This window comes from Pan troglodytes, chromosome 3 (genome assembly GCF_028858775.2).
Source record: "Pan troglodytes isolate AG18354 chromosome 3, NHGRI_mPanTro3-v2.0_pri, whole genome shotgun sequence".
Taxonomy (NCBI): Eukaryota; Metazoa; Chordata; class Mammalia; order Primates; family Hominidae; genus Pan; species Pan troglodytes.
Genome location: NC_072401.2, coordinates 156,582,117 through 156,654,205, shown reverse-complemented (window position 1 = coordinate 156,654,205; position 72,089 = coordinate 156,582,117). Strand labels below are relative to the sequence as shown.

Below are 72,089 nucleotides of genomic sequence, written 5' to 3'. Positions count from 1 at the left end.
GTGGTCCTCTTCTCACAGCTCCACTAGGTGGTGCTCCAGTAGGGACTCTGTGGGCTCCTACTCCACATTTCCCTTCTGCACTGCCCTAGCAGAGGTTCTCCATGAGGGCCCCAAATCTGCAGCAAACTTCTGCCTGGGCAACCAGACGTTTCCATACATTTGAAATTTAGGCAGAGGTATGCACACCCCAATTATTGACTTCTGTGCACTCTCAGGCTCAATACTACATGGAAGCTGCCAAAGCTTGGGGCTTGCACTCTCTGAAGCCATGTCCTGAGCTCTACGTTGGCCCCTTTCGGCCACAACTGGAGTGGCTAGAATGCAGGCACCAAGTCCCTAGGCTGCATACAGCAAGGGGACCCTGGGCTGGGGCCAAAAAACCATTTTTTCCTCCTAGGCCTTGGGCCTGTGATGGGAGGGACAGATGTGAAGACCTCTAACATGCCCTGAAACATTTCCTCATTGTCTTGGGGATTAACATTCGACTCCTCATTACTTATGCAAATTTCTGCAGCCAGCTTGAATTTCTCCTCAGAAAATGGGTTTTTCTTTTCTATCACATAGTCTGGCTACAAATTTTCCACATTTTTATGCTTTGCTTCCCTTATAAAACTGAATGCCTTTAATAGCACCCAAGTCACCTCTTAAATGCTTTGCTGCTTAGAAATTTCTTCTGGCAGATACCCTAAATCATCTCTCTCAAGTTCAAAGTTCCACAAATGTCTAGGATAGGGGCAAAATGCCACCAATCTCTTTGCTAAAATGTAGCAAGAGTCACTTTTGCTCCAGTTCCCAACAAGTTCTTCATCTCCATCAGAGACCACCTCAGCCTGGATTTCATTGTCCATATCATTATCAGCATTTTGGTCAAAGCCATTCAACCAATCTCTAGGAAGTTCCATACTTTCCCACATTTTCCTGTCTTCTTCTGAGTCCTCCAAACTGTTCCAGTCTCTGCCTGCTACCCAGTTCCAAAGTCACGTCCACATTTTTGGGTATCTTTTCAGCAGCACCCCACTCTATTAGTACCAATTTATTGCATTATTCAATTTTCACACTGCTGATAAAGACATAACCAAGAAAGAGTTTTATTGGACTTACACTTCCACGTGACTGGAGAAGCCTCACAATCATGGCAGAAGGTGAAAGGCACGTGTTACACGGTGACAGGCAAGAGAAGAGAGCTTGTGCAGGGAGACTCTCATTTTTAAAACCATCTGATCTCAACAGACTTTTTCATTATGAGAACAGCACGGGAAATACCCGTCCCCATGATTCAATTGCCTCCCACCAGGTTCCTCCCATAGCAAATGGGAATTCGAGATGAGATTTTGGTGGGGACACAGCCAAACCATATCACAATGTTACATTTTATTTGTTTATATGTTTATCTGCTTTCCAGTACTATGATTTCTTTGAGGTTGGGAACCATATTAATATGCATCTTTCCAGAAGTCAGCACATAGGATGTGTTCAATCAATGCTTGTTGAATTGAATGTAAACAATTTTCATCTTGGGTCATTAGCCCTCATGATAATCTTTCCAATCATCAAAAGCCCTCTGTGTTGTTGAAATAATGAAGCAACTGTGATTTTCATGTGTGTTTTATCTATTAGAACTATTTTTTGGTCTAATAGCAAGCTTTGCATCTTGGTCCTTGGTATAATTCTCTCTAACCTAATGTAACACCATGTCTTAGCTAAGCAGGAGCTGGGGCTAGATACTTGTGGAACATAAATTCAGGAGTGGATACGAATCACTAGTTCACAATGAAACTGAGAAATCACATATGAAGTTAACCTATGAACACTGTCATCATCAAGGTTCTGTTATACACAAAAAGTAGATGAGGCCAGACACGGTAGAAAACATTTGTAATCCCAGCACTTTGGGAGGCTGAGGCAGGTGGATCACTTGAGGCCGGGAGTTTGAGACCATCATGGGAAACATCATGAGGACCACCCCCCAACAAAAAATACAAAAATTAGCCAGATGTGAGGCACATGCCTGTAATACCAACTACTCGGGTGGCTGAGGCACAAGAATTGCTTGAACCCAGGAGGTGGAGTTTGTAGTGAGCCGAGATTGCGTCACTGAACTCCAGCTTCAGCGACAGAGCGAGACCCTGTCTCAGAAAAAAGCAAAAGATAAACAGAAAAAGGTAAGACAAACCAAGTTTGTCCAAACAGAGACTAGATTTCAGGAAAGAAAAGGGTGAAACCGGATAGATAATTCATCATAAAAAAAAAAAAAAAAAGAATCTGGAAATACAATCTTCTCTTTGTAATTAATAATAATTTGTGGTGAAATACTTTGACAATATGAAAATATCATGTTACTCATCAAAAATTCACTCACTAGTTTTAGTAAATGCTGATGATTCTTGTCTTGATCAGTTTTGCTATTTAGCTTGCAAAATGGTGATTTTTCCAAATCCACCATTTCTTTCAAATTGTGTAGCATTTTATTGTAAGGAAGAGTTTTTCTTTCTCCCTTGCTTATTATTTTTTATTTACATCAATATGGATATACAGATCCTTATTTTATGCAAGAAATTATACTTTATTATTATTATATTTTATGCTCAAAATGCCCCAGAATTGACCAAAGGGAGCCCTTTAAGCTAGCTCTAGTGTACTTTTAACATATCTCCATTTTTGAATGCTGTCTTACTTTCTAGCATAAAAGATACCCCAGGCTCATCTTGTATTTTTCTTCAGCCTAGACTGAGAATCATGCAGGAGTCCTGGTCTATTTTATTGAGAAATGGCATTTAGAAGCCACTATATGGGTGCAAGGTAAGCTTATGTCTACTTGAGTGTCATTGTCTCAGAGTCTTTTCAGCAGACACAGCTGGGAAATCTCATGGTTTAAAAAAAAAAAAAACATATCTACACAACCATAGCTAGATTTCTATTAAAAATACAAGTTCATACTGATACTTCTACGTGAAATCAAACTCCACAGGGTTCATGCTAGCCTTCTCCCATTCCATATTAGTAACACCTTTCTCCAGAAGTGAACAGCCTGCCTCCCCACATCCCAACTTCTTCAATATATTTATTTATTTGCTCATTCTTATAAAACACAGAAATAGATTCAAAATCACTAACCCATATCATTGTGTAAAATAAACCTAATAGCTTAATTTTATTTTTGTTAGCCATTGTCACTCAGGGTTTGAACAAATACGGACAAAATACTGGATTCAAAATTTACTTGGGATAACTCTTCCTCCCCACCCATTTAGAGTGGCTAAGTCCTTTTGAAATACAACCAGATTCCTTTTTCTATTTCTATTTTAGGAAGAAAATAGAATTTCTCAATTTAAAAATTGAAAATTTAAAAATTTTATTTCCTCAATTTAAATGGTTCCATAATTCAAAGCCATACAAAAAGAATAGAGATTTGTCACCAGCCTTTCAGTAATTCCTTCCAACGCAATGCCACTCACCTCTTTTTAAAATAAAAATGAGTTACATATACATTTTCTATTTATTGCTGTATCTACAAAAAGTAGCATACATTATCTTCTCTTCCACTTTGCTTTTGCACTTAATGTATTCTGGAAACCACTCCATATTAGTTCACTGAGTTTTTTTCCTCATTCTTTACACTTGCCAAGCATTCCATGATGTGGATGTGCTGGTTTATTCAACCAATTATCCATGTATGAACATTTGGGTTGTTTGCCGTGTTTTGCAATGACAAATTATGCTGCAGTGAATACAGTTGTACGTATCTACTTTTATTTTTGGTATAATGGTATACATTTGTAATTCCTTTATATTTTGTCCTTATAAATCACTTTGGTTTAGATCTGTCTCTTATATAGAGCATGGAGTTGGACCTTGTTTTGTGAGTCAATTTTAGGTAAGCCCATTCACAGCTGTCTCATTATTTTAGGATCTAATCACTACACGTATTGTTATATTTACTGTGTTTTCCCCCTATGTGATGAGTTTTCTTTGTTCTTTTTGTTTTCTTTTAATATTTTAGGTTTGTGCTTTTAATCTAGTGGTTACTTTTTTACTTGTACCTTTCATAAGGCTTTTAGTTCCTGTTATGTGACATTTTGCAACCTGGCTTGTCAATTTTTAATGGCACCATCTGACTGCTAACTATTATCTAAAAGCAAAGAGCTAATTACACCTTCCTGTTTTCCTCATTCTTCTCCTATTTTTAGTTGCATTATTTTTACTTTGTGACAACATATAACATTTATGTATTATATTCCCACCAGCCCCACCGAGGCTAAGCCATGGATCTACAAGTAAATATATTAAATGCTCACCATCATTGCTTTTGCTAAAGTTTCCCTAGAGCTCATCCTCTAGCAGATTCCTTAGGAAGCCACAAAGGATAATAGTCTCTGAGTTTTTACAAGATGTTTTGTTTGTCTCTTTGCTTCCACATTGCCAAATACCTGTTTGAGGAGATATTTTAGTTTCGATTGTTGTAAAAGTGTTTTTTCCTTTTTAATGTTTCGCTTTTGGAGGAAATTTTCAAAAGCTGAAATGTTTTCATATTTCTGTTTTCTTGTAATAGTGGCTTTATAAAGAGGTTTGCTTTTGTATATTCATTCCACAGATAGAATTGGCAGTTTTGTGTTATTCATAAGATTCCAAGTTCAAGAATGCCCTTTGTTCTCAATGTAGTAAAGGGCAGATTTAACAATGGATTTTTTTAATAGTGGAAAGAGGTTGTATGTCTCTTTTTTTACTGTGGTAAAAATATGTAACATTAAATTTATCATCTTAACCATTTTTAAATCTACAATTCAGTAGTGTCAAGTATATTAACATTGTTGTGTAACAGATTTCTAAAACTTTTTCCTCTTGTAACACTGAAACTCTTCACCTGCTAAACACTAGTTCCGCCTCCTCCCTGCCCTTGGCAATTATCTTTCTACTTTCCGTTTCTATGATTTTTACTGTTTTGGATACTTTATATGAGTAGAATCACACATTTTTTGTCCTGTGACTGGCTCATTTTTCTTAGCATAATGTCCTCAAGGACATCCATGTTGTAGTATGTGACAGAACTTCTTTCTTTTTGAAGGCTACATCATACTCCACTGTATGTATATGCCACATTTTCTTGATCCATTCATTTGTTCCTAGACATTTTTGCTTGCTTCCACTTCTTGGTAATTGTGAACAATCCTGCAATGAACATAAGTGTGCAAATATCTCTTCAACATGCTGGTTTCAGTTCTTTTGGATATATACTCAGCAATGGAATTGCTGGATCATATAGTAATTCTATTTTTATTTATTTCTTTTTTTTTTTTTTTTTTTTTTTTTTGAGGCGGCATCTCACTGTGTTGCCCAGGCTGGAGTGCAGTGGTGCGATCTCGGCTCACTCCAAGCTCCACCTCCCAGGTTCACGCCATTCTCCTGCCTCAACTTCCCGAGCAGCTGGGACTACAGGTGCCCGCCACCATGCCCGGCTAATTTTTTGTATTTTTAGTAGAGACGGGTTTTCACCGTGTTAGCCGGGATGTTCTTGATCTCCTGACCTCGTGATCCGCCCCCCTCGGCCTCCCAAAATGCTGGGATTACAGGCGTGAGCCACCGCGCCCAGCTCTATTTTTATTTCTTTGAGGAAACTTCATACTGTTTTTCATAATGGCTGCACCATTTTACATTCCCACCCGTAGTGCACCATGGTTCCAACTTCTGCATCCTCATCAACACACTTGTAATTTTCGGTTATTTTGATAGTAGCCAGCCTGATGACTGTGCAGTGATATCTCATTTTGGTTTTGATTTGCATTTCCCTAATTATTAGTGTTGAGCATCTTTTTATGTGCTCATTGACCATTTGCATATCATCTTTGGAGAAACGTATATTCAAGTCCTTTGCCCATTTTATAATTGTGTTTTGTGTGTTGTGTAGAGTTGTAGAAGTTGCTTATATATCCTGGATATTAACCATTTATCAGATATATGACTTGCAATGGCTAATGGGTACAAAAAACCAGAAAGAATAAATAAGACTTACTATTTGATAGCACAACAGTGTGACTATAGTGGATAATAACTGAATTGCACATTTTAAAATAAAAGTGTAAATGGACTGTTTGTAACACAATGGATAAATGCTTGAGGGGATGGATACCCCATTCTTCATGATGTGATTATTACACATTGCATGCTTGCATCAAAATATCTCATGCATCCCATAAATATATATACCTGCTATGTACCCACAAAATATTTAAAAAACATATCTGATTTGCAGTTATTCTCCCATTTCATGGGTTGCCTTTTCACTCTGTTGTTTCCTTTGACATGCAAACATTTTACAATTTGATGTAGCCTCTTTTGTCTATTTTTATTTTGTTGCCTGTGTTCTTGGTATCATATCCAAGAAGTTATTGCCAAATCCAGCGTCCTGAAGCTTTTCTCCTACGTTTTCTTCTAGGAGTTTTATAGCTATAAGGTTTACATTTAGGTCTTTCATCCATTTTAATTTTGTATATGGTGTAAAGATTCAACTTCATCACTCTTTCACATGTGGATATCCAGTTTTCTCAACACCATTTGTTGAAATGGCTGTTCTTTCCCATTGTGTTCTTTCTGGTTGAAAAGGCTGTTCTTTCCCATTTTCACATTTTTTGTGGAAAGTAGTTTGACCATACATGTAAGAGTTTATTTCTGGGTTCTATATTCTGTTCTATTGGACTAAACAGCTATCTTTATGCCACTACCACACCATCTTAATTGCTGTTGCTTTGTAATCTGTTTTGAAATCAGGCCACTTGAGGCCTCCAATTTGTTCTTTTTTAAGATTGTTTGGCTATTTGGAGTCTCTTTGGATTCTGTACTAATTTTGGGATTTTTTTTTCTATTCATGTAAAAAATATCATTGGGATTCTGATAGAGATTGCAATGAACCTGTAGATCACTTTGGGTGGTATGGCCATTTTAACAATATTAAGTCATATTAGTAACAATATTTAATAATATGGCCATGCACAGTGGCTTATGCCTATAATCCCAGCACTTTGGGAGGCTGAGGTGGGTGGATTACAAGGTCAGTAGTTCAAGACCAGCCTGACCAACATGGTGAAACCCCCCATCACTACTATGAGGCATGGTGGTGGATGCCTGTAATCCCAGCTACTCTGAAGGCTGAGACAGGAGAACCACTTGAACCCAGAAGGCGGAGGTTGCAGTGAGCCAAAATCAAGCCACTGCACTCCAGCCTGGGCAAAAGAGCTAGACTCTGTCTCAAAAACAACAGCAGCAGCAGCAACAACAACAACAAACAATATTAAGCCTTTCAATCCACAAGCATGGGATGTTTTTCCATTTGTACTTTATTTGATTTCTTTTAGTAATGTTTTGTAGTTTTCAGTGCACAAGTCTTTCACCTCCTTGATTGTTTATTCCTAAGCATTGTATTCTATTTGATGCTTTAGCAGATGAAATTATTTTCTTAATTTCTTTTTCATATTGGTCATTGTTACTTTATGAAAACCTACGGATTTTGTGTTGATTTTGTATTCCACAACTTTACTATAGTTGTTTATTGTCACAGTTTTTTTGTGTGTGTGTGGAATCTTTAGTGTTTTCAACATATAAAATCATGTCATCTGCCGAAAGAGTTAATTATACTTTGTCTTTCTAACTTGGATGCCTTTTAAATTTTTTTCTTGCTTAATTGTTCTGACCAGAACTTCCAGTACCATGTTAAACAGTTGCTGTGAGAGTGGACGTCCTTGCTTTGTTCCTGAACTTACAGAAAAAGCTTTCAGATTTTCATTGTTGAGTGTGATGTTAGTTGTGGACTTTTCATATATGGTTTTTATTATGTTGCGGTAGTTTCCTACTTTGTTGATTGTTTTCTTTTTTCATGAAAAGATGATGAATTTTGTTAAATAAGCCATCCTTGCATTCCAGATATAATTCCTTCTTGGTCATATGTGGGAGTTCAGTCAGGCTGGTGGGAAAAATTTTAAGATGAAGTTATAGGATATAGACACAAACCTTCTTGGAAGGCTGGAAAGTTTTACAAAAGTCTCAGGATAGGGTTATGGCTGAAAGCAGCCTAATCCTTACCTAGAGTTAATAGCCTGGGGTGCAGATACAAACAAATGTAGAGTAGTTCATCTAAATAGCTTGTTTACTCATGTGGTCCTAAAATCAACCTTTGATCATTCACAGGCAGAATGGCCCTCTCCAGGGTGGGGGTGACCAGGTTAATTACCACAGGTGTGTTCACTCAAAGCCTTTGTCAATTAAATCTGTACTAAATAAATGTAAGCTTTGCCGACTTGGAGGGGCTGCAAACTCTCTTCAGCCCCTAGTGCTGGCAGCCCCCTGGCCCACTCTTTCACTGAATATCAGTGTCTGAGTACGTGTCTCATCTGTTGTGCAGCTGGGGTGTGCAGGACAGACCCCCACAAGTGGGAGCTCAGGGGGGATTGTTCAGGCTTGGGTTTCATTTGGGACAATAATTATCAGTTCAACAGAAGCAGTATACAAAAGTATTGAAACATCTGCTTAAAGCTAGTGGAGCCTCGATTTCTCAGGCTCAATTAAGGGACCTAATGCAAACTGTTGAATCCCATAACCCGTGGTTCCCCAAAGAAAGCACACTAGACGTAGAGCTCTGGGAACAAGTGGGGAGAAATCTTAAACAACATCATGTGCAAGGGCAACGGGTCCCAGTATCTTTAATGCTATGGGCTTTAGTTAGGGTGGCCCTGACTCCGTTATACACTGAAGAGCCTAAAATGGGGAAGGAGGAGGAACTGTCACCTGCCTTACCACCTCCTTTTCCCTCAGCCCCCCCATCACTGGACCAAAGTAACAAAGAGGAAACAGAGGTCTTGCCTGAACCCCCTCCTCCAATGAATTGGGAAAAAGGCAAGGGATATGCTACAGCTATAAGACACTGTCTTAAGCAAGCAGCATTGGAAGTGGAGCTCTTAGCCTGCCTGGTAATGCTAGATTGACAAGGCAATCAGGTATATAAACTCATTTATTTTAACACTTATAAAAAGATAAGAAAAGTCATTAGAGGCTGGAGCTGCATGGCCGAGCAAGCGGTAGGTATAAGGAAAGGCTCAGCGGTGGGTAAGCTCACAAACCCAAAGCCTGCAATTGCTCCCAAGAGCTCAGCCTGCACAGTGGCGGCGGCCACCGGAAGCCAGGCCCAGAGTGCAGGAGCTGGCCTGCTAGGGAGGGGTAGAAGGCATGCGTGGGAATGTCTGCCAGCCAGTGGCAGCCTACTGGTGGCAGGGGTAGGGAGCAACACAGAAAAAAAAACAGCACAAACAAAAAGCAGCGACTAGGTGGGCACAACACAGCCACCACCCTGGGACCCGCCTGCTTAGCTCTCCAGTTCCACAGGCAGCCCAGGGCAAAATTTCATGTGTTCCTTGTATACAAGTGACATCCCAGATTATAATTCTCTGCTAAGATCTAAGTAAAATTTAAGAATTTAAAAGACCTAATAATGGCCACTATTGTTATTTGTCTTCTACCCTTAACATAACTCTCTCCAAATCCAATTTAAATAAAATAATAACCTCTAAAGGGACAGAAATTACAAAGGGCCCATAAATTTGTTAAGGAGCAATTAAAAGCTACCCATATAGAATGATGCAATCAGTTGCTAGGTTATGATCCTGATATCATCAGGATTCCTTTAAGTAAAAAGCAATTCGAAGCATTATTGCCCTTATCGATGGATCTGCAAATAGCACTCTCTGATTACGCAGGACAAATAGAGCATGTACTTCCTGCTGATAAACTCCTTCATTTCTTATCTCATAGTCCTGTGATCTTGCTACAAAAATAGTTCACTCCCCCATACCTAATGCTTTAACAGTGTTTACTGATGGTTCTGGTAAACATGGAAAGGCAGCAGTCTGGTGGAGACCACATAATTCACTCACTTGATCTAGGTTTACTAGCACTGAAAAAGCTGAAATTTGGGCCTTAATATTGGCTTTGGAAACTGTTTCTGCTCAGCCCCTCAATATTGTTAGTGATTCTGCCTACTTTTTATTGCAGAACCTTGAGACAGCCCTAATTAAGTCCACTCTGGAGCCCATCTTGTGTGCTCTTTTTCTCTGACTTCAGCAATTGCTAGATCAATGTACACATCCTATTTTTATTATACCCCTTCAAGCCCACAGCTCACTGCCTGGCCCATTGGCTTATGGCAATGATCAAGCAGACATCACTTCAGGTTATGACATCACTGCTTGACCAAGCCACCCAATCACATCAATTTTCCCACCAAAATTGAAGAAACTTATCTAAACAATTTCAACTTACCCAGAGACTGGCTAAACTAATTATCCTACAATGCCTGGATTGCCAGCTCACAGGCATGTCCCCTCCTTCAACAGGTGTTAACCCTAGAGGATTAGAACCTGATCAGTATGGCAAATAGATGTTACACACATCCTTGAATTTGTAAAACTAAGATATGTACATGTATCCGTTGATACAAACACTCATCTAATTAGTACCCATGCCTTACCTGGAGAGTCCACTCAATATGTCATTAAACATCTTCTTTTAACTTTTGCACTTATGGGACAGCCCACAAAAATTAAAACTGATAATTGTCCAGCTTATGCCAGTTCACAATTCCAACAATTTTGTTACACTTGGAACATCCAACATTCCACTGGCATCCTGTATAACCCCCAAGGACAGGCCATAGGAGAACGTACCCATTCAACCCTTAAAAATATGCTCAAAAAATAAAAAAGGGGGAGTGTGAGTAAAGACCCTGCAACACTATTGGTGCAAGTCTTATTTACCCTTAATTTTCTAAATTTAGATGATAAATTTCAATCAGCTGTAGAAAAGCACTTTGCTGAAACCTCTCAAGACATAAAACCTGCAGTTTTATTGAAAGATGTAAACAGCAATGTACGGTGTGGTCCAAATGAACTGTTAACTTGGGAAAGAGGGTATGCTTGTGTCTACACCCCCTCAGGTCCTCTTTGCATTCCAGCATGACGCATCAAACCACACCATGGCATGGCTAGGAACCAAGCCGGTACCAGAAATGAAGGAACTGACCCTACAGGACCTGCATCCCCAGAGGATGCGGCTTCCTCAAACAACACAGGCCCCAGACATTATACTGAAGAAGACAAGTCAGAAGACTGAGCAAATCCTGCTCAGGGAACAGGCACCATTCACTCCAGATAATGTATTCCTTTTTTATTCTCTTCCTGTGCCTGCTACCTATACCTGCTACACTCAATTAAGCTCATCTTCTAAACCTGCCTTTTTTCAGCCCTGTTATCTGGGCAGACACTTCCTTCCCAGCTTCTAACAATGAGACTGCTTGGCTGGAAGGGGTTAACTTATCCCCAGTGAGGTTCCTTAGTAACAGCACACATCAAACTGAAGCGCCAAGCAATGCTGCAGGTCGTTCCTTGATTGGAAAAGAATGTTGCTAATTTTACTCATGACTGTCTTATGTTATTTGCTAATTCTAGGATGCAATGCCAGAATAAGAGCAATGACTGCCTCGCCCAACAGACCTGTTGTTGCACATATCTGCATGCTTCAATCAACAGAACCTGATGCAAAAAAACAGGGAAGAGGGAGATGTGGGAGTTCGGTCAAGCTGGTGGGAAAAATTTTAAGATGAAGTTATAGAATATAGACACAAACCTTCTTGGAAGGCTGGAAGGTTTTGCAAAAGTCTCAGGATAGGGTTATGGCTGAAAGCAGCCTAATCCTTACCTAGAGTTAATAGCTTGGGGTGCAGATACAAAGGAATATAGAGTAGTTCATCTAAATAGCTTGTTTACTCATGTGGTCCTAAAATCAACCTTTGATCATTCACAGGCAGAATGGCCCTCTCCTGGGTGGGGGTGACCAGGTTAATTACCCACAGGTGTGTTCACTCAAAGCCTTTGTCAATTAAATCTGTAGTAAATAAATGGTTGCCAGCTTGGAGGGGCTGCAAACTCTCTTTGGCCGCCAGTGCTGGCAGCCCCCGGCCCACTCTTTCACTGAACATTGGTGTCTGAGTACGTATCTCATCTGTCATGCAGCTGGGGTCTGCAGGACAGATCCCTGCAGTCATGGTGTATGATCCTTTTAATGTGCTGTTGAATTCATTTTGCTAGTATTTTGTTTACAAATTTTGCATCAGTATCCATCAAGGATATTGTACTGTAGTTTTCTTGGTGTCTTTTGATGGTTTTGGTACAAGGGTAACTTTGGCCTCATAAAATTAGTTTGGATTCCCTCCTCTTTAATTCTTCCAGATAATCTGAGGGATTGATGTTAATTTTTCTTTACAACTTCTTTTTTTTTTTTTTTTTGAGACGCAGTCTTGCTGTGTCACCCAGGCTGGAGTGCAGTGGCGCGATCTTGGCTCACTGCAAGTTCTGCCTCCCGGGTTCATGCCATTCTCCTGCCTCAGCCTCCCAAGTAGCTGGGACTACAGTTGCCCACCACCATGCCCAGCCAATTTTTTGTATTTTTAGAAGAGACAAGGTTTCACCATGTTAATCAGGATGGTCTCGATCTCCTGATCTCCTGATCCGCCCACCTTGGCCTCCGAAAGTGCTGGGATTATAGGCGTGAGCCACCATGCCCGGCCTGTTTACAACTTTTTTAAGGCAGAGTATCACTCTGTTACCCAGGTTGGAGTACAGTGGCATGATCACAACTCACTGTAGCCTCAACCTATCAAGCTCAAGCTATCCTCCCATCTCAGCCTCCCAAGTAGCTAGGATCACAGGGACAGGTGCCACCACACCCGGCTAATTTTTAAATTATTTTTTTGTAGAGATGGAGGTCTCGCCATATAGCTCAGGCTGCTCTCAAATTGCTCTGCTCAAGTGATCCTCCCACCTCAGACTCTCAAAGTTCTTGGATTATAGACATGAGCCACCATGCCCAGCCCTAATTTTTCTTTAAATGTTTAATAGAATCCTTCAGTAAAGCCATCTGGTCCTGGGCTTTTCTTTTTGAGAGGTTTTTGATTACTGTCTTGTTCTCCTTACTAGTTATAGGTCTGTTCAGATTTTTAATTTACTCATGACTCACTCTTGGTAGGTTTTGTTTCTATAAATTATCCATTTCTTCTAGTTTGGCCAGTTTGTTAGTGTATAATTGTTTATAGTAGTTAGTCTTTCATAATTATTTTTATTTATGTGACATCTGTTGTAGTTTTCCCTCTTTTATTTCTAATTTTAGATAATTGAGTCCCCTTTTTTTCTTAGTCTAGCTACCAGTTTGTCAATTTTCTTGATCTTTCCAAAAACTAAGCCTTGGTTTAACTGATTTGCTTTCTCTTTTCTATCCTCTATTTATTTCTACTTTAGTCTTTATTTTCTTCCTTTTGCTAGCCTTAGGTTTTATTTATTTTTCTTGTTCTAGTTCCTGAGGTGTAAGGTTAAGTTGTTGATTTGAGATCCTTTTTTTACTATAAGTATTTACCAATATAAAGTTCCCTTTTAGTACTGATTTTGCTGCATCCCATAACTTTTGGTATGATTTGTTTCTGTTTGGCTCCAGATACTTTCTAAATCTTGTGATTTCTTCTATGGCCCATTGGTTGCCTAAGGGTATATTGTTTAATATCCACATATTTGTGAATTTTCATGTTTCCTTCTGCTATTGATTGCTAGTTTCCTTCTGTTGTGGTATGAGAGGATACTTCGTATGATTTCAATATTCTTAAATCTGTTGACTTGTTTTATGGCTAAACATGTAGTCTATGTTGGAGAATGCTCCATCTGCATTTAAGAATATGCATTCTACTGTTGTTGGGTAAAGTATTCTGTATGTATCTTTTAGTTCCAATTGGTCTACAGTGTTCAAGTTTTCTGTTTCCTTGTTGTTTTTCTATCTGTTTTGTCTACAACTGAAAGTGGGGTATTGAAGTATCCTAAAACCATGTGTTGCTATCTATTTCTCTCTTCAGTTCTGTATTTTCCTCATATATTTGACAGCTTTAATGTCAGATGCATATGTGTTATTTTTATGATGAATTGACCCTTTTAGTCATATATATATATATATATATATATATATATATATATATATATATATAAAATCCATCTTTGCCTCTGACAGTTTTTTCTTAAAGTCTACATTTTCTAAGTATGGCCATCCCTACTCTTTTTATATTCCTAATTACATGAAATATATGTTTCTACCATTTCACTTTTATCCTGTCATTTTCTTTTTGCTTCTTTGCTTTGGTAATCTCAAAAGTCCTGTCTTGAGAATTTGCTGATGCTTTCTTGTGATTGGTTAAGTCTGCTGTTGATTCCTTCTAGTGAATTTTTCAATTCAGCTATTGTATTTTTCAGTCCAAAAATTTGTTTGGTTCTTCTTCATAGTTTCTCTTTGTCTATATTTTCATTTTGTTTTTTATAGTTTTCCTGATTTCATTTAGTTGTCTATTTGTGCTTTTAATTCACTGAACATCCTTATAACGGTAATTTTTACTTCTTTGGTAATTAATATGTCTACATTTATTGAGGGTTGGTTTCTGGATATTTTTTCATTTAAATGTGTCATGTTTCTTTGTATGTCTTGTTATTTTTCACTGGGATTTTGCCACTTGAAGAATTAGCCACCTCTTCCAAATTTTATGATCTAGTTTCATACAACAAGAACTTTCTTCACTCAGTCCAGCTAGAAATTCTGAAGATATCTCAAGCCTTTTCTGAAGATGTGCCCTCTCTGGTCTCGTGTGTATAATCTCCTAATTGAAGAGATTTGCCAGTTTCTACCCTGATGTCTTTCTGCCATACTGTGGCAACCCTGGTGCTATAAAAAGCCTTAGTGCTGAAGCTCCACCTAATTTCTGTGGTACCGCAGACTTTGGTGTACTTTGTTTTTGGAGAGCACCGCCCCCCCTCACCCCGCAACCCCTGCCCACAGGGTAGGCCATATTCCTTTTAGTGTTTGGATTCAAGCATGATAAATACTGGCCCCTCTGGTAAATCTGAAAGTCAAAATGTTGGACCTACATTCTACCCTTTTCCCTCTCCAGGAAGAAAACGGGAGTTGTAAATTTCCTCCCAATTCAGCCTCACCATGCTGGGGGTAGGGGCTCTGGTGATAGTGCCACAAATCTTCCTATTGGGCTTCAATTTGTTCTACATATTACTAAATCCACATTTCCGTAAGGGAAGAAAGGTCTAGGGATTCCTATTCTGCCATCTTGCTGATGTCACCCATGCTCTTTTGGTTCTCTTTGTCTTGCAGGATTCTGAATTTCCCCTTTGCTTTTTTCCCTTTCATCATCCACAAAAAAAGGGCACCTCCCAGTTCTTTTTAACTCTTTTCTCCCAGAAGTAATGGCTTTCCAAAACTGCCATCTCAAGTCTACGTGATTTTAAGTCATTCTCCATTAGTCAGTACTTTTATATACCAGGGTATTCTTACAGTATTTTCATACCTGGGATGGACATTGTTAGCTCACCTTTAGGCCCTCTGCACTCTTGTTCTCTCTTGTGTAGTTTTCCAGCCCCTCAAAACACCCCTTCTTCTCCAAAGGCTTGTGGCAAGAGCTAAAAACATAATTGCTGGAACTTGATGTCCATATATATTTATTAACAGGTAATTTGAAAAGTTGTAGTGTTCTCTGGTTATGCTGAAGGTGTGGATCATGTGTGGTTTCATTTGCTTTTTATTATTTTTCTATATAGTTTGTATAGGATGTGTAAAGAGATTTGTTTTTGGTGACTTCCCTTATCCTTAGGATACTAGGTTCCAAAGTTTTCTCCCTCAGCCAACTGATCTTAGGTACGTTCCATGATATAACAGGCCAAGTGATGGTAGTATGGCAGGAAGAAGCCTCTAGACTGTCACCATATTCCACTTTGTAGCAGTGCTGTTGAACATGCTCAACTTTATGAATTTCGTGATCAAATAACACCCAATTCATGATGGGTATCCCATAGTCAGTACCTATTAGGGCTTAATAACTGGCTAAGAGTTATTTCTCAAAAGCAGACTAATTCTTTGCCTAAGAGAACACAGCTTTGCATCAAATCCTACAGGCCCTCACTGTGATTTTCCTACCAGACTGAACGTGCTTCGTATCTACAGACATCATAATTAGTGAAGGACATTTCAAGTATATTGGGACCCACTGAGTCAAAAGCAGTGAAGTTCACAGCTGTTTGCAGTGCTGTTTATCATCTGCAGAGCTTTTGCCCTGGGTTTCTACTCAAAATCCACCAACTTCTGGTCACTCAGTAAAGAGATCCAGTGCAGCTTTTCCTAATGTGTTTTTGTTCAGATTACTGTTCACTAGAGCTCTTCATTTTGTTTCTGAGAACAATTATGTGTCTTTTTACTTAAAATTATTTATCATTTATTAGTGTCTGCAAGTGAAAGAGATGTCACACTGTGATCCTATCCACTTCTCTCATAATTCTTTTTTTTTTTTTGCATATCCTTCTGGAGTTCTGTATGCACCTATAAGCACATACAAATGTTGTCTTCCTCTTTACCAAAACATAGAACACTGTATTATACATACATTCCTAAATAAGCCTTGCTCTTTTTCACTTAACATCCTCTCTTCCTGTATCAAGAATAGTCATTCTCTTTTGTACAGCTTCTTAGTATGTACTGATAAATGTATTCTTAAGCAGTCCTCTAATGATGGATACCTTTACACATATATCATTTCACATACACACATCCAAGTATATCCCAGAAGTAGAATTGCTGGATCAAAATGTTTGTATGTAATTTTGGACAATAGCTGCCAAGTTGCTTCTTATATAAATACCAATTTTTAATCCCAATGACAATGTATGAGAATACTTATTTACAGGCTTGCCAAACGTTTATCAAACTATGAATTTCTGCCAATCTGAACTTTTAATCTGCCTTTCCTATAATGACATGAGCCACCTTTTTAATAGGTTTGGGAGCCATTTGTCATCTGCCTATTCAGACATTTCATCCATTTTTTTCATGGGTGGTTACTTTTTCTGATATCTAGAAATATTAGAGATTAGCCCTTTGTAAAACAACATGCAAGTATCGCTTATCTTTTTTTTTTTTTTTTTTTGAGACGGAGTCATTTATCGTCTTTTGACATACCTGTGTTACTTCCTTGCCATGCAGACTTTTTTTTAATTGAATTTAGCAACCTTTTCTATTATGGTTTCTACATTTTAAGTCATAAAGAAGTCTTTCCCTCTCTAACATTATAAAACAAACTAGGGAAGAATGATAGGGTTAATTAAACTTTCGGCATACCTTCTGATCTTTCTGCTTACAAGGGATTTTAACCAGGACAGGTCCTAGCTCCATCATAATAGGTCATAAACTTCCACATTTCAGCCATGGTTCTTTGCGTAATGTTGCACACAAAATTTGAAGTCTGTCTTTAGAACAGTTTCCCTGACCAATGAGATACATCATATGGCTAAGACTTATCAATAGTTTGTGATCATCTAAGGAACCCTCATTTGGAGCAAATGCCTTATGCAGCTTATTCTGCAAGAATTACAGCAGCAAATAATTAGTAGCTATGTTCACAACTCAAATTTTATTCAGTATAAACAAGATTAAATTGCTCATCCAGAACATCACAGAAAGGGACAGTGTTTGACATGAATGTGCTAATTTCTATATTTCCAGTTAAAGAGAGTAGGGATGAAAAACTACAAAGTACTATGCTCTTCATATAACTATACCCATATAATACCACCAATCACCTGAATGTCTTCCATTTGCCAGGCGTTTTACCTATGTGTACTATGACTACAGAAGTGAAAAGTATGGCTAGATTAATAACTGTGTCCAAGTTCAAACAGCTGTTACTTAATGGAGTGGGATTTGACTAACACAGCTTATATGCTTCTCATCCAATCACCATGGATCTCCAAATACAATGTGTGGTTGGTAAGCTCAATTGTCTTGATTTTTATTGAAAGTGAAAAAGCTATGTGGAAACTTGCAATTATTACGATGGGCTATTTCAAACATTTCTATGAAAAACTAAGTGTCTCTTTTTCTTCTGGCTTGGAGTCTCAGTAACCTCTGTATTCCAAAGGTATTACCACAATCACCAACAAAATACTCACTGTATGCTTGCTGATATGCACCTGTGAGCCCCACATATACCTGGCAATTAAAGAGCAAAATCTATGCAATTCAAAGTTGAGTAAGGAGAAAAATAGTATTTGTTAAGCACAGTGTCTATGCTCATTTAAATTAGAAAACCTAAGGCAGTAACTGGAAGGTAAGTATTGCATATGATTTATATGGAATGAACATTATTTAAAGGTTGAAAAAACAGATTAATTTCCATATAACTTCTGCTTGAAACTCGAGAATATTTGCAACTATTTCAAATTCTGTTTACAAATGCTGTCCCATATAGCTGCACAATAAGTTGATTTAAAAAGGTAATGTTTGCTATCTGAAAGATTTCTGACATCAATTACAAAAACTATCATTAGCAATCATTATAAATGTATACTAAAATATTTAAGTCAAAATGACTTGAATTCTTTAATTATTCATAACTGAAAGGCAGAAACTTCAGTGGGTCTATTAACAAAGTATTTCTATTAGTCCCTGAAAATAACTTTTGTTACTATTTTACAAAATAATTTATATTTCTTCCAAAAAAAATGGGATACATGTGCAGAACATGCAGGTTACATAGATATACATATGTGATGGTTTGCTGCACCTATTGACCCGTCTGCTAAATTCCCTCCCCTCATCCCCAGCCCCGAAAAGGCCCTGGTGTGTGTCGTTTCCCTCTCTGTGACCATGTGTTCTCAATGTTCAGCTCCCACTTATGAACAAGAACATGTGGTGGTTTCCTGTTCCTGTGTTAGTCTGCTGAGGATGATGGCCTCCAGCATCATCCATGTCCCTGCAAAGGACATGATCTCATTCCTTTTTATGGCTGCACAGTATTCCACGGTGTGTATGTACCACATTTTCTTTATCTAGTCTATCATTAATGGACATTTGGATAGGTTTCATGTATTTGCTATGGTAAATAGCACTGCAATAAACATACGTGTGCATGTGTCTTTACAGAATGATTTATATTCTTTTGGGTATATAAAAACAATTTTCTTTCTTCAACATCCTTCACTTGAGTCTCATAAAAGCACTGAGCCTATGACTGTGTAAGTAGTAAGTGAAATTGTTCTCAAGAAAAGCTCAAAGTGATTGTGAGAACTAAAGGTTTTGTCACTCTAATAAAAAGAAAACACACATAATAGAAGCATCACATATTTAATGTCAAAAAATTTGAATTCAAGTACAAAAATTAACACATGATTTCAACATTAAAAACCCATAACACTTGTTATTAACAATACAAAGAATATCAAAAACACAAATAAAGCATAACTATAAAATGCTTAAATACATTAACAACAAAATTATAATTTGTGTCTAACAAATAACAAAAATATCTATAGTTATTTTCAAGGACCACAATGGTAGACTGCTTTTTCTTTAGTACTGCACAAAATTTGTATCTTAATCTTTTTGTCTCATCATTTCTTTTTACATAATGGTTAGATGCTTCTGGTCATATAATTGTTCTAATCTCCAGTACAGATAGTGATCCTTGGTAATCAAATCTACTATAACCATTCTCTTCAAGTGCTTTAATATTTGTGAAATACTATTTAGTAAAATTATGCAAAAAAACCCATAAATGACTAGGTTATATTGCCCACTCAGGAAGTAGAAGAAAATCCTAGAAGTTTAAAAAGAATAGTAGTTTGCTGTACCTTTATCAAGAGAAACCACTGAATAACTTTTTAAACTTTGCATTTTTATAAATTCTACAACTCCATGTTATTCTGAATTATAGCTGATGTTTAGTACTTTGGAATAAATATCTTTTTAAAACCAAATATGCCAACCCGATTCTAAAATAAAACAATATTTTAATTTGCAAGTTTTCATACTACAAATTTACACAAATTTTCATACTAATGTTAGTATTTTCTTCAGAAGAATGAGGCCTGATTGGAGATATATAGTCGCTGTCCAACATGGCTGCCATTAGCAAGTGATATTGTTGGTGACAAGGGATAGCCTGGATAAGAATAAGGCCTTGAAGTATAAGGAAGCACGCTGGGAGTCCCGGAAGAGAGGGTAGCACTAACAGGGGAAAGACTATTTATTGAGCTGCGATGGAAATTGTAGTCTGTAAATAAATACATGAACAATTATGCTGTACATCTTTATGGACACAAATTTAATTTAAAGAGACAAAGCATTAAACAATAATCACATTTTAACATAATGTTCTAACACTGGAAATCTTGATGATACTATATTGCTGGTTAAAGATTATTTCAGCATTCACTGCACTGTAAATCCTGAGACTTTTGTCAGTATTACCTTTCCTTTACTCACGCAATGTTTCAGAGATCTAACCAGAATGAATTCTTGGATATCTACTATTTCTTGGAGTTTTGATTATAGAAAAAGAGAACGTCTCATTTCTCTTGCTCTACAAAGAAGCTTCTTTTAAATTTGGTTCTAAGGGGTAGTCCATGAAGAAAAGATAAAAAACAGTGAATTCATATTTGCTTTTTTTTTTTTCTTTGAAGCTGTATTAGGCATCAAACCAGCAGAAACATTCACCCCTGGACTGCAAAAACATTTGGTATAAACTAGCTGGCCAATATTTCATTATTTAAATACTAATATAAACACTTATCTAACTCAACATACTGATTTAACATTAAAAGTCCTACTGGTATGATAAAACAGTATAATGAATCACCTTTATTAAATAAACTTCAAAAAACCATTATCAACTTATAGTTACTTCAAAAAACCATTATCAACTTATAGTACAGAAAAATATCCAATTAAACCAAATTATTAAAAAATAACATTTGAAATACTGCTGTTTCACAATAAACATTCATCTTATGCATCAATAATTTCCTGTTTCATTAACTGCAACATTTATAGGTGTGTGTGTATATTACAGACCAAATTTTTAAATCCTGTACCTTCCAAAAACTCAACTATGTTCTTTAGTGTAAAATAAGCCAAGCGTGTGACAATGACTATAAAATATTATTTAGAAACATTACGGTGTTTCTAGGAATGGAAGAAAAGAAATTAGGTCATCTAATGTACAGGTAAGGTTTTTTTCTATAATACTGTCCTGGTACTATAAATGATGCCTACACCATAGGTGCATTAACTTAATGTTGTCATGGGACTTAATGTTTAGCCAACAGGAATGAGATCAACTGCAGGAGAGTAAGCTCAAGCAACATCAGAAAGGACCTAGTTCAGGAAAAAAAAAAAAAAAAAGGAAAAATGAAAATCTGTTAAATATAGGTTTAATTTCCAGCATTATAAAACTCTAATTAAACTAATTTTATAACCTTTTTATGAATGGTACCATAAGATCAACAAAGCGATCTGTTCCAGGAAGACATAAATACATTTAAAGTAACCAGTTCCAAATATTTTCAGTATTTTGAAAATGAATGAGAAATTACTTTGATACCATTTACTTTTCTAACATCCAAAGTAGGATGACTCTACGTACCATACAATTTATTTATTTATTTATCTTTATTTATTTATTTGAGACAGAGTTTCACTCTTGTTGCCCAGGCTGGGGTGCAATGGTGTGGTCTTAGCTCACTGCAACCTCCACCTCCTGGGTTCAAGCAATTCTCTTGCCTCCACCTCCCAAGTAGCTGGGATTACAGGCACCCACCACCATACCCAGTTAATTTTTGTATTTTTAGTAGAGACGGGGTTTCACCATGTTGGCCGGGCTGGTCTTGAACTACTGACCTCAAGTGATCCACACACCTCAGCCTCCCAAAGTGCTGGGATTACAGGTGTGAGCCACTGTGCCTCATGCTTTTTTTTTTTTTCTTTTTTTTTTAAAGGATCCACTTCACCTGAAGGGTTTGGTATTGAGTATAAATGGGACCATTACTGGCTCCATGTATTCCCAAGTAACTGCTTTATTTAAAAAAGTCTGATTCTTTCCTTCTGAAAATTATTATGCAAATACAGTCAATTTCTTATTAGCCATTTATCTGTAATACACCTAGCTCTTCAAATTTTAACAATGTGGTCATCAACAATACAATTTAGAAGAGCAGGCTACTGCAAACAGGGAAATGTCGTTTTCAAAGAGAAATCACTTTTGTTTTGAGTTTACATCCACTCAAGAGGTAATGCAGCCTATTTATGAAATGTGGATACTGAAGGTATCTTCAGGTAATGCAGCCTATTCATGAATTGTGAACACAGAAGGTATCTTCAGGGAAAGATTTCAGAAAGCGGATAGCCAAGCAGTTGGCTACTAGCATAATGCGTAGCTTATCTTCATTCCTGACGGTCCCCACTGTAAACCTTGAACTTAAGCCCTTAAATATATACAATGATCATTTGTTGTACTGCATATTTTCAAGGAGACTAAATTAAATACAAAATTAAAAGTTGATTATGACTTTATTCATGTAGCATAAATCCAAAGAAAAAAAAATCCTTCACAAATAACAAAGATTAGGAAACAAAAGGTTTCAGAAGTTTGTAAGATTTTACAAGCATTTCAAAAATAAAATTTTTTACTAAAATCACTAAGAATCTAAATATATTCAGGAAGACATCTAGCTGGTTGGAAAATACAATACAAACCAAACTTCAATGAATTAAATGTAAGCTGAAAATGCTTAGTGGGATGAACCTAAAAGTACAATCATGTTTTCCTCAGATCTATTGTAACATATAATTTTCGTATCATAGGAAATAAAAAGCAGAAATTCTAATTTTCAGAAAATACATTAATAAATTAGTTAATATTCCTAGCAAATACTTATTTGCCCACCCCTAGTTTTTCTTCCCAATTAACATCCTTAGTTCTTCAATCCCACTGTTTCTTCCTCAGACTGGGATCTGTACTTCAGATCCCTTCTTAAGGAATGATACAGAGCCAATTTCAGAATATAAGTTTTACACTAAGTGTTATTCAACTGCCTTAACACTTTGAACATTGAGATACAATTTATATAAAATAAAATGCATACATCCTGTTTATTTCAATGAGTTTTGATAATTGTATAAATCTATGTAACTGATACTCAAAACAAGATATAAAACATATCCCCAATCCAGAAATTTCCTGTACCCTTTTCCAGCCAACAGACCTTCACTTGGAGGCAGCCACCTTCTGATTTCTATTTCAATAGATCAGTTTTGCCTGTTCTTAGACTTCATACAATACGCATTAAGTATTTTTGTCTATCTTCTTTCTCTCAACATAATTTTAAGCACATTTGAATTAATTTTTACCAATAAAAAATTAGTTACAAAAAGAGGAGGCCTCTATACAAAATAAGGATTTTTTTTTTTCCATTCACAAAGAGAATCTACTGACATATCTTGCCTTGCCAAGTCGAAACTCAAATAGCTTGTTTTGGTATAATTATTCCAGAAAGATAATCCAGACAATCTCTCAATATAATTTCTAAGATTCGTTCACATTGTATCTTTCAGTAGTTTCTTCATTTTTATGGTTATTACTTCATTGTGTGAATATACTTCAATTTCATTATCTATTTGCCTAATGATGAATATCTGGGTTGTTTCTAAGTTTTATTATGAATAAAGCTGCTATGAACATTTTTATACAAATCTTTTGGTGGATATATGTTTTCATTTCTTTTGGGTCAATATCTGGGAATGGGATTGCTAGGTCATAGGACAGATGACCCATACTGCTTAAAGAGTTCTCTAGTATGACCATTTTATATTCACACCAGTAAGATATGAGACTTCGAGTTGCTCCACATTCTAACATTTGGTACTGCCAGCAATTTTAATCATACCTATTCCAACCTCTCATTTCAGCTCATGCAGCTCTGCATTCCCTTGTTTTATATGCTAAACTTTCACTTGAAGTAAAGGTTGTTTTGTGGAAAAAAAAAAAAGAGAACAACTGCTCTGACATAATGATTATAGAAAACCTGATCAAATGTTATCTTTAATTTCCTATTTATATATGGAATACACATATTTTCATAGAACAAATTTGATATATACAAAGAAAAGCAAATAAGCTTAACCTTAAGTGGCAATTCTAATTAAGCAGTAATGGCTAATAGGAATTCTAGATTCAGAAAGATTCTGGTGGTGTGTCTGGAATAAACAGGAAATCGAGTGACGACTTATGCCACATCTGACACAGGAGCAAGAGTAGAGACTGGTAATACATACACCACATACTTGTCAGGCCTGTTTATGTGGCTACTATAATTTGGTCTACCACCTTTCTGTATTCAACACAAAGACAGTCTGTTAGTGAATAATACCAGTAGGTTTCTCAGTGAAAATGTAAACAGTGGATAGATATATTGCTTCAATGTATTTCTTGTTTTGTTTCTAATTCGTCTTACACATCTTGACCAAACACCACTAATTCTTAGCTGCTTTTCTGTCTTAAAGATGAAGAAAACCCTTAATAGAGACATAAAAGTGTCTTCTCAAATTAATTTTGACTCCCTTTTTCTTTTGTTTCTGACTAGATACTCTTTAGACTAATTTTTCATTTAAAAAATATATTCCTCATAATTGGTTTCTTTCTTCTCTGTTAGCTATGTGAGTTCTACCACCATATCCATCCACTTTCTGATATATCTTTAAGTGTGCAACTTAGTGATTTTTATCACATGTACAACTAGCACCACTATAAAATTCTAGAACATTTTCATCATCCTAAAAAGAAACTCTGTTATCTATTAGCAGTTACTCCCATTCTCTCTTCTCTCAGCCCCAGCAACTACTAGCCTTTGTATTTCTACAGACTTGCCTATTCTGGACTTTTTGTATAAATTTATGTGGTCTTTTGGAACTGACTTCATAACATAATGCTTTCAAGGCTCATACATGTTGTAGCATGTATCAGAACTTCATCCCTTTTAATGGCTGAATAATGTATCATCATATAGCTAGATTACACATTGTTTATCCATTCTTCAGTTGATAGGTATTTGGGTTGTTTCAACCTTTTGGGTATTATTTATAATACTGCTAAGGAATAATATGTACAAGTGTTTGTGTGAACATATGTTTTCAATTCTCTTTAGTAAGTAACTAGGAATGAAACTGCTGAGTCATACAGTAATTCCCAGTAAAACTTTTTGAGAAATTGCTCAACTGTTTTCCAAGGTAGCTAAGATTATACTATTTTACATTCCCACCAGTGTTAAGGATGAGACACCTGATTTTTTCATCTATGAAGTATGTTTATCAGACCTTTAATACATATTTTAAGCATTTCTTTAGATACCTATGAGATCTGTATTGAAATTTTTTAAAAAAAATCCTTATTGTACCATTTTATTATTTCAATTTCTAACATTCAATAACCATAACTGAAATAACTATCTCAATAACTTACTTTCACTCAAACACTAAATTTTATCTGCAAAAAAAACTTTTTTTTTTAAGCTATACTACTATACATTCCCAGATCATAAAATATGGCTGGGTTCAAACACAGAGATTAAAATATCATATAAGCATAAATAATACCTATCATTTATTTTGTACTTTCTATTCTAGTATAGAAAATCAAGAGCTAAATAAGCAGAGGAAATAAAGAAATGAAATTTCTTTAAAATGAAATTTTAAATTATCTAAAGATTACAATTTAAACCTTCGAAAGCAAGGGGTTGAAATTCTAGAAAATGCAAACTAATCTAGAGTGACTGCCTGAGAAAGAGAATGGAAGGAAGAATGGATTACAATGGGGCATCGGGCAACTTTTGGGGGTGAAAGAAATGTTTGTTTTCTTAATTGTGGTGTCATTCCATAGATGTAGACATAAATCAAAATGAACCAAATTGTACACTTTAAGTATGGGCATTTTGTTGTATTTTATTTATACCTCAATAAAGTCAGAAACATATTAAATAAAAACAAATAAAACTCAAGTGTGTCTTTGGGTTAGCTTCAGTATTTCCCAAACTACATCCCATTCAATTAAAGTGCAAGAATTTCTTAAAACAAGCATCCTATAGCCAAATAATCTCAAGAAAAATTTAGAACAGATAGGCTTATACATTAAACAGGTTGCTACCTCAATTACCTAGGATGCTAGTATGCACTATGATTTTCCCAAGGAAGTATTTAGTATACAGTTTTTCCCAAACCTGTTTGACCTTAGAAGCAGTTATTTCACTGAATTTTGAATATCAGGGAAGAAATCTCAATGGAGTTAATACATAATGGGAAAACATTAAAAACAAAACAGAACAAAATCTTCAAATATATTAAACACAGCAATTAAAAACTCAAATGCCTTCACAGGCAAGGCAATACACAAACAAAAAGAACACAAAGAGGGTCAAGAATAAAAAAACAGATACTTATTTGTACTGAAAATAAGTCTAGTTGCTTTCCATTAAAAAAAAAATACATCTAGATCTTCTAGTTTGCTACCTTTGTATTAAGAGATAATTATATCCAACTCCTTTTAGTGCTACTTTCTAAGCCATTTGGAAAGTGAGTACTAGAACAGCAGCTTATGAGAGAAAAAATTACAATCAGAGCTGCAGCAATCTAGGTAGGCTTCAGTATAGGTTAAAAAAAAAGTTGTAGCTCACTAAATGAACCATGTGGGCAAAAAAGAAAAGCCTTAGAAAATACAGCAATTCTTTTCAAGTTTTATTTCTATAAGTAAAATCAGTCCTTGTAATTCAAATTTTGAACTATAAAAAGCTGTAAGGACCTCTAAGACTGGCATCACTTATTTGAATTTTTATGCTAAGATTAAGATCTGTAAAAATAAAATTTTAAGTCTCAAGTATAACAAGCATTTCTCTTTGAGTCTGAGAACAGATTTTATTAATTGTAATGGCAATATTATTAAGTGATAAAAATAACCACACAAGATTAGTACAACTGAATCCACATAACAGACTTATAAGTACTATTATTATCCCCTTTGTCAATGAGGAAGTGAAGCACAAAAAGGTCAAGTTAACTTACTCAAGAACACAAATGTAGTACATGAATTACATCCTAGAAAACATCACATTCTTTTGCCTCTACATGTAAAAAAAGACTTTGTAAAGTAATAATCTTGACTCAAATAAGCTATCTTTTAACTTCCTACTAAAACTTATCTTCCTCAAGAAGTACCTTGTTGAATAAACTAAACACTAAGTCTTAGTAAATACAACTTTTATCCCAAATTGTTTCAATAAGATTTGGGTTTAAGGTTGAAAAACAAGAGAGTCCTATTCTCAAGATACTTTTGAGAAATACTTGGATAATCTATAAATAACACAGTAACTCCAAATATATCGAATTTATAATACTGTTTACCATCTTGGTGGTTCAAGGTATACTAGCATGTTAAATGTTTTGAGAAGACCTGAAAATACAGAAACCACTTTAACTTTTTAAAACATTTGCTTAATGAGTCTATAATTAACAAGGATATTATAAAAAATACTTCATAAAGTTTCATTCTTTTCATTATAAAGAACAATTTAAAACTGGTTTTCTGACAATTAAATATATTACTTAATATTCCTAAGAGACTTTTACCTAATAAACTCTTACCTGTTTATTTTCTCCAAATTCTTCTACACAGGTCCAGGCTGAAGAGATTGTGTTCCCTGTCTGTAAGCAGTGAAGACAGAAAATAATTGAGTCTTTAGATTGATGTTATCCCTATCTTGGAAGTGCATGGAATCCTTGGTAACTTTAGTTAAAAACCTTTTGATCAGTAAATAAAAAAAACAAATTTAGAGAAAAAGAAGTAAGGGGCAAATAGTTATTTCTGGAGTTCTATAAAGATGAACAAAGAGAAGAGTATTTTGATATTTGAATGAAAATTATGAGTAATACATTATCAGAAAAAAATTTATCTTTCTAAACAAATTATCATTTATCTTTCTAAATATTACTACCCTGCTAAGATAAAGAAGAGACTTTAAAAACAAATGAGATCACCCAATTTCTGATAAGCAGAAAGCCAAAGAATCTAAGTAAATTTGGGAAATAGAAACGTTGTATAAGGTATAGTTATTTTACATATGAAACACCATTTCCTTGCTGTCTTAAAAAAGATAGATGGCCAAAATAATACTAAACTTAAATCTTTCTTCCCAACAGCTAAATTTTATCTACTTGAAGTCTAATTTAGTCATATATAGTACAACTGTGGGCATCCATCTATTTTAGTGGTTATCTCTTCATATGCCTTAAAGCTTTCTGTTATGGATGTATATCCAAATCTATGCTAAGAAATTGTGTATAAAAGTATAAACAAATGAAAAATTTCTGATAACCTATAGAAAACTAGATATAAAAATAACCACCTAAAGATTATAATTCAGTATAAAAATAGTCACAATATCTTGTTTTTACATGATGAACTAGGTAACACTAATCAACCCTCTTGGTAAGAACTAGAAAATGTAAGAAATTATTAAAAACAAAAACATTTGTTTGAAATCACTGAGAACCAAGACAGTGACGAATTATGGGGCTGTGATCTCAGACAAGAAGAAAACCCAAAGGTATGTGCACCTCTTTGGGAGGTGCATTTACCCTGGAAGGCTTGGCCAATTCCCAAAAGCTCCCTCTTGGGAATTAACAGAAGATGCCAAGAGACAAATGAAGCTAGGAGGACGAAAACTAGAACTAAAGAGCTACTAACAAGGAATGACTGGAATTGAGTAAAAATGGACCAGAAACAGACAAACTTTAACAGAGACTAAATTTAACTTCAATTCCTGCCTAGATTAAAGCAATCTGGGTTTGTCAGTCCTTTGGCCACCTTTCTGAAGCCAAAATAAATCTTCTATGAATAAATATAACATCGTGCTAGCCTTCAAATTGTCTCCACAATTTTCATACACAGTATCTGGTATTGAATAAAAAATAACCAGTCATACAAGGAGGTAAAATTACTATCACCTAAAACCAACAGAAACAGCAGACAACAGTAACAGATCCACAGGGTATTTAGATCATTAAATTTCAGAACTGAGTATTGAAATAACAATGCCTAATACACTCAAGAAAATAAAAGACTAAAATTTTTGGAAGGAAGTAGAAATCATAAAAGAGACTCAAATTTAATTCTAGAACTGAGAAATGAATCTAAATGAATGGTTCTTAGGATAAACCTTTTAAATTTTTTACAGATAAAAAAATTACAAACCAGAAGACAGGTAAGAAAATATAGACTGACATACAAAAGGATGGACAATACAGAAGAAATATAATCAATACACAGGTTACAGTAAAAAGGCTTAACATATGTGTAGCTGGATTACCATAAAGAAATAAGAGAGAAAATGAACAAATGCAGTATTTGGAAACACAATAACTTAGAACTTACTAATACATTAATCTAGACTTCAGAAGTGGTGAAAGTACCAAGCAAGATGAAAACTAAGAAGACTATACAAAAGTCAAATCCATAATAGTAAAACTTCTGAAAATCATAGATAAAAAGAAAATAGTAAAAGTAGCTGGGTACAGGGAATGATGGCACAATGTATGTTCAAAGGAGTAACAAGCTGATCAACAACAGATTTCCCAAGAGAAACAACAGAAGCTAAAGGACAGTGGAATCATAACTACTGCAAAGGGCTGAAGTAAAATAACTGCTGGCCTAGCAAAAATACCCTTTCAAATGGCAGGTGAACTAAGAATACATTCAGACAAACAAAAATAGAGATAATTTGTCAGGAGCATATCCACACAAAAGAAAATATGAATCAGTATTCTTTAGGTAGAATAAATAAACAATTCTAGTAGAAGCTTAGAGATGGAAGAAACAGAGGGCAAAGGAAATGATAAATGTGTAAATCAATATCAATGTATATTAAGCCTAAAAACGATTATAACTAGATGTTTTTATTATATTGGGCATTGTGGGGTTTTAAATGTATAAGGTTTAAATATATATATAAGTACCAATGACACTACATAAATTGTAAAAGAAATGAAAGAAGTCAAAGTGTACTAAGTTCCTTGCATTGTCTAGGATGTGATAAAATACTAATTAATATTAGACTTCAGTTAAGTTAGGAATGCATGTTGGCATTTATAGAGTAAGGACTAAGAGATTAAAGACTGTATAACTAATACAGCTAAAGAAAAGAAAGTCAAAATAAACACTGTATAAAAAGAAGGCGAGAAATGAAAAAATAAAACAAGCAGAGAAAACAGAATGCAAATGGCAAAATGAGAGACTTAATCCCAAGCCTATCGGCAAGGACATTAAATGTATATTTAGAAATTAATACTGAAGATTCAAGAAGAAATCAAAACATAAAAAATTTTTAAACAAATGATAATAAAAATAAAACATATCAAAATGTATGGAACACAAGGCCAGGCATGATGGATCACACCTGTAATCCCAGCACTTTGGCAGGCCAAGGCGGGCACATCACCTGAGGTCAGGAGTTCGAGACCAGCCTGGCCAACATGGTGAAACCCCATCTCTACTAAAAATACAAAAATCAGCCGGGTGTGGTGTGCGCACCTGTAATCCCAGCTACTCGGGAGGCTGAGGCAAGAGAATTGCTTGAATCCAGGAGGCGGAGGTTACAGTGAGCCAAGATCACGCCACTGCACTCCAGCCTGGGCGACAGAATGAGACTCAGCGTCAAAAAAAAAAAAGAAAATAAAGAGAAAAACCAAATGTATGGAATGCAGCTCTAACCATACTTAGGAGAGATATTTGTAACCTTAATAAAAGAGGGGCTAAAAACTCTAAGATGGCCTCTTAAATAATATTCCACATATTCAAAATCTTATATAAATTCTTACAGAGAACAGTGAAATTTAAAACATTTCCCAACTATTTTTATGAGGAAAAGAATGAGTCAATCTCACTAATGAACACAGATGTAAAAATCCTAAAAAATAAAACAAATGAATTTTAGCAATATATAAAAAGTATAATGTATAATGTACCATGACCAAATTGAGTTTACTTCGGAAATAAGATTCATGTAACATTCAAATATCAATCAATGCAACTTATTGCATTAAAAGAATAAAAGACAAAAATGATGTAATTAACTAGATGCAAAAAAGTATTTGACAAAATTCATGACCCATTCATGATAAAAACTCATACAAAGCAGGAATAAAAGAGAGTATCTTAAGTGATAAAGGACTTCTATAATAAAAGCTATAACACACATCATATCTTAGTGGAGAAATACTGAAAGTTTACAAGGATAGTTTTTATCATAATTTGTATTCAATGTTGAAAAAGTAGTTCTAGCCAGTGCAGTAAGGCAAGAGAAAAAAAAAATATGTATATAAAGGATGGAAAGGAAGAAAAAGATCTTTACATTTAGTTGATAAAAGTGTATGCAGAAAAATTACTGTAGAGTCAAACTATTTGACACAAATAAGTAGTTTTACCCAATATATTAAAAAATAAATCGTTTTCACATAAAGCAGGAACAATTAGAAACTGAAATTAATATAAGTTATTTTTTATGATGACATTATGAAAAACACTAGGTATAAGTCTGGAGAAAGATGTAGAAGATATTTAAACAGTAAACTACTGAGAGAGCAAAGTTTTTAAAAGCCTAGGTAAATGAAGAGAGGTATCATGTTCATGGATCAGAAGACCCAATACTATAAAAATGTTATTGTTCCCAAACTGATCTACAGATTCAATTCCGTTCCAATCAAAATCCCATTAGGATTTTGGTCTTGGATATAAAGTTACAAACTGATTCTAAAATTCATATGGAAACTCAAGGGCTGAGAAAAGTCAAGATAATTGTGAAGAAGAAAAAATAAGTGAGAAAATATTATTTACACAATATAAAGTTACAGAATTAAGACAATATGGTATTGGTGCAAAAACAAACAGATCAATGGAATAGAATGTTAATATCCAGAATGAGTCACATATGTGTGTGCGTATTAGAAGGCAGTGTATATACACATACTTGATTTACATTAAGGTGGCACTGCAGAGTCATGGGAAAATGGCAAGTCTTCAAAAAATGGTGTTGGTTAAGTGAATATTCATATGAGCGGGGCGGACTCTGATACTTCGCATTGTCACTAAATTTAGATGATATGAAGTTTCTAAAAGATAATAAAGAAAATATTTCATGACCCTGTGGTGAGTAAAGGTTTTCTAAGCAGGATGCAAATGGCACTAGTAAGATTGATCAATTGAATCATATTAAAATTAAGAATTTCTATGTTTCAAAACATACCTGAATAAACAGGTAAGTCATAGAGTAGAACAAGATATTTTAAAAATATATTCAATAAAGGACTTCTATATTAAGTAATAAAAAACAGACAAACCAATAAAATGAAGGAGCAAGACTTGAACAAGAAAGATACTTCACCAATACAATAGTGTAATGCCCTATAATCCTCCTAAGATGATCAATATCGTAAGTTATCATCATATAAAAATTACAATCTCAGTAAGAAATATACACTAATCAGAATATCCAAAATGTAAAAGACTGATATCTAAGTGTTGGCAAGAATGTGAAATAACTGGAACTCCCATTTACTGCTAGTAAAGTGTAAATCAGTATACTTACTTTGGAAAATTATTTGGCCCTATTTACTACAGTTTAAAAAACATGACCCACCACTTTCACTCCTATATATTCAACAGGAATGTGTGCAAATGAGCACCAAAAACACTATGTTCAAGAATCTTTAGAGTGTCATTATTCAAACAGCCCCAAACTGATAGTTCTTTATATTTTCATCAACAAAGACAGCAAGTTATATACAACACTCCGATGAAACAGAGGTATCAATGACAGCAAATGAACAGTACTGCTACCTGAAACAGTATGAATCAATCCACAAACATAATGTTAAAAGAAGCCAGACAAGATGACATAAAATGTTATATAAGTTTCAAAAATACATAGAATAAGTCAGAGGAGTGGCCTCCTTTGAGCAGGAAGGAAAGTAATGTCTGGAGAAAATACAAAAGAGTATTTTGGAGTGTTGATATTTTATGTCTTTACCTCGGTGGTGAGTTATACCGACATAGTCCCTCATGGTAATTTACTGAATTTACACTCATTATTTGTGCACTTTTCTGTTTGTATGTAATGTTATAGCTTAAGGAGTTTAAAAAAAAAGAGGGGGGGAGGGGATAAAAACCTGCCAGTGATATATATAAAGGAGAAGTTGATAATGTATAATTATGATAAAATATAAAATCACTTTATAGTTACTACCAAAATAGAGCATATGTGATTCAGACTAATTTAAAAACTATAATGATTTTCAATACAGATGCTATATAGAAATATTATTAAATACAGAACAATTCTTTTCTTCATAATGGCCTTCACTATCTACCACCTGGAGTTTTAGAATTAGCTTTGTTAATCTTTGGTTTGAATGAAATCAAATTTAACAGGAAAAATGCTGGGATTTAAATTACCAATGTATAAGAATTAAATTTCTGTCGGCATATAGAAGAGATGGTGATCATTCTCACAACAAAAGCAAAAACTTAGCAGAGTCTCAATTTCCTGTCAAATGCAAGGTTGCTACTTACTGGTACTTTCACCAAATTTAATTTACCATCTTATTTGTGTCATTCCTTTTTAAAAAGCAACAACTGTTAATGAATATATTCTGAGAAATTATTTCAAAAGTGATTATTTAGTAGGCAAGACAGTAAGAAAGAGACTAGGGGAAAGAAAAGGCATGTCAAAAAGTGGAGAATAAGAATAGGATAAATTAAACTTCAGAGACCAGAGTCAGGATCTTTACCACCTCTCTGTAAAATGGGAATCATTAAATGTTTTATATTTAGTTTTCTATAAGTTATGCAGGTATAAGGGCCAAAATAAGGGAAAACTAAGTAAAAATCTAAGTAGGCTCCTAATTTTCATTATTTTCAAGAAAACATAACGTTGTAGATAGATGACTTGTTCTACAAAGATGTGATGAAGTTTAAAATGTCACTGAAAACTAATTACAAAAGCATATTCTATATCTTTGAAGAAGATTTTACTGGTCTTTAGTTTGACAGAAAATTCCGTATAAATTTTAAAGTAAATGATATGAAAGATAAAAATTATTTTCAGACTCTCAGATATGTCATACTATTTCTTCTTTTGAAGACAGAAAATAACTGAGTGCACAGGATTCCGGTGTATTCCAAATAAGCCTGCTATATGAGCACCTGGAATTTTCAAGCTTTTTTCCTATCTTTAGGAAACTAAACTGAAAGGAACACCACCATCTTCTCAGTCTACACCTGTGTAGAAGAATATAAAAGTATAATGCTAGTAATAAACTAAGATTAGAAATAACATACAATAAGCGACTGATATTTCCTATTTGTGAAGCCTTGATCAAACATTTTAGATTATGCTAGATATAACTGTGGACTATATAATGAATTTTAAAAGAAATTTAAAAATTGCACATAAATCATTATATTCTATATTATATTTGGTTGATATAAACACAAAGGTTTTCTCAGAGGGTTTAAAAATAACAATTACAACCTTAATCTCCTATTCCACTATACAAATTTATATACATATATATAATATACACATATCCAATATAAAATCATCCATAGGCCCTTGTCTATATTTCAGGGGTTTCTACTATTTTGAAACCTCCAACATTAGCATGTTAAAAATTATATACTGATAATTTTTACTTTGGTGACATATACACAGATATTTCAGCCCATTAACCACCATTCATAATTTAACCATGCCTGTGTTTATACCTGTCAACTTCCTATCTCATATATTTCTTTCCCAATCCTTTCTTCTTTCTGCTCAAAGCACAGCCGAAATGTATCTTTCCTTGGAATCTTTATCTTTTAACTTTATAGCATGTAGATTGCTTTAAATTATTTGGAAAGCACCATATGCTGAGTACTAAAGGAGACAGTACTCACCCATATAATGCAGGGAATAACAACAAATCATACAGTCCACTGGGTTTATACACACTGATGGATGAAAAATTTTGAGTAAATAAAAAATATAAAAATTATTGAGTAATATCATAAAGAAAAAGTCATTTTGGGTTACTATGTCCAATAAAAGCTTAATATAAAAGTATATAAGGATAAGCAGAATATTCTAAGCACAGTGCACAGCAATGGGAAAGGCCTAGACCTACCAATGAGCATGGCAAATTCAGATGATCACAGCAGGAAATGTATGGCTATGGTTAGGTTAAGTGGGGCCAAACAGTACAGCATTCTGAACAGGAGAATGTGGAGTTCAGAGTATTTGATTATACTACAATAGCAAGCCATGATAGGTTCCTGACTAAGGAAGTAACAATGAAAAAGCATAAACCTATTTGGACTGATAAATTATATGGCTAAACTATGTATTGGGATGTTTTGAATATAATCAGAGTAAAATGAGTACCAAGTAACAGGGGACCAGGAAATAGATACAAACAAACTTTGCCTGTTTGACGTTCTGTCTAGAATCTGGATGGGGGAAAGACAAATATCATCTGCCACCTTGACACATGCCATTCATTGGCTGGCAATACTGATCCTAGGGTAAATTTAAAAATCATGAAGCTACCTTGTAAACAAGATATGTTTACAAGATTTTTCTAACTCAGAATAACTCAGAATTCAACCAGATGTCTCAGGTCAACATTACAATGGAGTGGGTTCTGGTACATGGGCCTGTAGGTTTCCTAAAGCCAAAATAGTCTCTGGAAAAAAGGTAAGGCAGGACCGAAAGCCCATCTCATTGTATTTTAACTTACAGAAACATAATTTGCCAATAATATTTCACAAGTCCACTGTCTGTTATCAAATGTTTAATATTAGACAAAAACCAGTTTTTCATTGGAATCATGTGAATTTACAAAGGATGGCAGTTAAGAGCACAGCCTCTTATGCTAACTAGGATCTTGGGCAAATTATTTAACATACTGAAGCCTGTTTGTTAAAAAAAAAAAAAAAAGTAAAGAAGTGTCAATATTAAAATCCTATCTACAACAGGCCAGGCGTGCTCATTCATGCCTGTAATCCTAGCACTTTGGGAGGAAGAGGCAGGCGGATCACTTGAGGTCAGGAATTAGTGACCAGCCTGGCCAACACAGGGAAACCCCGTCTCTACTAAAAATATGAAAATTAGCCAGGCATCGTAGTACATGCCTGTAATCCCAGCTACTCGGGAGGCTGAGGCAGGAGAATCACTTGAACCCGGGAGGCGGATGTTGCAATGAGCCAAGATCGCACCACTGCACTCCAGCCTGGGTGACACAGCGAAACTCCATCACACACACACACACACAGACACACACACACACACACAGAGACACACACACACACACATATCCTATCTACCACAAAAAACTGTGAGACTAAGACATCATATAAAGGCATTTAGCACAAAATCTAACACGTAGTAACTGTTCAAAGAATCTTAACTATTATTATTTCTAATATTTATATTACATATGATTGGAAACTGGTATCTTGGATTCGTTCTCTGAATAATTATTCTTCACTATTTACATGGTACTTAATATATATAAAAGGGAATGTTCTGGGCCCTTTATAATTGTAACTCATTTAATACATGTAATTACCCTATGAGATACTGTTATCATCATTCCTATTTTACAAATGATGAAACTGAAGGACAGAGAAGTTAAGTAACTTTCCCAAGTAAGTAATGAAGCTAGAATGTGAACCCAGGAAATCTGGCTCGAAATGCCATACTCTTTTTTCCTATGTTGCCTATATGCTGTGCCATAGTACTTAATTTCCTTTTCCTGAAATTCTTTCTAAAGTGCAATGTACCATTTCCAGACCCCAATACCAGTTTAGGTCAGGTCATCCAATTGTATGTTCTCATAACAACCCGTACTACTTCAGAGCATTCATCAGAACTCTAACTGAATATTGGTCTCAATAGAATGTAAGGTCTATGAAAGCAGCAACTGTGTCTAATTCACTACAGTGATCCTCATAACTTTACACAAAACAGCCTTAGGTAAGTATTTGTTGAAGGAACACATTTTAACAAGGTTTAACAATCAGCCATCTGCCAGTTAATAAACTAAACATGAGAAGCCTAAAGGAATGAATAGTAAGCAAAAGGGATATTCTTACGAGAATAAAAATTCCCAAATCAAACTTTCTTAATCAGTTTGCAAAAAGTAAATTAAAAAGTAAATTTCTCAGAGGGCTTGAAAATGGCAAGGCCATTATATTCCAAGTGGTATCAGGGAACATAATTCTGAGTTACAATAGTAAAGACTCTTTCCTTCCCCCATATATTTCATGGATTTAAAATAAATGTTAAAAAATTATTTGTTTGTTGTTTTGTACTGAGAGAATTTTTAGCAGCTGAAAGGCTTAGATAGTTCTGACTTATATTAAGCCATAATCCACCTCCTTAAAACTTTGCTCTTTTAGACTTAATTCCACTGCCTAGAGCTCCAAAGATAAAGACTGAAGTCTTTTTTCCACGTGCGAGCACTTCAAACATTTGAAAACTGCAATCACATTTCCTCTGTGAGTATTGGTATTTACACACTAAACAGCTCCAAATATTTCAGTTGTTCACTGTCCTATTACATATTATGGCGTTTCCAAGCTCACCCTAGTTGTCAAGGTTGAATTAAATTGTGGTGCCCATAAGCAACCAAAACATTCCAAATATAGTCTGAGTAGAATAAAATTATTTAGTCTTGATACTATGTAACTTTCCTATTTTACCTTGAGTTATATTAATTTGAGACTCTCTAGAGTAGAAAGACTCTTATTCCAATTTTGACAAAATAACACAAGTTCTCACCCTTGGCTGGCTTTCATTTTTTCCCAATAATGAAATACAGAAACAGAGAAATATATACAGTATAGATGTGTATGCCTTACATAATTAAAAAAATGAAAACATGTATTCACCACCCAGGTTTAGAAATAGGAAATTACCAGTACCTCAGAAGTCCCTTTGAGTCCTTTCCAATTTCTCCCTCCAAGTAGTAACTTTTAAATGTTAGTAATTCCCTGGCATTTTTAAGGTTTTACCTCATAATCGTCTATCCCTAAACAACCTATTGTTTGGTTTTGCTTGGCTTTATTTTCCTAATCATAATTTCCAATTGTCTCAATTTCTCCAATTTAAAATCTGAATCCTTTTGTATTTTACATATTTTTAAGGAGCCACCTCAAATCTTTTGTGGAATGAGGCAGGAATGAAAGTGAACAACCTACCCTTACCAGTAAAAACCATGAAGAAAAAACAGAGGGCAGACTAATGTAATACTTAGGTAAGTGCACTGCATCAGTATGAAACAATGTCATCTCTGCAGGGTAAGAAATTGAGTGGAGGAGAAATTGAACATCTTTCCAACTTTTCCTAAGCTGGGTTTTGTATTGAATTTGTGTAAATTTCTAGAATCAATATACTATATATTTAAAGAGCATTCTAGGATAAACAAGTAAGCTAACTGTATTCAGATTATTTCCTTTCCATTTTTCATGCCTCCTATCTAAATATTTGGAAGTTGATTATACAAGTTTTTGTCATAGAAAACTCATTATAAATAATTTCAGAATTAAAAAACTAAAATTAAAAATCATTACAGAAAAATTCTGATTAAATCTAAAGGCAATGAAATAATTCTCCAATATATCAATTCAAATAAGAGCATCTGATATCATCAAGCTGCTTTCCAAGGCCTCAGAGGATTGATGAAAACCCTGTCCATCCTTCTCCTAAGCCACATTAGCTAATGTAGCAACACCCTGCCTGGAGCATAAATCACAATAAAAAAATACATAAATAAGAAAATAAAATGTAAAGATATAAAAAAATCAATAAAAGTGAGTTTTAGAACACTAGTATATTAGTGAGAAATAGAAGAGTCACACATACATATATGTATTTCAATACAATAACTTAAAAATCTTAAGTCTATCTACTAAGTAAAATAGGGAAAATATTAAGAAATAAAGAGAAAATCATTACTATCTCATTTGTAAATCCCTCTCCGAAACTAAGTGAGTGCCTTCACAGTGAAAGCAATCATATTTTTGCTTAGTACTGCCTCTTTCCCTTTAATTCTTAAGTGAAAAGAAATAATCTTTCAATGTTCTGGTATAATCACTATTTCTATACTTGATACACACACCTAAGTTCACACCAAGGAATCCCTTAAGGGATTCTTATTCTCTCAAGGAAACACATGTACACACATATATACAAGTGAAATGCCTTTAAATTAACAAGCATTTCACTGCTTGAATTATTTATAGTGCAGAACAGAATCTTAACCTCTTTTCCAAAGATTGATAATGGCTCACCTGGAACCTTGTAAATTCTGTGCCCCAAATTATCCAATACTTTCATAAATTTGTAACTACAGATTTGGTCACCCTTGGACCAAAAATTAACTGGGCAGCAGCAGGAAAAAAAAAGCCGTCCACATACACGGCACATATGCTGCAAATTTTGTGGGTATTCATTTACCCCATAATCTGGCCAGTAAACAAGCAGACTGGAACTATGTATTGCTGAAACAAAGTTAACAAGGAAAAAATTAAGTAAATGGGCTTCGGTCTTACAAAAATCCACATACAAAACAGGATTAAAGAAAAGTACAAAGAAAAAAAGTAACTCTAATAAAAAACAACCTTAGACTACATAATGGAAGGACAATCAAATTGCACAAAAGAAAAAGTAAAGCATAGGTCAACAAAGATTTATCTACTCTATAAAAAGGTGGAGTTTTATATCATGGTTTACATTTTTATTTAAATAAGTGCCAATCCCTTGAATTTGTGTACAGAAATCAAGGTATACTGTTTAAACACACAAGAATAGTAACAAAGTACACAAACCAAATTATCAGGCAATACAACTGTTTAAGAGGTTGATGTTTTCTGATAATTGTACTCTTAAATACTTTTTAATCCAAAGTTATAAACATAATTATAGTAGAGCTGATAATACTATTAGTGTAGTACAAAGATTATATTTACTGAATCAAAGCAATGTATAGGCAAACTAAATTTATTTAGTTACCCAAATTATTTTCTTAAAATATGAACTATTGTGTACATAAAATTTCATATGCAGGCCATTCTTATATCTCAAATGTTACTTGCTATATATGAGACAAATAAGGACCTGCATATCATTAATACATCTCTAACCAAATACTACCACTTAAGGAGCATGAAAATCCAAGGAGTTATTAATATTCTGGTGATTTAAAGTTTCTAATTATTTGGGGATACTAAGGTTTTTAATTATTGTCCTTCTGTTTTGAAGCTTCACTGGAAAGTGAACCATTCTTGGAGGTAAGGTACTACCAGGTCTTGGAAAGAGGAAGAAATGCTCTGGGATTGATGATATATCAGATATTAACTAGTAAGGGCAGATACTATGTTTGATTTTACCTAAAAGGCCTGGAAGAAACACTGAATTTTAAAGTAGTTAAAAGCATAAAATAAATTCGCCATAGTGAAACCATCATTCTACATCTTCTATCTCCTTATTCATGAGTCCATTCACTTAATTACACTGCTACAGCATAAAAAATTATTGTCTACTAAATATTAAACAGGAAGCAGAGATAAGGGCATGATAGGCTGAAGAAGACTAAGTAGAGCATTTCACAGAGATTTTTCTGATTCTAAAAAAAAAAGAAAGGTAAGACAAAGAGGAGCTACAAATCAATGTAACATTAAATTTCCTTTTAAAGCCACATTAAAAATACGTATTTAGGGACATCATGTGGCAAAATTATGAACTGCTACCTTAAAAATATGTATTTAGGGACATCATGTGGCAAAATTATGAACTGCTACTAACATTAAATTGTGTGTATATTTAACATATACACACAATTGCTAATGGCATCTGATATAAAGGGAAATTTTTAAAACCATTTTTTAAAATATGAATTAAATAAGATTAGACATTAGATTAATACAGCAGTAGCTGCTATTAAAACTAGTTTATTAGAAGGAGTATTTTAGGACTGTATTAACCAAAGACATTAAGAAGTTATAGGGTAAAGAATCAAGCATGATCAAATAGACTTATGAAGTAAATAAAATAATAAGGATCACCTTCATCAGTTAATAAACCTATGGGACAGATACTCCCCACATGGCATGTTTTGATACACATCATTATTTTCCTAGATCCTCTGTTACAAAAAGAAAATTTAGTTTCCAAACTTTTAAGTAGTTGACTTATTTTATAAAAACCTTGGTTTTGGCTATAGTAATTGATTAGCAAATTCAGAGAAGAAAATAACTGAAAAACAATTAGTTGTCATCATGCAAATAAAAGTTGACTGACTGAATCTTTTATTTATTTATTTTTTTGTCCAGCTGTTCTACTGTGAAGTAGGGGGGCATAAGCTTTGAATTCTATAAAGGAAGGGATATTAAACTGATGGATTATTTCTTGCAAAAGCAGCTGTTGGTTTTAAACTACTTGTACTCAAATATGTATCTCTGCAGACATAAAATATTTTAAAGTATTATTTTTGGTTCTACATAGGATTTTGACCATATTTTAAATGAAACCATAATCTTTTTAGAAAAAAGATTCCTTAAAACTTACTAAATAAAATCCTGATATTTTAGATCTGAGGACATTGAAGTCCAATGACTAAACAATTCATTTGCCATTCTAAGGTCACACAGTTTGTCGATGGCTGAGAAAGGATTCTCAATTCTTATACTTTTATTCTAGTAATCATTCTATTAAGCTGCTTCTCTCACTGTACTAACTCCATAATATATATTGTGCATTAATACAAGTGTTAGTAAGATGAGAATTATAAGTAATGCTAAATGTTCATTTAAATGGTCTTTCAGAAAAAAAAAGTAAATTTCAAGAGTAATACAAATACATTTTCATGAGGACTAAGCCCTCTCAGAGGGTCAAAGACACATAGTTGAGTTAATGGAATTTTGGTCACCACTTGGTCATATGAAAACAAATGTGTAAAATGTCGATCCTGATGCCTATTTCTCATTTAAGTAGGTGAATTTTAAAAGAAATTTTGCAAATTACCTTTGTTCTTTAAAATATGAGTTTGAATAGTATCATCCAAGTTAGAGCTGTAGTTAAAACTCGAAAAAAAATTCTGAAAAGTATTATTTTTCTTCTATTTATAATTTATAACTCCATTATAATTTCATAGAATAATTATTTCATATTTGGCTTAAATGCCTCCTAGAATTATTTCTTAAGTTAAAAAAACCTGGAGAAAGTTTCTCTTTATTTCAAAGCAATGGTTTGGAATATTTTTATCTGAAATTATTTTTTACTTTTGCATTTCTGCCCATCAATCTGGAAATAATAATAGCTCATAAGAAAAAAAGCACCAAATATTTTTCAGATTAAAACTTCTCACAATAGTATACTTTCACAAAAGTGTAACTTTCAACAAATTTACAAGTGATAACAGAAATAAAAGCTTCATTTGAATAAAAGGATAAGCTAACAGCGACTATCATGCTTAGAATATATATCTACTAAATACTATTCAATTACTAGAAAAAAATGCAAGATTCTACTGATGTATGCCATTTCAAAGTCAAATATAAGAAGCAATATACAAGTCCATTACAAAATGAATACTGAAATAAGTAAGTACAAAAGATATTGTAAGAATGAATATTCACACACAAAATGGTCCACACAAATCAAGATGGAGTCATCTGGGAAAAAAATACTTGCTCAGAGGAAAAGCAGATATATCCAACATAGTTGCACTAAGAAAAAAATGCAAAGTTTTAAGAAACAGGACTAATGAAATTTTAATTAACTAATGTTTACATCTTTTCAACTCCTTTAATTCTTCCTAAGTCTCACTGAAATCATGAAAGCAAACAATATACAGAACTACCTGCCATTAAACCACCACCATGCTATTTTTCTAAGAGGAGTTTGCTCATGTTGTGCCCCTCTCTGACACAAACTCTGCAAAGGGTTTACAACTGAGGTCAGGGAAGCATACCTTTTTCCTCTTCTACTCCCAAAATAACCTATGCAAAGAATTTCTGTATCTGCCTTCATCACCAGACTGTGACTCCTTAAACAAAAAAACAATGTTTTATTTATCTTTAGCTCCAGAATGCTTAGGAAAGCACACTTAGCATGTAAGAGGCTTTCAAAAAAGACCTGTTTAAAAAAAAAAAACAAAAACAAAAACACAACCTTAATCATTTTTGTCCAGAACAACAGTACACAAATCTGATGAAATTAAATCAGTGGCACAAGTTAGTTTGTGACAGGTTCTTCATCCCTGTTTTAAAAAGTTTCCAATAGCCATACAAGTAAGAAAAAAATACCACTTGTATCAGTATTACACAAACACAGAAGAGATGCCCTGCTTAAAATTATTTGCTAATAAATTATATAACAAGGTGAATTATCAATTCAGATAAGACTACCTTCCTCTTTCCACTAAGTATTCTCCAGGACTTTCTTCTTCAAAACTCTAACTTTCCAGGACGTTCCTTGATCTCCTTGATTTTGTTTATTCCACTTCTACAATACAAAGAATCCTCCAAAGAAAAGCAGTGGCAATACTGAAAGACCCAGATTCAAAACAGAGTTGACTTTTAGAAAGAGAAGTACTATTCGCCTTGATAGTTTGCTTTATTACTAAACAGATAACGAGACTGTGAAGATAGAAAAAACTTACTTAAAAATAAGTGATACTGAATGACCCAAGATATCTCCATATAGCAAATATTTAATATAGAACCTATCTATCTTAACCTTCCAGTCTATATTTGGTTTAGATCATTCTTGCACTGCTATAAAGGAATACCTGAGACTGGGTAATTTATACAGAAAAGAGGTTTAATTGGCTCACAGTTCTGTAAGCTTTACAAGCATGGTGCCAGAATCTGCTAGGCTACTGGGAAGGCCTCAAGGAACTTTTATTCATGGCTGAGGGCGAAGCAGAGGCAGGCACATCCCATGGCAAGAGCAGGAGCAAGAGAGCGAAAGCAAGAAGGTGCTACACACTTTTAAACAACCAGATGTGGTGAGGAATCATTCACCATTGCGAAGACAGCACCAAGGGAATGGTGCTAAACCATTCATGAGAAATCCACCGCCATGATCCAATCACCTCCCACCAGACCCCAACTCCAACACTGGGGATTACATTTCAACATGAGATTTGGCAGGGACAAATGTCCAAACTATATCAGGATTCTACCCATTAAACTCACTGACTATCCTACAGATTACAGATCCCTAAAAATAACCCAGTAAATACATAATTTCCTTTTTTTTTTTTTTTTTTTTGAGACATAGTCTGGCTCTGTTGCCCAGGCCTGAGTGCAGTGGCTTGATGTCGGCTCACTGCAAGCTCCGCCCCGCGGGTTCACGCCATTCTCCTGTCTCAGCCTCCAGAGTAGCTGGGACTACAGGCGCCCGCCACCACGCCTGGCTAATTTTTCTGTATTTTTAGTAGAGACGGGGCTTCACCGTGTTCGCCAGGATGGTCTCGATCTCCTGACCTCAAGTGATCCGCCCGCCTTAGCCTCCCAAAGTGCTGGGATTACAGGCATGAGCCACCGCGCCCAGCCCATAATTTCTTATCCTGCTGGTTAGTTAATGAGTTTCCAGTGAGATAAGAGAGGTCATTCCTTGCCATTACGAAGATGAAGATAGTCTCTAATTTTGAAGTAAGTGAAAAAGGATAAGGAAGGTTCTATTTTGGCATTAACCCCAACTTCCAGCTTTTCTTTTATTAAGGGTATTTCGCTTAAAATAGAGCTTGCTTTAGATAGGACCAAAAAAAGCACCTAAATATTTTAAAAATTGATTTTAAGGACCTGTAAACCAAGAACTTTTGAGATGCTAGTAAGATCACTAAATGCTCACCAGAAGTAAACTCCATGACTTCTAGTACTCATGTAGGTGCCTGTTATCCCTGAAAAGACATACTTTTTTTTTCATAACAGCAATGATTGCCATTTAAGCAAAGCCTAATTTTTTTTCTTTTATTTTTCAAACTTGGGAAATAGAAATGGTAACACCAAAACTGTGTGGATATTAAAAGTACACTCTTAAAGAGATCTAAAATATTAATTTAAAAAATGACTTTATATCACATATGATAGTAAAAGATCATCAAGGTTAAGATTGGATAGTAATTCCCAAAATAGCATCAAACTGAAAGGGTTAAAATAAGGATACTGAGGCAAATTCTTTAAAAAAATTACTATCCCCAAAGAAAATATCTTAAAAACAGTAGTTAAATGGATTCTCTAGAAAATTTGACTTCTCAAATTCTTTAATAGAGCCAAAAGATGACTTAATAGGTAAGGAACTTCGTTTGAGAAACTCTAGGAACTAATAACAACCTCTCAAGACTTCAAAACAATTCAATCCTTGGGCTACATAAGTATTTACTAGGATGTCAAGAACACACCACTACCACCCATTGATCTCAACTCTGAGCTATTTGATGAAACCCTATTACCTTTAACTAAAAGAAGGTGTAACTAGAAAGGCATCAACCTTTTAAAACCCAGAGGCTCCAACATTAACAGAAGGGAAAAAGTGATCCAGAACACTGCTATGGCAACACTCAGATCTACTCTTAACCTGCCATATGGCAACATAGAACCTCCTCACTGTCTACAGCTCCTGGCCCTACTTTAATGACCTCTGAAGGGCTGACATTTGTTTTCTGATCAAAGTTTCCTAGACCCCTGATCTCTGGCTCTTCTGCTTCCCCGAATTCTCTTTCTCCTTCTCAGCTGCCTAAATATATTTTCCTGCCTCTAACTCAACAATCTTCACTTACATAGGTACTCAAGCACCATAAGGATTTCTGTGTTACTGTCCATAGACAAGACCTCAGGCTTTGCGTACTCCACCGAAATAGGACCTAGGGTTTTGTTTAATCTTTTTGTTTATATGTGAATTTTGCTTACATTATATTAACTGTTCTGAGCCTGAATACAGATTGAGGAAATAATAAAATACAAATTGTTCAACTTTTTATTAAAATCAGCATTGATACAAGGTTGATAAAATCTGGAATAGATGACTAAAGCAATCTGCATGTGCCCACTAAGGATTTCATTTATTGATGTTACCTTGATCACTAATTAACCATAATTAAGTTGAAAATATTGTACCTGATTAGGTGTTTTCTTAGGGAACTATCGGTTTGTTTAACTATGTTATATAGTTATATATAACTATGGTAATAAGGGAGTTAAAAGCTCTGCTTCCATATAGAATCTGAATCTTCTTTATGAAATGGGCAAACAATGTCTACATATAATTTTGCCATAAATTAAACTAATATGGCTATGTTGTAAGAATTTTAGAAGTTTATGTGTAAGGGAATGAGGGGGGATAGAAATTTTAAAAATCTTTCAGTATTAGCATGGTAGATCAGACACAAGTATCCTTGGGAGAAACTTGCTCAGCAACTAATTATGTCCCACTCGAAAATAATATTTAGACCCATTTTTCTCTAAGAAACTTAATTTGAATTATTTGCTGTCTACCTAACAATTTTATCTTTAACTTAGATGGTCTTTATTGAAAGTAAAATTGAAGGCTTCTATTTTGTGCATCAATAGAAATAAGAACTAAGAATTTATTAGCTTCAATGATGCTAAATCCCCAAATATCTCCAAACTAATAATTGAAGACACTGCTTAAATGTGTCTTCAAGCAGAACCTTACCTTTAGTCCCACAAGTTTTGCTGATATCTCCAAATCAGAATCTCTTAAAAATATTTGTAATATACTTTGGGAGGCCGAGGAGGGTGGGTCGCCTGAGGTCAGTAGTTCAAGACCAGCCCGGCCAACATGGTGAAACCCCATCTCTACTTAAAATACAAAAATTAGCTGGGCGCGGTGGTGGGCGCCTTGTAATCCCAGCTACTCAGGAGGCTGAGGCAGGAGAATTGCTTGAATCCAGGAGACAGGTTGCAGTGAGCCAAGATCATGCTACTGCACCCATGTCTGGGTGACAAAGACAGACTCCATCTCAAAAAAAAAAAAAAAAATTCTAATACTATGGCAGTGGCTATGGTACATAAGCAAGCCTAAACAATATATAAAAATTATTCTCCCTTTTGAGAATGTTTTTCTTGACTATTTTCTCTTAAACTTGAGAATATGAATTTTAAATACATGTAAGCTTCTGTACTATGGTTCTGCAACCATATAAAAAATAATTTTCAGTGAAGAGTTTCACAATTATAATCAAGAAACAATGATAACTCTCAAAAGATCTTTCTCTTTTATTTGATTCTCAGGAAACCACTACTCTTCCAATAAATATTATTTGGGACACAAAGTAATCATCAACTAAAATCTATAGCCGCATTAAAAAATAAACAGGTTTTGGGGGGTGGAGGAGGGGGGAGGCTAACCTAACAGTAAAAAACAGAAAGTAGGAAAACACCATAGTGATATTATGTCTCTTCCTTCACAACGTCAAATATTTAGTTAGCATATCTTTCTATGCTTTTGCAAAGCCTTTCATAATTATCCTTCAAACGTTTTAAAGAAAATTTACTTTTTGAAAAACATGAAATTAAAAAAGAGAATGGTCACAAACATCTTTTAATAATGCTTTTTGTCTTTCATGAGTGATAATGACAAATTTCCAGATTGGTGAGCATAAAGCTGTGTCTACACACGACCCATCTGAAATCCCACTGATTTTACTAACTCCCTATCCCCTGCCCCTCAAAAAGATCATTATGTAGACTTCACCAAAGATGCAGGGACACTCTATAATAAATTGGTTTAATGAACATATCCTGTAACTTATACAAAAAATTTTTATTTCAACTGAGAATTAGTCATTAAAAAAACAATAAATTAATAAAACAGGGTTATGAACACTACAGCAAAACCAAATTTTCCCGCAGGTTAATGCTTAAAAAGCTAAATGTAGGCCAGGTGCGGTGGCTCACGCCTGTAATCCCAGCACTTTGGGAGGCCGAGGCGGGCAGATCACGAGGTCAGGAGATCGAGACCATCCTAGCTAACACAGTGAAACCCTGTCTCTACTAAAAATACAAAAAATTAGCCAAAAAATTAGCCTGGCATGGTGGCACGCGCCTGTAGACCCAGCTAAGCGGGAGGCTGAGGCAGGAGAATCGCCTGAACCTAGGAGGCACAGGTTGCAGTGAGCCAAGATCATGCCACTGCACATAAGCCTAGGCGACAGAGCAAGACTCCATCTCTCAAAAAAAAAAAAAAAAAAAAGAAAAGCTAAATGTAGGAAGATTTTACAGGGCACAAGTTTCAAGAAAGTTATCATGACTTTATAAAATTGAGATAAAATTTATGTTACATACTTACCACTAATGTTGAGTTCAAAATAAATGAATTTTAAAATAATCTACAGTATTTCCTAATTTCATATTATACATCATTTAAAGTATTTTTAAACTTACCCAAATGAAGTAATGTAAACTGGGCTGCCAGTTCCTTTGCATCTTCTAACGTAGTACAGAGTTTGTCTGGCATGAAGTAACTCTGGGATCCATTTGCAATAGCAGGAATAACTATCTTATACACCAAGAGTACTTTCCCATCTTGACTTGTTGTTGAATATAAATAATATTCTGGTGGTGCCCAGTTATTTTTGTTGCAGTAATAATCCAAATGCATTACTGCAGAATTAAAATGATTGGATTTTAAAGAATACATACTAATTGGAGTAAGCTTTGTTCCAGGATAAAAAGGGTAAGTGCATCTTTCAACTTCAGGCGGACTTGGGCTATGCTGACCATTGAGACGAGCAGGAAGAGTTGGCAGCTTGCCTAGAGTTTTTGGGTGGCTCTCTTCTTTGTTAGCAAACACAATCAGATTTTCAGAATTTGGACTAATCTGACCGTTAAGATGCTGTCTCCAAGTGTTTTCTTTATTTACTGGTTTAGCTAGTGTTACCTCAATACTTGCTCCATCAATGCATTTTCCATTCATAACAGACATGGCAGCCACTGCATCTTCTCGGTTGAAAAAGTGAACAAAAGCATAATCTCTAAGTTTCTTTACCCGTTCAACTGCACCAGGCTTAAATTTATTGAATTCTGCTTTAATTGTTTCCTCTGTAGTTGAGATCATTAAATTTCTTACATAAAGAACTTTAACTCTCTGCATGGTTTCCTCATCCACCTCTTTCTCTGGGTCAGCCCAATCTACCTGAATGGTGTGGCCCCATAGTTGGAATGTTCCTGTAAAAAAAAATAATAATTTGAAGAGAATTAAAATAAAGAATAAAAGTTAAAGATGTTCAGTAAAACTGTTTCCCCAGAGAAGCAGAAACTCAACTACACATCAATAAATTTGGTTAAGCATTTGTTTCCTATTCACACAAAAATTTTTACTAAAGTAAATAACTAAAACTTACTATGTAATTTCAGAGTCAATAGAACAAATACACTTCAAAGATAGATCTTTATCAGAAGAATTAAGTGTTGCCCTTTGGATTTTTATTAAACAACAATTAACGGCTCAAAGTGTATATATCCAGTAAAAATATCATAAATAGGACTCATTTTACTGGAACAATTTCTTGTCTTTTAGAATCATGTGATTTATTTTACTTCATTACTCAAACAATTCTTTACTCCTCTTTAAGTGACATTATGTATTTTGATAATATTGATCCCTGATGTACTATCATCTCTCCATATTTGTAATAATGTTAATATTGAAAAACAACCTTTCAGTTTACCTGGAATTAGCTTCCTCCTTGCCATAGCAGCAGCTCTGTGAGATTCATATTCCACAAATGCAAAACCACGATTTTTGGTCTTATCAGTTGCACTTGGATAAACAATGACATCTACAACTCCTTCTGTAACTTTCTTCATTTCATCTAAAATTTCTTCTTTCTTCTTTTCCTTGGGAATAGCTCCAATAAATAATCTACAATTATCCAGGCTTACACACACACCAATAAACTTCCCTGGTCGAATTTCATAATTATTAAGAATTCTGATGGCTAATTGGGCTTCTTCTTTTGTAGTGTACATCACAAAAGCATAACCTCGATTTTCACCACTAAATTCCATCATAAGTCGAAATTCATATATCTTCCCAGCTCTTTCAAATACAGGAACTAACTCATCTTCATACATATCACGAGGTATTTTTCCTACAAAAACTTCACAGCCTCTAGGTGGAGGTGGACCTTCCCAACCTGAACGACAAAAATGAAAAGACACATAAATTCTAATTGGATATTTGTACTCACTATTCAATCATATATTCATTCAACAAATTTGCTGTGCTATGTGCCACTCACAATTCTAGGTATTGGTGATACAACAGTGGACAAAATAAAGCCCCTTCCCTTATGAAGCTAATATTCAATAGAGAAGGGAGATAACAAGTGAGCGGTTAAGTGCTACGAAGAAAATCAAGGTAGTGGTCAGGCAAATCTCTGGGTACGTGAGATTTAAGCAAAGACCTGAATAGAATGAGGGAGTGAGCCATGAGGATTATCTGGGAAAAGGGCATTTGGAAAGAAGAAAAAGCAAGCGCTTTTATGTCAGAGCAACATAGATTATGGAAGCCTGTACAGCTAACATGTACTTGAGAAAGGAAGAAAGTGGTAAGTGCTGCAGCCATTGAGGTAACCAGAAGCCAGATTTTTATTTTAAGTGTGATAAACTGAAGTGTTTCGGGCAAAGGAATTGTACTGACTATTGGTAGAAAAGTCGAACATTCTATTTACATGTTTCCATTTTGTTTTCTAGTTTAAACACCACTCACCTACTCACTGCTGTTTCAAATTCCTCCCCAGATGATCTCCTCTTTAACACCTAGAGTAGCACCCTTTTCCCTACTTTCCTAATCCTGACTTCTTTCTCAACCTAGCCTAGCTTCTTTCTCAACTGCTTCTTAGATGAAGAGCAGGGCTGAAAAAATGTAATGGTAAGACATGAATAACATTTATAATTTAACTCTCCTCAACAGTAAAAAAAAAAAAAAAATGTCTTAAAGCAGTTACAAGGAGAGAGCTATTGTTTGGAATACTTGTGGGGATACACATCTAATCTACATGACGAGGTTAAAGATTAAATTTAAAAGACTGTAAGCAAATCCACACCTGGAGGAGGACCGCCAAATTTCCTTTGTCCATTTTCCTGAACCATGTTGTAACCAGTCTTTTCCATCAAAGCAAGTAATGCTGCTTCATTCTGAGTACCAGTTCGAACTTTACTGCATCCATTTGTTCCATCTATATTTTCTTCATTCATGGTTGCAGTTCCTAAAATAAAGTTTAATAACACTGGTTAAGTTTACAACAGAATACCAAGCATCTATAAGGCATTTCTTTGGGTTGCAGAAAAACAAAGACAGTTGTGGCTGGCATGTTTGATTAGCCTTCACTGTCCTCTGAGGTTCTGTCCCAAAGCTCTTCGCTACAGTGGAAACTTGGAAACTTCTTTCAATGTCACTGACCAATTATGCAGTACCTTTAGAAGGCCTAAGCTATAAGAAAGGGACACAAACAATGAAAAAGAGAAAGCAACAAAGAATGGAAAAACAAAATTAAGTGAAAGAGAAGAAAAAGGAAAGCAAACAGAATAACAACAAAATGTAAGCCATCAACGAATATACCTGCCAATCTACATAGCCCAAAATTTAAATCATTTTATCATCTAAGCCAACTGGATTTTCCTGTGGCTTACATTCAACCAATAAATGACACCCCAACAAACATATTTCCTCTCTTCCAAACTCTCACAACCAGAAACCTGGGTGTTATCCCAGAGCCCTTGATGCACAGCTCATCAGTCACTAAGACTTGAAGATTTTATCAGATATTTATTTCATTTTTTGAGACAAAGTCTCACTTTGTCACCCAGGCTAGAGTGCAGTGGTGTGAAGGTGGCTCCTGCAGCGTTGGCTTCCTGGTCTCAAGTGATTCTCCCACCTCAGTCCCCCAAGTAGCTGGGACTACAGGCACACACCACCATGCCCGGCTAATTTTTGTTTTTATTTTGTGTGTGTGTAGAGACTGGGTTTCACCACGTTGCCCAGGCTGGTCTCAAACTCCTGAGCTCAAGCAATCCACCCACCTAGGCCTCCCAAAGTGCTGGGGTTATAGATGTGAGCCACTGCACCCGGCCCTAAATATTTCTTGAAATCAGTCTATTCCCGTCCATCCCTACAGCCTATTCTCAGACGATTATTTTTTACTTCAATTAGTGCTAGGTTCCTAAATGCTGTTCCAACTTTTAATTTTGTTGCCCTCAAAATCTCCATAATGCTGTCAAGGTGATATAAAATATATATCTGCTTAATTTAAACTTCTATTTCAAATCAAAAATAAGGAAGAAAATGACTAAATTAGTAATCTTAAAATCAGGGAGCTCCTTCTAAAAAATAAGTTTAAAAGCTTCAAAGGTACCTGGGAGTTTGAGGCTGCAGTGAGCCGTGACTGCAAACCACTGCACTCTGGCCTGGGCAACAGGGCAAGATCCTGTCTGAAACAAACAAATCCCTCAAAAAAATACATTAATAGATTTTTTTTACTACATAAAAATACTTTAGAAGGCAAAAAAAAAAATCCACAAAAACTAAGTCAAAAAAATTACACAGAAAAATGATCTGCAATACATCATAAAGAGCTAATTTCCTTAAAATAAAAAGGACAGCATGGTGTTATAAAGTGCAGACTCGGGTTCAAGACTGGCTAAAAAATCTGAATCCTGGTTCTTCCTTTACTAAGCTCTGACTTTGGACAAATTATTTAGCCTCTCAATGCCTATGTTTACCTGTCTATAATAAGTAGATAATAATAGTTTCTACCTCAGGGTAGAAGGATTCAGGGGATTCAAAATAAAGGGTTTAAAATAGGTCTTTGCATATGAGCACTATACATGTATTTCCTATTATTATTACCTAATAAAACAGTAAGAAAAACAAACTGCACAGCAGAGCCTGCAAATTCAAAATGCATTCATTTGTTCAACAAATATTTATTAAGGACCAACTATATTCTATGCACTATTCCTTACATCTGGGATATTATTAGTAAATAAAAGGCCAGAATTTCTCCCTTGCATAGCTTACACTCTAATGGGGAAAAAATAACAGATGATTTTTTTAAAAAGCAAATAATAAGAGGTAAGAATACTTAGGGAAAAAAGGAAAAGGAATAGGGCACATGGGTCAGTGGAAGGTTGACAAGGGAAGAGAACCTGCAAATTTAAACAGGAAAGCTAGTGCAGACTTCACCAAAAAGGTAACCTTCAAGCAAAGAATTAAGGAGCCTACCCATGCAGCTATCTGGGAAGAACATCCCATACAAATGGAGAAACCAAGACAATGGCCTTATATAAAGGTGTACTTGGCATGTACAAGGTATACCTTGTAAGTTAGGTAACTCCTTATAAACTTTAGCTTTTATTCTGAGTTAAATGAGGAGCTACTATAGATTCTGAGCATACGAGTAACAGGTTCTTTCATTTTAAAAGGATCGTCTGGCTGTTACATGGGGAAGTCAGTAGAAGGGCAAAGGTGGAAGCAGTGAGACCACTTATGCCTGTAATCCCAGCACTTTGGGAGGCCGAGGCAGGCAGATCACGAGGTCAGGAGGTTGAGACCATCCTGGCTAACACGGTGAAACCCCGTCTCTAGTAAAAATAGAAAAAATTAGCCAGGCGTGGTGGCGGGTGCCTGTACTCCCAGCTACTCAGCAGGCTGAGGCAGGAGAATGGCATGCACCCGGGAGGCGGAGCTTGCAGTGAGCAGAGATAGCGCCACTGCAGTCCAGCCTGGGCGAAAGAGCGAGAATCCATCTCAAAAAAAAAAAAAAATGATTACTACTAAAATCCAGGCGAGAGATGATGGTGGCATGGGCCAGAGAGGTTAAGGTGGAAGGGATAAGTGGTCTGACTTGAGATATATTTTGAAGTACATCCAATAGAATTTTCTGACATACTGTGAGATAAACAGGCAAGTGAAGGATGACACCACAGTTCTGGCCTAAGCAACAAGGAGAGAGATGAATACTGAGTAGAACTGGTTTTAGGGGTGAGATCAGAGTTCAGTTTTAGGTATTTTAAATTTGAATATCAAATGATCACTCAAATGCTTTTACAAGTCTCTGGCAAGAAATGTTAAGAGGTCAAGAAATGAGACCATAAGAAATGGAATCGACCGTGCTCCTATAAAGTCCAATGCACCATCTGAAAAAGGCAGTGGCTACTAAACTCCAGCAAACTAATAGAAGAGAATCCAGCTTGCCTAGTTATATCAAATTTTCCAATTTTTCAAAATCTCTCAGTATTTAAAAACTGAAAATTAATTTAATTGTCAAACAGCTATGAAAGTGTACAGACCAAACAAAACACCTGCAGGCTTCCTACGGTTCAAACTCTGGGCTGCATGAGGGCAGAGACCACTTTGGCCTTCAACACTTTCTCAAGTACCCACCACAGTCTTTGGCACACAGAAGGTACTCAATAATTATCTGCTGGGAAGCCCACGAGAAAACTCAGGGAAAACTTAAGACTTCATACACTGCTAGCATGTATGCATTACTGAAATTATCCTTTTAGAGGGAAATTTGATAATAGCTATCAAAATCTAAAATACACATATACTTCATAATTACTAAAAATTTAACCTACAGATATAACTGCAAGAGTATACAAAGATATAAGCATAAGAATGTTCAATGAAACACTATATATAGAAATAACAGTCTAGAAAATATCTAGCTCCTCTTCAGTAGAAGACTGCATCAAAAATCAGGATACAACAACACAGGGAATGTTATGAAGCTATTAAAGAATATCATAGATTTGCATGTACTGATATGGAAAAATATTCAAGAAATATGTGAGAAAGAGCAAGTAGAAAATATATTTACTTTCATATCAACTGTATGTTGTTTTACAGATATACAGGTACACATTCATAGATGGCTGTGTAGGAATATAAAAATGTTGAAACAATTTACAAGGAACTTTACTGGTAGTTATCATTGGTGAGTAGGAATAAGGAGTCAAGTAACCCTTACTTCTCACTTTTCTGTGATTATCAAGAGCATGTGCTACTCAATTAAATAAAAAGCCCTTTCAGGGGTTTCCCAGTTCCTTAAAAATAAAATCTGAACTCTTCAGAAAGCCATAAGGATCTCTTCATCATCTCTTCCTCCAGCTTCATTTCTTATGATATGCCAACAACAATGCTGACCTATTTGCAAATTCTCAAATATGCCAGGTGCTCATATATGTTCCTTTACATAGATTGTTCCTATAGTCCTTCTCTACTTTCTCGGCCTTTCCTACTCCTAATATTCTCCAGGAAAACCCTCCCTGACCCTCCCTCTTAACTCTAAATCAAGTATTCCCTTATATGTACTTATATCACAGAATCCATTTCAGCGTGCTGTGACAGTCAATTCCCTCCATCTCTCTCCTGCTACTAGACATTGAAAAGGGTCTAGCCTTTCATTTCTGAATCCAAAGCACCATGCAGACTCCCTGGCATATGATAACTGTTCATTCAATGAATGAGACACGGAAGGAGAGACATCATGATTTAACTAAAAATAATGCAACTGTGTGGGAGAAGACCTGAATTCCAGTTGTTGGTCAGATTTTGGCAAGCACTTTACAACTCTGACCTTTACTTTCCTAATCTATGAAATTCCATTTTACTTCTACATTTAATGATTTGGCATATTAAATACCACATATAATGACACGCACTTTATATACATTATCTCATTTATTATTTATAGTAATCTGTAAATATTTTTCTTTTCCAGTTTAAAAATACATAAAACAAGACTAAGAGAGAAAGTAATAGTGCTATTAAATTGATAAGGTAAATACGGTATTCAAATCAGAAATCTGTTTGCCCAAATGCTGGGCTACTAACCTCTACTTGTACTACTCTAATTTTAGATATTTAAAATTCACATCTCTGAAAAGCTATGTGATTTACTTGAGGTCATATAACTTACAAATAGCAACACAAATACCTGAATCCAGATTTTTTTCACAATTTTTTTTAGATTATAACATCAAATCAATTATTCATACCTTCTCCGAAAAACTATTGCACACTTTTAAAACAACCCAAACATTGTATTAACTTAGATGGAAAAGTCCGGCAACAAAGCTTTTTGGAAAACCCTTAATAAAAGTAATTTCAGATTTATAAGAAACCTTTCAGATTTATCAGAATCCCTGGGACACATTTAAAGCAGTGTGTAGAGGGAATTTTATAGCACTAAATGCCCACAAGAGAAAGCAGGAAAGATCTAAAATTGACACCCTAACATCACAATTAAAAGAACTACAGAAGCAAGAGCAAACACATTCAAAAGCTAGCAGAAGGCAAGAAATAACTAAGATCAGAGCAGAACTGAAGGAGATAGAGACACAAAAAAACCTTCAAAACATCAATGAATCCAGGAGCTGGTTTTTTGAAAAGATCAACAAAATTGATAGACCACTAGCAAGACTAATAAAGAAGAAAAGAGAGAAGAATCAAACGCAATAAAAAATGATAAAGGGGATATCACCATCGATCTCACAGAAATACAAACTACCATCAGAGAATACTATAAACACCTCTACACAGATAAACTAGAAAATCTAGAAGAAATGGATAAATTCCTGGACACATACACCCTCCCAAGACTAAACCAGGAAGAAGTTGAATCCCTCAATAGACCAATAACAGGCTCTGAAATTGAGGCAATAATTAATAGCCTACCAACCAAAAAAAGTCCAGGACCAGATGGATTCAAAGCCGAATTCTACCAGAGGTACAAAGAGGTGCAGGTACCATCTCTTCTGAAACTATTCCAATCAATAGAAAAAGAGGGAGTCCTCTCTAACTCATTTTATGAGGCCAGCATCATCCTGATACCAAAGCCTGGCAGAGACACAACAAAAAAAGAGAATTTTAGACCAATATCCCCGATGAACACGGATGCAAAAATCCTCACTAAAATACTGGCAAACCGAATCCAGCAGCACATCAAAAAGCTTATCCACCATGATCAAGTGGGCTTCATCCCTGGGATGCAAGGCTGGGTCAACATACACAAATCAATAAACGTAACCCATCATATAAACAGAACCAAAGACAAAAACCACATGATTATCTCAATACATGCAGAAAAGGCCTTTGACAAAATTCAACAGCCCTTCATGCTAAAAACTCTCAATAAATTAGGTATTGATGGGACGTATCTCAAAATAATGAGCTATTTATGACAAACCCACAGCCAATACCATACTGAATGGGCGAAAACTGGAAGCATTCCCTTTGAAAACTGGCACAAGACAGGGATGCCCTCTCTTACCACTCCTACTCAACATAGTGTTGGAAGTTCTGGCCAAGGCAATCAGGCAGGAGAAAGAAATAAAGGGTATTCAATTAGGAAAAGAGGAAGTCAAATTGTCCCTGTTTGCAGATGACATGATTGTATATTTGTAAAACCCCATCATCTCAGCCCAAAATCTCCTTAAGCTGATAAGCAACTTCAGCAAAGTCTCAGTATACAAAAGCGATGTGCAAAAATCACAAGCATTCCTTATACACCAATAACAAACAGAGAGCCAAATCATGTGAAGCAATTCACAATTGCTTCAAAGAGAATAAAATACCTAGGAAGCCAACTTACAAGGGATGTGAAGGACCTCTTCAAGGAGAACTATAAACCACTGCTCAATGAAATAAAAGAGGACACAAACAAATGGAAGAACATTCCATGCTCATGGATAGGAAGAATCAATACATGAAAATGACCATACTGCCAAAGGTAATTTATACATTCAATGCCATCCGCATCAAGCTACCAATGACTTTCTTCACAGAATTGGAAAAAACTACTTTAAAGTTCATATGGAACCAAAAAAGAGCCTACATTGCCAAGACAATCCTAAGCAAAAAGAACAAAGCTGGACGCACCACGCTACCTGACTTCAAACTATATAAGGCCACGGTAACCAAAACAGCATGGTACTGGTACCAAAACAGAGATATAGACCAATGGAACAGAACAGAGCCCTCAGAAATAATACCACACATCTACAACCATCTGATCTTTGACAAACCTGACAAAAACAATAAATGGGGAAAGGATTCCCCATTTAGTAAATGGTGCTGGGAAAACTGGCTAGCCATATGGAGAAAGCTGAAACTGGATCCCTTCCTTACACCTTATACAAAAATTAATTCGAGATGGATTAAAGACTTAAATGTTAGACCTAAAACCATAAAAACCCTAGAAGAAAACCTAGGCAATACCATTGAGGACACAGGCATGGGCAAGGACTTCATGACTAAAACACCAAAAGCAATGGCAACAAAAGCCAAAACTGACAAATGGGATCTAATTAAACTAAAGAGCTTCTGCACAGCAAAAGAAACTACCATCAGAGTGAACAGGCAACCTACAGAATGGGAGAAAATTTTTACAATCTAACCATCTGACAAAGGGCTAATATCCAGAATCTCCAAAGAACTTAAACAGATTTACAAGAAAAAAAATCAAACAACCCCATCAAAAAGTAGGCGAAGGACATGAACAGACATTTCTCAAAAGAAGACATTTATGCAGCCAACAGACACATGAAAAAATGCTCACCATCACTGGCCATCAGAGAAATGCAAATCAAAACCACAATGAGATACCATCTCATACCAGTTAGAATGGTGACTATTAATAAGTCAGGAAACAACAGGTGCTGGAGAGGATGTGGAGAAATAGGAACACTTTTACACTGTTGGTGGGACTGTAAACTAGTTCAACCATTGTGGAAGACAGTGTGGTGATTCCTCAAGGATCTAGAACTAGAAATACCATTTGACCCAGCCATCCCATTACTGGGTCTATACCCAAAGGATTATAAATCATGCTGCTATAAAGACACATGCACATGTATGTTTACTGTGGCACTATTCACAATAGCAAAGACTTCACACCAACCCAAATGTCCATCAATGATAGACTGGATTAAGAAAATGTGGCACATATACACCATGGAATACTGTGCAGCCATAAAAAAGGGTGAGTTCATGTCCTTTGTAGGGATATGGATGAAGCTGGAAACCATCATTCTCAGCAAACTATCGCCAAGGACAGAAAACCAAACACTGCATGTTCTCACTCATAGGTGGGAACTGAACAATGAGAATACTTGGACACAGGGTGGGGAACATCACACATCGGGGCCTGTCATGGGGTGAATACTTGGATACAGGGTGGGGAACATCACACATCGGGGCCTGTCATGGGGTGGGGGGAGGGGGGAGGGATAGCATTAGGAGATATACCTAATGTAAATGACGAGTTAATGGGTGCAGCATGGCATATGTATACATATGTAACAAACCTGCACATTGTACCCTAGAACTTAAAGTATTAAAAAAAAATTGTCCTCAGATAGAAGACATATCAGATATTAAACTGGTAAGAACACATACTATACTTGATCTTGGCCAAATGGCCGAGAAGAGTAGAAACTCACTTATTAAAAAATAATAAAGTTATATTATAAAGATCTATCTCCAGAGAAGGAAAAAAAGCTATTCAGCTTTCCCTCAATTCCTCCTTTCTTATTTATTTCAATATAAGTACTATCTCATTTGTATTGTTTTTAGGTTCTTATAATTTACTAACCTCACACAGTTATTATTTTTGTTTTCCAAGAAGGAGTCTCACTCTGTCACCCAGGCTGGAGTGCAATGGCGCAATCTTGGCTCACTGCAACCTCCACCCCCCAGGTTCAAGTGATTCTCCTTCCTCAGCCTCCCAAGTAGCTGGGACTACAGGCATGTGCCATCATGCCTGGCTAATTTTTCTATTTTTAGTAGAGGTGGGGTTTCACTATGTTGGCCAGGCTTGTCTTGAACTCCTGACCTCGTGATCCACCCGCCTCAGCATCCCAAAGTGCTGGGATTAAAGGCGCGAGCCGTCACACCCAGCCTACTGTTTTGTTTTTTTTAACCGAAGATTTAAGATGACTATCCTCACACATTTATTAAACAGCAGAAAGAGAAAGTAGACAATAATTTTTATCAAGGGAAAAGTCTTATGTCTGTATTATCAGCTTTGTATCTTACACTATACTTCATGGACAGATTTATGTGACACCAAATGCAATAAATAAAACAATGTAATATTAATAGATTCAGATAAAAGAAATGTTATTTTTTGTAATCAGAACCATTAATAAGATAAAGACTGGCCAGGTACGGTGGCTCACACCTGTAATCCCAGCACTTTGGGAGAATGAGGCAGGTGGATTGCCTGAGGTCAGGAGTTCAAGACCAGTCTGGCCAACATGGTGAAACACCATCTCTACTAAAAATACAAAAAAATTAGCCAGGCATGGTGGCATGCGCCTGTAATCCCAGCTACTCAGGAAGCTGAAGCTGGGGAATTGCTTGAACCTAGGAGGTGGAGGTTGCAGTGAGCTGAGATTGTGCCACTGCATTCCAGCCTGGGGGAGAGAACAAGGCTCCATCTCAAAAAAAAGAAGATAAGGATGGAGTGAGCAACCAACTTTCAGTCTTTTGTCTTTTAAAAAATTCAACATTTTTCTATCACCATTCCTTTAAAATTAAGAGCATTTTAAGTGATATAACCACCTTTCTCAACTTAACACTGTTTGACTCTAGGTTTTGCCATTAAACCATCGCTGAATATTTTGTAGTAATATTACAATCGCAAGTGGACCTTAGATGACCTCCAATACTGTAGACAAGAAAACCAAAAGCAAATATGGTGAAGAGTCCTGCTTAAAGTCACAAAATTAGTAATCGAAAAGACCAAGGGCCCAAACCATGGAGCCTCAGAAATTCATAGCTCTGAACTCTCTTCCATAATTTAGTCCAGAGAGTCTTCAATGGCCTCGACATCCCACAGGACATCACACTGGCCCACTACACTAAAGATCATGTTGATAAAATGTGAATAGGGAATTGTGACATTTATATTTTTTAAACATGCTACAGGAAAAACAGTGAGAGAAAAAACAAGAATCTAGTTAAGGCTGTTGCAAAAGTTTTTGCCATTAAAAGTAATGGCAAAAACTGTTATTACTTTTGCACCAATCTTAATATGGTACCTTACATATGCTACTTACTGGTTATAGAAGTAATAAATATGCTCCTGTTTTATCCAAAATGTAGAATTTAACTTAATAAACAAGACTTTTTTTTTTTTTAACTACAATTCACAGCTAGCTCCAAATGGCTGATTTCTGCAATCCAACCCATCTCTACAATTACGTTACAGACCTATTTTTTGGGTTAATTCATGTCTCTAAAGTTCTATTTTTAAAGAGATTATTTAGGTTCTTACAATGAAATAACACACATTAAAGGCTCCTTTTACTAGATAATGACTAGAAACATATGCTAGACTTTGTACATCTCAAGAAATCTCAATCAAAATATTATGAAAGCTTGAAATTACAGAAGTAAAAGACACACTGAAGCGTCACCAATCCTATATTCTCTTTAGAAAAAAAAGCATTATCTCAAAGCCTCCAAAACAAAATATATGCACATGTATAATTCACAAGAAAGTTCAAAATTACCTAACTTTAACATATTAATTTAACAAAAGTATATTTCTAAAAGAGGCAAAATTCAAGAATAGCCAGAGAAATATAATCAAATCTAAAACAAGCATACAATACATTCATTCTAAAATACTCCAGAATCAACCTGTTACCTAAATATCCAAGAAAGCACATCTGTCCTATACATTAGAGCAAAACTGACATACCAATTGAGGCTTCCAGACTTAATTTGTCCTCTGCCACTTTCAGGTGTGGAGTCACACTACAAAGCGTTCTAAAAACTTGTTTCCTTACCCTGCTGACCCAAGTAATCCAAGTAAGAGAAGGAGGGATCCTGAGTAGGAGAATGTCAAAAATGGTTTTGCAGACAAAGTGGGAATGAGAAATTAAAAGTTGTGCCATATTTAACTCTAGCTTTCAGATATGTATTTTTTTCCCTAAACTGTAGACTTTCAAAGATTCCTCTCTAGCTCACTTTCAAAAGAAAAAATAGAAGAAAGGAAAAAACCTAAGGTATGAAGCAAAAGGCCAAGACAGGATAGCAAATCACAAGCTATTCAAGTAACAATCTGAATCAAGCCTTTAAGTGCTAACTATATCTCCTTTAATTTTAAACTTCTTAATAATTATCAAAAATATGTATTTTCAAATTTGTACTGCCATTCAAAAATAGAAAGTATATTAATGAAAAAAGAAAAGCACAATTTAAGCAAAACATTAATGAAAATTATCTAAAGGAACTGTGTCAGCTGTATTAAAACTACTTCAATTGAAACTTCATCTTCCAAGTTACTGTAAAAATTTAGAAAGCTGTGAAAGAGAACATTATATAATCTTACTGTGGGTTTTAAAAACTCAATGTAATAATGAAAAAAATTAAGAATGTCAAAACGTGCCTTTATAGGGGCACATTAAATCTTTATGACATTTCTTGAATTACATGGTACTAAACTCCTGATTTGTTAGTACTGTTGTCATTGAGTATGGTACATGGAAACCATGGTTGCCAGGTCAATGGTGGTTTTCGGTTTGTTTTTAAGCAGCAATTCATTTTAGTGACAGACTGCACTACAGCCACTACACTTCTCATTCTTGGAAAACGAGAAGAGTTCATCAAAAGTGTGTGGACATGGAAGTCTAAAATTATTTCGAAATAAGTGTACAGATGGATCAGTTCAATTCCATTTTAAGTTGTTTTTATTAAAGAATGAGAACACATTTTATTGCTAGAAGTTAAATATATAATGGATAAAAAGTTTTAATATTGTTTAAATTTTGAATGACTTAAAAATTGAACTATTTAAAAAAACTGTAACTAATACTTTTAAAAAATACTGCTTTGAACACAAAGGTGTATATGCTGTTTGAATTCAGGATAAAGATATCTACATATTCTTGTCCAAATTAAGTATACCATTCCTTACACAAGGTCCTTCATAATCTGTTATTTTAAATCTGTTACCAATTTGAACATAGAGATCACATTTTCTTGCCTCATCAATCATCGGGTAGTAAAATGAGAAATAATATTCGGCATTAATGTGCAAATCTAGACAATTTTTACAGCAATTACTTGATTTGTAGTCACAAACTCTACTTAAACTGACATGTCTTCCTTCTCCTAACAATAAAATAACACCATTAAACCTGAGACTTAATTTCAGTCCATAAACTGGGTTTGTTCTCATTATTAATAATTCTTGTTTCATAATATATCCAGTAATGCATATATTTTAAGTGTTGATATGTATTATATTTGGCAATAATATTCAAGTACATTACTCCAACCTCTTAAGTGAAAATCAGCAATCAAAGCAGTGCCTTAAGCAGAAAGCATTAATATTTAGTGATTGCAGGCAGCACTGTCATCTTTATGTCTATAAAGATGCAAACAAATTTTATTAACAATGCAAACAGATGCAGACAGATGCAAACAAAGTTTAAAGTAGAATGTTTTAAATGTGTGCCCTGAAAACAAGTCTATTATTAGACCCCCATAAGGAGATTCAATTCTGAAAAGATCCAAATGGAAGTCTGTCAAACTGTATATGCATCGTGGTGATTCTTGAAACGAAAATATCTTCCCATTATTTAAGCAAAATTCTACCGACCCTTGAACATGTCCTTTATATGTTATTCTCCTTATACACGCAACATATCCTGCTTCCTGGTTATAACGCCATTCTCAAACACAAAATCAGGCCAATTTTTAAGAGAAGCCAAGACTTAAAAAGCTCGGCGGCGATGGCTCACGCCTGTAATCCCAGCACTTGGGGAGGCCGAGGCGGGTGGATCATGAGGTCCAGAGATCGAGACCATCCTGGCCAACATGGTGAAACCCTGTCTCTACTAAGAATACAAAAATCAGCTGTGCGTGGTGGCGCGCGCCTGTAGTCCCAGCTACTCCCGAGAGTTTGAGGCAGGAGAATCGCTTGAACCCGGTAGGCGGAAGTTGCAGTCAGCCGAGATCCTGCCACTGCTCTCCCGCCTGGGCGACAGAGCGAGACTCTGTCTCAAAACAAAACAAAACAAAAAAATTCCTTATGATATTTCCTCTTTGATATTTGCCTATATTAGGATTACCACATAACATAAAGGTTACGGGGAATTTATCAAGAATGTAAAGACAGTTAAAGCTTAAAGAACTTAAATATTACCTAAGCTAAATTTACATAGGAGAAAACTGGTGCCCAAATAAATCAAGCAGCTTCGCAATATCTCAGAATATCAACGCCAGGATTAAATCCCGCTGGTTCTGTGGTTTTTCCAGTAGCTCCAAAGAAACATTTTTAAATTAGGGGTTTAAAAACTACCAGATGTTAGGAAACAAAGGCGGTGCCACGACGTGTGCTGCCGTCCGTGTGTCGGGGGAGACGCGAGCTACCTTCCCTGTGCACCCGCGGCCTCCCACTGCCCACAGCCCAGCACACACGAGGTACTCGGGGAAGAAACAGGGAGACAAAGGCAGAGTAAAGTTCGAGGCTCAGTCCCGGCTAGAACTCCACGCAAACGACGAGGAGCCCGCTAAAGCTCACCCAGCCTGAATTCAATTCTGAAACCAGACTGCTGAATCTCACCCAGACGGCGTCCAAAGCCTCCAGGGGACGCGCGGACCCTACAACGGCCAGGCGGCGGCCCGGGCCTGCAGCGGTCGTTGGTCGTCGGCGTAAGCGTGTCAGGAAAATAACACGAAATGCAGCACAGGTGGGAAGCGGCCGGAAGGCAGCGGGGGAGAGCGGAAATAAAGCAGAGAGCGCAGGGCGCCGCGGGGCGGAAGAAGCCGCCAGACGCCCTAAAGAGACTGGCCGCTGGGCCCTCACGATGCAGCGCCTGGGTGACGGCGAGGGCGCCTTCTGGCCGGATGCTGCCGGGGCGGGAAGCACCGTCTCGGACACTTGCCCTCCCACTGCTCGACGGGGCTGGGGAAGGACGAGGGTGAACCCCGCAGCCACCGCCGCCAGCCCCCACTGTGTATTCGGCGTGAGAGTGAGCCGGGCACTATCCAGCCGTTAGCAGTGGTCTGGTAGTGACCCCGTTTCCCCTTTCCCCTCCTCACCCCTTCGGGTCTTCAAATGTTGGTCCTAAATCCCGGGGCCCAACGACCAAAAACCGCCGCCACCGTTTAGGGGACCAGTCGGTCAGAGCGAGGGGGGGGGTCGCCGCAGGGGGAGGGTAGCCCACCGGGACCGCTCGCGCTGGTCCTCGTGTCTCCACTCGTTTCCCAGCGCGCCGCGCGCGCGGTGGCCTAAGCCGCCCCACGAGGAGTGGTGCCTCATCCAATCAGGGATTAGCTTCGGGGCGGGGCGAGGAGGAGAGAGTGGGGCTAAAGTTCAAATGAGGCTCTTGGGCTAGTCAAAGTGCTTGGAGTGACAGGCATTTCGAGCAATTGGGGTGAAGAGAGCGATTTTTAGGGTGTGGGTGGGCACGGAATAATAAATGAAGGTCCTAGGTGCATTGTTTAGGTGTTTGAAGACAAGGGCTGCAGTGTGAAATTCCGCACTTAAGGGAAAACATAGATGCATCGTAATGGTTCTTTTTCTTGTTTGATGTAGTTTTCTTGTAAACTGCTAGTTTGACGCAAAACAACCACTGCTAGTTTGGCGCAAAACAACCACATATATCCGGTGGACCTTTGAAATTAAGGGCTAGGGGGAGGTGGGTTATAAAGCTAAAAGATGGATTTGCAAATAGGACTAGAAGTATAAAGTATAAGTGGTTTAAATGACTAAGAAAATGGGTTAAATGAGGAGAACTAGCGGTAGGCCTGACGCTACCACTAATCAGCTTACAGAGACATTTGGCAGAGGCGAGCTGCCGAACTGGGTTCTATGCTCTTGTAAAACCAACTTTCACAGATAGGGTTGTTTGGCATTCGGTATGCGTAACTTCAGTTTTGCTTCCTTTGAAGACAGCTCGAGATTAAATGCAGACAAGGAAAGAAAAAACCACCTTTAGGAACCAACTATTTATCTATAGATAATATTAGTTTCATGGAATATTAGACAATAAAGAACCTAGCTCATGTTGATTCTCTAATTAACAAGGAACTTCATGCCCAGAATATTCACCGAGTAACACAGATCTCCTTATTCCCAACCTCAAGGTGATTTCTTCCACATTAACTCCTAATGTATTTTCTCCATATATTCAAGGAACTAATGAATGTCTACCAATTTAAATTTTGTTAAAGTATATTTTTAATTTTTAAATATACTACAACAGTGAGGAATTAGCAGGGACTTTGGAGCCAGACAGACCCTGTTTAAAGTGGGGATTGTGAGAATAAAATAATATATGATATTACCAAATATTGAGCCAGATGCCAGAAACAATCCTAAGGACTTTTCATATTTTCATTTAATTCTCACAGTAACTTTGGTAAAGTTACTAGCCCTACTTTGCAGACGGGGAAACAGATGCAGAAACCTTAAGTAGTTTGGGCAAAGTCATATAGCAAGTAAGTGGCTCCAGTTTGAAACCTACAGACATAATTGCTATACTATACTGTCTCAAAATACGTCCAGAAACAAGTAGAAAACTTGGCATAGTACTTGATGCACACTGGAAGCTCAACAAATATTTTTTGTAAGCCGTCTGCCCTTTAGTCAATGAATACAAGTGTCATTTTATATAAGATGTATGCATTCAAAATAAAGCAACTAGAAAACCTAGACTGATAGACCTGGTTGGCTTTGTTTGACATGTCACCAATTCTGTACCTCGGGAACTGTGATTGTTATATTGATTACTATTTTTTGCTGCTCTTTTATTTCTCCAGAAAAAGATTCTCCTCATTCTTCATTTTCATGTCGGTACCTTCTCAATTCCTAGTAATTAATTCTAAATACGTGTGTTTAAGGTTAAACTATCTGAAATGAGGTTAGGCATATTAGTGGCAATTTAAAACAAGTAATTTCTAGGAATGGCCGTAAGATCCTTAAGGAGTCACTAGGTGGAGATGTTGTGAGGTACAAAGATTGTTCTTGGAAATAGCCTGGAATGTTGTTGAACATTGCTGGTTTTCTTGTTTCCCTTTTTGTCTTTTTTCTCCCCAAGTATAAAGAAAACCAAATAGACAAGGGCTTCTCAACAGGCATTACAGTCAGACCACAGAACCTTGCCATAGATGAGACAGTGTTGTTTAAAGACCCTTCCCATACTTAACATTGTATGTCATTTTGGTTAGATTTTGTCTAAGTTTTTATTATCCAAAAGTTTATTAATAGGTATACTTTTCAAATGCTATAAAAACTATTTTCTGCATGTACAATTAAAGAAATTACCTTTAACTTTATTTCTCAAGGCTCCCAGAGAAAGAGATCCAAATCACTTTTATCAGCTAGAATTCTTCAGTAACAGATTCCAAATTGGATTTGTTTTAAGATTATTTGAGCTTATGGGAAAAGGTGACCCAAATGAGTAAGAAGGAAGACGATAAGCAATGTAAAGGTGTTTGTGACTAAAAAGAAGTGTCGAAAGATACTTGGCATACAAGGGAGAAAATAGAAGGGGATCTCTGCAAACACCAGAAAGAGAAATAATAGTGACTGTGTGACATGGGAAGTAAAAGTTATCAATAAAAAATTGGAAGGAGCCGGGTGTGGTGGCACACACCTGTAGTCCTAACTACTCTGAGTTAGGCTGAGACAAGAGGATCACTTAAGCCCAGGAGTTTGAGGCTGCAGTGAGCTGTGACCGTGCCACAGCACTCCAGCCTGGATGATAGAGCGAAACCCTGTCTGAAAAAAAAAAAAAAAAGGAAGAGATGCAAAATTCAAGTGGTTAAAAATAGTCTGAATACATGTATTTTCCCCATATAAAATGCAAGCTTTTATATCACTTAGAAGTTAAAATGCAAGTTTTTATATCACTTAGAAGTTATTTTCATATACGTTCTGCAAAATACACCCCCTGACAAAGGAAAGAGAAGCAATGGGAAATCTTTAAAATGTTTAACATCCAACTTAGTCCTCTGTTCCATATAAATGAGCCTGTGCAGTGGTCTGGTTTATTTTCCATGTGTGGGAGCTTCTTCAGCTTCCTTTATCACTGTGGCAGTGATATGACACAGATCCACCAAAAACATGGCAGCTACTTGCATGTTTATAGAATTAATGATCTACAGCACATCGCTCAGGAACAAGGAACTCTTTAATGTGGTGAATCTTCAATTGAAATGTCATCTCAAACCTGTTTTGGAAGTGTGGATTTGGGGTTTTGTTTTATTTTATGTGTGTAGTAAGTATGTTTATTCTAATTCACTGACCCTTACTTTCTTATCCTGGTTTAATGCATTCTGCCTGACAGATGAATTTGAACTTTTCATTATACTGGAAGGTGAGCATCAGCACCAAGATGACTATATGTGGCGGGAGAGGCACGTTAATATTGCTTTTTTCCAGTTATGGTGATGAGCCATATTTACATCCTATCAGTGTACCCCCTATGATTAACAACCTCACTTCCCAAGGCAGCAAATCAGAACCTGAGATCTTCTTCACATGTAGCTAATGGCCTATATATGGACCAAACCCATGACCAAGGCCTCAGTTGACATAGGGGCAAACTAAAGGAAGTACTCATAAAGCTAACCTTTTTCAGATTAGTATAAGTTGTTAGTTAACATCAGGATCCACTTATCTAATTATTAAAAATAAATACATAAATAAACCACAATAATAGAAATAGGTGATGTGAAAGGAAATACACATTTTTCTCTGAGAGATCTAGGATTAACTCACAACATAAGAAACTAATATATGTAATAAAAAAATAAGTTTCTGGTAATGAAGACTGATTAACTTTGGTTGAGAGAGAATGTGATTAAATCTTTCCTATCTTATCTCACTGGATAAGTTTGGTAGTGTGCTTCCCTGGGTAACAAGTTACAATGAAAACTAGAGCTGTAAGACACCTTAGCAACCATTTGGCTGGGAAAGCTGAAATTAACTTGCCCCAAGTCAAAGAGCCAGTTAGCAGCTATACTGGATCTCCAACTCCTCTCTTCTAACTTTCATTCTGATACTCTGGTTCTCCCAGAAACTTTTAAATTGCATTTTAAGTTTTTTTAAGCCATCATAAATATATTCCATGAAGAAAATTATTTTGGTTGAGGACAACAGGGCCAGCATTGGTTCAGGCACTTCAGTACACCTGGCCATGAAGGATGTGTGAGGCAAAGCACTTTCTTAGGCATGACATTTCTCTCTTAGCACTCCATGGATGGCATCTTCCCTAGATGATTCCAGCTGTGACAGTCCAACTCTGTCATTTGTCACTGCAGAGGAAGCAGAGAGAGACTCCCGTTTGGTGCCCAAGAGGGCACTTTGCTTGCATTTCTGAAATGCAGGAAATAAGGACAGTCCATGGAACTCGAAGGGGAAAGAGGAATGCCATTATGACCCATAATGCAGTCTGGGTTCTAAACTAAGCATCAGATCTTTCTAATGAGTCACTGTATCTCTCTTAATTTGCATTGATCAGCTTGTATCCACAGTCACTTGGGCATCCCTGAAATCACGGGCTTTTTATGTTTTGCCACCTTTTACGTATTCCATTCCAATTCTGATTCTTAATAAATTAGATACATTTCTTTCAACCTGTGTCTTAACAACACTGAATTACTAAACCCTTCTGATGAGAAAAAAGAAAAAAGGCCAAAAAGCAGTCTTGTTCTGCTGTCAGAATAATTAATTCAAATGTAAACTTTTGAAACATCTACAATCTGTAATTCTGGTTTTCACCTGAGTCCTGTGGCCCTATGTATGTTTGGCAGGCTAACCAGACTGAGTTAGAACTTCCTCTCTGATGCAGTCCAGTAGCTCTGTGTAACCCAAATAGAGGTCTTTAGTTCTATTAATAAATGTTATTCTATGAGATAGAATAACTCTGTAGTATGTGTTTAGTGGGGTAAAGATTGGGTGAGTAGTTTATAGGTCAATTAGTTGGAGGTTCAAGGGGTAAGAAGGGAGTGATCAGTGGAATGACTAAGATGTAAATTCAGAATGGGTGTTCAGAAGATTGATTCAGAAGATCAAATGAAGATCAAATGAATGAAATGAAGCAAGAGGAGAAGTTTAGAGAAAAAAGCATGAAAAAAACGAACAGAGCCTCCAAGAAATATGTACTATGTGAAAAGACCAAATCTATGTCTGATTGGTGTACCTGAAAGTGACAGGGAGAATGGAACCAAGTTGGAAAACACTCTGCAGGATATTATCCAGGAGAACTTCCCCAATCTAGCAAGGCAGGCCAACATTCAAATTCAGGAAATATAGAGAACGCCACAAAGATACTTATTGAGAAGAGCAACTCCAAGACACATAATTGTCAGATTCACCAAAGCTGAAATGAAGGAAAAAATTTTAAGGGCAGCCAGAGAGAAAGGTCGGGTTACCCACAAAGGGAAGCCCATCAGACTAACAGCAGATCTCTTGGCAGAAACTCTACAAGCCAGAAGAGAGTGGGGGCCAATATTCAACATTCTTAAAGAAAAGAATTTTCAACCCAGAATTTCATATCCAGCCAAACTAAGCTTCATAAGTGAAGGAGAAATAAAGTCCTTTACAGACAAGCAAATGCTGAGAGATTTTGTCACCACCAGGCCTGCCCTACAAAGAGCTCCTGAAGGAAGCACTAAACATGGAAAGGAACAACCGGTACCAGCCACTGCAAAAACATGCCAAATTGTAAAGACCATCGATGCTAAGAAGAAACTGCATCAACTAACAAGAAAAATAACCAGTTAACATCATAATGACAGGATCAAATTCACACATAACAATATTAACCTTAAATGTAAATGGGCTAAATGCTCCAATTAAAAGACACAGACTGGCAAATTGGATAAAGAGTCAAGACCCATCAGTGTGCTGTATTCAGGAAACCCATCTCACGTACAGAGACACACATAAGCCCACAATAAAGGGATGGAGGAAGATCTACCAAGCAAATGGAAAACAAAAAAAGGCAGGGGTTGCAATCCTAGTCTCTGATAAAACAGACTTTAAACCAACAAAGATCAAAAGAGACAAGACAATTACATAATGGTAAAGGGATCCATTCAACAAGAAGAGCTAACTATCCTAAATAGATATGCAACCAATACAGGAGCACCCAGATTCATAAAGCAAGTCCTTAGAGACCTACAAAGAGACTTAGACTCCCACACGATAATAATGTGAGACTTTAACACCCCACTGTCAACATTAGACAGATCTACAAGACAGAAAGTGAAAAAGGATATCCAGGAATTAAACTCAGCTCTGCACCAAGCAGACCTAATAGACATCTACAGAACTCTCAACCCCAAATCAACAGAATATACAGTCTTCTCAGCACCACATTGCACTTATTCCAAAATTGACCACATCGTTGGAAGTAAAGCACTCCTCAGCAAATGTAAAAGAACAGAAATTGTAACAAACCGTCTCTCAGACCACAGTGCAATCAAACCAGAACTCAGGATTAAGAAACTCACTCAAACTGCTCAACTACATGGAAGCTGAACAACCTGATCCTGAATGACTACTGGGTACATAATGAAATAAAGGCAGAAATAAAGATGTTCTTTGAAACCAGTGTGAACGAAGACACAACATACCAGAATCTCTGGGACACATTTAAAGCAGTGTGTAGAGGGAAATTTATAGCACTATATGCCCACAAGAGAAAGCAGGAAAGATCTAAAATTGACACCTTAACATCACAATTAAAAGAACTAGAGAGGCAAGAGCAAACACATTCAAAAGCTAGCAGAAGGCAAGAAATAACTAAGATCAGAGCAGAACTGAAGGAGATAGAGACACAAAAAAACCTTCAAAAAATCAGTGAATCCAGGAGCTGGTTTTTTGAAAAGATCAAGAAAATTGATAGACCGCTAGCAAGACTAATAAAGAAGAAAAGAGAGAAGAATCAAATAGACGCAATAATAAATGATAAAGGGGATATCACCACCGATCCCACAGAAATACAAACTACCATCAGAGAAAACTGTGAACACCCTACACAGATAAAC

At 35.9% G+C, this 72,089-nt stretch overlaps 1 protein-coding gene and 1 pseudogene across 12 annotated transcripts; both read right to left on the bottom strand.

Annotated features, from left to right (window-relative positions):
- Window positions 1–19,223: 19,223 nt before the first annotated feature.
- On the bottom strand, window positions 19,224–65,376 carry RBM46 (RNA binding motif protein 46). Of its 12 annotated transcripts, none has more exons than XM_063809939.1 (6): window positions 65,255–65,376; window positions 51,112–51,273; window positions 49,732–50,199; window positions 48,446–49,228; window positions 27,583–27,642; window positions 19,224–21,273 (listed from the first exon to the last, which is right to left on the bottom strand). In XM_063809939.1, the coding sequence occupies exons 2-5, from the start codon at window positions 51,260–51,262 to the stop codon at window positions 27,587–27,589; spliced, it is 1,458 nt and encodes a 485-aa protein (XP_063666009.1). In that variant the 5' UTR covers window positions 51,263–51,273; window positions 65,255–65,376; the 3' UTR covers window positions 19,224–21,273; window positions 27,583–27,586. The 12 variants fall into 12 exon arrangements, with proteins under 12 accessions (XP_063666009.1, XP_009446724.1, XP_009446725.1 ...); XM_009448449.5 differs by having other exon boundaries at window positions 65,130–65,347; XM_009448450.5 differs by having other exon boundaries at window positions 19,224–20,170; window positions 65,130–65,342.
- LOC112209153 (U2 spliceosomal RNA) lies at window positions 59,296–59,503 on the bottom strand (annotated as a pseudogene).
- Window positions 65,377–72,089: the final 6,713 nt, after the last annotated feature.

What these genes read in the sequence shown, in the direction of transcription:
- RBM46 (XM_016952431.4), bottom strand. Translation starts at nt 51,262, where the DNA reads ATGAATGAAGAAAATATAGATGGAACAAATGGATGCAGTAAAGTTCGA. An exon ending in ATTTGGCGGTCCTCCTCCAG is followed by an intron (nt 50,200 to 51,111) that starts GTGTGGATTTGC and finishes TTTGTCGTTCAG; the next exon opens with GTTGGGAAGGTCCACCTCCA. An exon ending in AAGGAGGAAGCTAATTCCAG is followed by an intron (nt 49,229 to 49,731) that starts GTAAACTGAAAG and finishes TTTTTTTTACAG; the next exon opens with GAACATTCCAACTATGGGGC.